This window comes from Cyprinus carpio, chromosome A17 (assembly GCF_018340385.1).
Source record: "Cyprinus carpio isolate SPL01 chromosome A17, ASM1834038v1, whole genome shotgun sequence".
Taxonomy (NCBI): Eukaryota; Metazoa; Chordata; class Actinopteri; order Cypriniformes; family Cyprinidae; genus Cyprinus; species Cyprinus carpio.
Genome location: NC_056588.1, coordinates 28,622,750 through 28,694,838, shown reverse-complemented (window position 1 = coordinate 28,694,838; position 72,089 = coordinate 28,622,750). Strand labels below are relative to the sequence as shown.

The window sequence follows — 72,089 nt, the reverse complement described above, 5'->3', positions numbered from 1 at the left end:
GTTGACAATAACGGATTAGTCCAATGGAAATTAACTCCTATGGGTTGAATAGGACTCATACAGCCACAAAAGAAAACCGAGTTTCAACTGTTGTGACATTTGTTGCTTTAAATACAAAGACTGTATCGCTGTGTGTCTGTCATTGATGACTTGACTTTACACATAGAAAACCTTTAGGTAATAGTAATAATCAAGACAAAAGAGCAAACCCTAAGAAATACATATGTTTTTTAAACCTGAAGCAAATTTTACATCTCATATTTTCACAAATTTACCGGGCTGCAGCAGAATCTGGACATATTTTTGATTGAGAGTAGATATTGTATATAAATTTATTTTTACTTCTTCAAAGCTTCATTCATTTGCAGATTCAAATGAATCCATAGAGAAACTTAAAAACTGTATTATCTTTCCTTTTTTTTTGCTATTTACACTGTTTGAAATGCCAACAGTGGTACATTAAAGTGTGATATATCAAAGTTCTTTTTCTAATAAGACAGTTTTGCATAATTATTGTTTTTCACATCAGTAGCTCTCTTATTTTATATTTCAAAATATTTTCATTTTTTTATTGGCTGCCAGCATCATAATTTTGGCTGGAAAGCTTTTGTTTTGAGTTAAGACATTCTCACAGTCACAGCAGCGGCATTACATTGAGACAACAATTGTCTGTTGAGTGTTTCTCAGGTTGGTGTCCAATCTCATGTTAGATCTCAGGAACAAACAGACAAAGCCTAGTATCACAGACTTCAGCCTTATGTGTAGTCTCAGCAAAAATGATGGCAAAAGGATTCAAAGTGTTGAATATTTTGGCTTCATTTTATCATGTTAATTTTTTATATAATAGTTTACAGAGACTCAGTTGGAAACATCTATTTATGAATGTAAAAAAAAAAAAAAACTCAAAACAAAACAGAAGAAAACTAAATACTTTATAAACAAGGGTTATTAAATGCCATTAACCAAATTTCACCTCTGAAAACACTAGCTTTGAATTTTTCACCATCCTAGCAGTTTCGTTTCATTCTGCAACTCCATCAACTGTTAAGGTGTGAGACAAATAACAATACCACCCTCTGGACTGTGATTTTTTGAAGACTGGAGGTGATATAATGAATCACTTCCCATTAGCGAGGTTTCACGCACGTCACAATTATTATAAAGACTCGATTTGATATCTATATGCTAATGTAGATTTAATGTATATATGCTAATAGCTGTGTGGTGGTTTACACAGCTTTCCATATTTCAGAGAGGATTTTGAAGAGTATGTCCAATTATAGATGCCAAATTTAGCTCTTGCCACATTAGGGGCAGTACACTTGATGCCTGGTGTTGGCTGACTGAGTGGGGCTACTGGAACCATGCCCTCTAGAGGCCAATTGCCACCTAATAATATCCCACTCTCATCAATGCTTGACCATGTACCCACACCTGTTTGTGTGAGTGAAATAAAAATATATAATATTTATTTCACTGATAATGGTCACAGAGACTCGTGAATATTTTATAGTGGCAAAAACTTTATCAGTCAGTATATCAAACCAGTTGGCATTCAAAAGTGAATTTAAAGAACTGTGACACAAGCTATTATGTGGCTGAATATAGAATCATCACACTTTTAGGGACACACAGTGCCAGTAGGAATAAATATATCCATGATTAAAGTGTTATGTGTGCTACTGATTTGTGAGCAATTAGTTCCAAAAATTCTCAATTCAAGCACCCTTTGCTACTTCTAGTTGTACTGAGTATATTGGAGCGTATTCTCTTCTCGACCATATTTATAATTCAAAAAACATGGTTGTTGGATGTAAGTTCCGTTGAACCACAAATAAAAACGGTTATGAATTGATGCCTATTACACTTTTTTTTTCACCACAAGCTGCCTCGTTACAGATTACAGAAGATAATGGGCAGCAGGACAGAGATGGGGAAGAACAAAACCGGGGTCTGCGTTAATTAACTGCGACTCCTTTGCGATTGCCAGTGCGAATTTGCCTTGTTTTATGAAGAGAGATCCTGTTTTTCTAATTCGTCCCCCTTTGTTTCTCAGACAGGGAACGGATCTGGCTCTTTGGGACATTAAATAGAGAGAGCTAATTTACAAGTGGAGGGGAGGGGCTCTTTCTCTGGTGCTCTGCTCACATAGCTTGGTTGGGCTCACTGGGCCCTTTTTGTGTGCTGCCCCTCACTGCATGTGTCCTCGCTCTCCTGGCTGGTCAGATTTTTTTTGTCCTCTGCTGGATAATCAGCTTGGAACGGTCGAGTCAGAATGTGGTGGGAACTGGGCCTGCTTGAGGCCTCCTCTCTGAAGGTGTTTGTTGTTAAATAGAACAATCGTCTGTCTCTTTAGAAAAGCCTGACAAAAGCAAATACTCCCTGCTGAAAATTTTCCTTAGCCTGTCACACAAAGGCTCAAGTTTGTTTAAGAAATTGCTGCTAAAGAAAGCGTCAACCCTTAAGGTAATTATTATGGAACCTGTGTCTTATAAAGGCTTAATTGATGTTAATGTTTGTCTAATTGGGGATTCAGGGAGAGCAAAGGACTAAAGGTCTTCATAGCACTTTCAGGCGAGCCTCTGAAAAGGGTTCCCTTCTGGTTTTCACATCTTCCCACAATGGCTGCCCGTCTTTCTCACATTACTGCCTGTTTTCAGCTCCTTCCAAGCATTCTGCAGCACTACTTGGAGCACAAAATAAGGGTGAAGAAGCCATTGTCTGGTGCAAGCACTTCTCAAAGAGTGTTCCTGACAGGGATTGTTAGAGGACTCATGTTGAAGACAAGAGGGAGTGAGGGTGAAAAAGCCACTGTCATGCACTCTTGTCATGTCTCCGGTGTGCAGCAATGGGCTCCTAATTGCTGCATCTGTTTTTTCATAGCGCCGATTCATTTAAACAAATACTTCAGTCAGCACCTCCTGTTCCTACACTGAGCCAGAGTTATCCATTGTGAGCGTCAATGCATTTGCATGTGTTTGTGTGTGCAATCGAGGGGAAGTATTTGTTTAAATAGTACATTTTCCTTGTACATCTTTTAATAGCAGACTCAGTGCTCGGGCTCCGGCGTGATCCCCTCGTTGACGCGAGCAAGACGCACGTTTCGCCGCCTCGGAGACGCCCCCCATTCGCGTCGCTTTATTTTTTCGCCACCAAACTCAATGGAAACAATGATGGTATATGGGCGAAAACAAACACGGTGTTTCCCTTCCCTTAACACTTAACTGATCAGTCTTTAAACCACACGCTCCGTTCGAAAACTCTTCAAATATTTTTCCTGGCTCTAATTGCTTAGGTCAGAAGTTAACAATCAATGCCATTGCCACACATACAAGTTAAAATAGGGGCAGCGGTGAATGGCAAACTGATTGTAGCGCTGTCAGCCTCCTGCATGGGCTCTTTCTGCAGATGGGGAGTGAGAGGGATGGAAGGGGAGGGAGCGGCAAAGGCACTTCATTTAACTTGCACCAGCCTGATTGGAGTGGAGAAGGCAATTCAAATCTTGAGTGTAGTTCCCACATGCAATGCCCTTTCCCCCAATCTCACCCCGTTTCCGCAGGCCTCCTGCCAGTCACAAAAGGCACACAAGGCAACCTTGGCAGATCTCTCGATGGTGCCCTCAATCTTCACACAATAGCGCAGTGAAAGACCTGGCCTCTGCGAGACCCCCAAGTACAGAGTCTATATGTAGTCAGCAAAATTAATGCCATGCTATAACGCAATACGCTAAATGGAGCTCCGAAAGTGAGTTTGAGAGGAGTGTGTTCTGAAAGATAAAGGTTGCTTATCTCAGCCATTCACATGGACATTTCTGCTGGCATGTCTAGACCTTATTTTATTTATTTGTTTTTGTAATAATTGGTGTTGTAGCTAGAAAAGATCACCAAAGAATTCTGAAAGTCACTCTATAGGATAACAAGACAAATCAAAGTTTTTGTATCACATTTTATTATTATTTGTGCATGTGGTCATTAAATACATTACTGCTGTCAAATCAACATTTAATCAATTAAAATCCAAATTGTTAATAAAACTAATTGTCACCATTAGAAATGTCATGTTGTCCAAGAAATAACCACTGTAGTTCATTGGGACAAATATCTGAAAACCATGTCAACATTCTTTTATAATTAGTCTTGATAATAGACTTTTCTTAATAATTAACTTGTCGCCAGTGCATCCTCAAAGTCATTCTAAACAAACAAGTCAAATCTGTTTCTTTTTATCACTCTTGATGACTATTCATGCATATGAACTCCTCAGTAGCCCATAAATACATTGCATGATGCTGTCAAATCGATACACAAATGAAATTAAGCAATTAAAATCTAGATTGTATAAAAAGCATGCCTCTATCAAAATGTCAAGCGATCTATGATTTAGCCTAACTCAATCACAATATTTTAGTTGGGACAATTATCTAAAAATCTTGTTGACGCCTCCACATTTATTTTTATAATTAATTCTTAAGGGTAAGAGTTTGTGGGCCAGGCACATTCTCTTAAGTCAAAATCTGTTTCCTTTTTTTTTTCTTTTTTTTTTTTTTGTTTTAACTCTTGATGACTATTTGTGAATGTGAACTCCTTCAGTTTTTCACAAGTGCATTGCCGCACTGCAGTGAAATGGGACACAAACAAAATCAAATCCAGATCATAAAAACATGTCTCTATCAAATGTTGTGCCTTCTGGGAGTAAGCTCAATCACTGTATTTTGTTGGGACAATTATCTGAAAAACTTTGTCGACAAAGTGTCGCAATTAACTCATCAAAGTACTTTCTGGGTGAATAATGACTACCAGGTTGCGACCCTCTGACCCCGATAGGATGACCTCTAGAGATCACTCGAGTCAGTTTCACAAAGGTTTGCTGCCACGCTACTCCCTAGCCCTGCCTGCTTTCAGAGCAGAAATTTGACTCCACAGCCATAATCACTTTAGTACTGTTTTTTTGCTCTTGGTAAGTGGACAAACTATTTGGATGTTCTTAAGGAAGCACAATAATTGAATATGTGGATTTGGTGGTAGCAGGTGTTTGGAATCTTGAGCTTGTCTTTACATAATGAAGCATTCTGTAAACAAAAGCAAGTTGTTATGGTTGCTTCGGCATGCTAGGGGATATACTCAAATGAAAAACAACTATTTTCTTGATAGCATACTGTAATCATGCTGTGTCCTCTACCACGCACTGTTGGCTGAAGTGGATTGTTATGCCTATTAATTCATTCTCCTCTCTCCGGTGGGAGAAAGAGCCCTCCCCTCCTCTAGTAAACTGCTATTATCCATTACATTACAACCTCTATAGTACAAATAATCGCCGCAGTTTGAAAGAGAGAAATAATTGTTGTTTATTTGCTTTGATATGACTGAAGTGTGGCTCACACATCTTAAATGGCCCGAACATGCCTGTGCTCGTTAAACCAGTGCTCGTTCATTTGTCTCACCAAAGGGGGACGGAGCCTTTGAAATCACCACCGCGAGCAGCTAAGCAACACCTTGATTGAGCACTGAACAAATAATGTACAAAACCACCAAGTTTTTGCCAAAACCTACCTACTGATTCTGGGCAAACTCGACCAACAATCACTTTAAATAAATCCAATCGTCCACTTTGGCATTTTTAACATGTGTGACAGATCCAAATTTTGAAAGAAATAACCTAACCCTGAGCAATTATCAGAACAAGGAGCTGCACAGCTCCAAGTTGCCAAGCTACCCTGTTTTAGTGTGTCCAAATGAACATGTGCAACACATATAGTACCATGTCGAGCCACAGGTAGGGACTATTTTTGCTTGAAATGCAGTAGGAAACGCTTATGTTTTGTCTCTTTAGATATGTGGGTTGTAGTAAAAATAAATAGACCCATTTAATATAGAAATAATTCAGAAGACACAAATCAGACTGAGCGTTGGCAGTTTTGACACGAGGAATCTGAACACACAACGTGTCTAAGTGCCTCAACTTGACTGTGTGAACGCATGCCTGAGCGATAATGTTGCAAATGAAGTTTGGTGAGTGAGATTAGAGGATTTATGAATAATATATAGACTGTACACGAAAATGAAGAGAGAACCAGTGCAGTAAAATGAAAGCACATTAACTGAAAAGCTAACATTTTGAAATTAAATCATTCTTCACATTTGTGGGAGTAAATATCTCTGACACTTAATCGCAGTAGAACAGTGTTTTGTTTATGTTCTTTAACTCGGTTCTTACGCTTTCACCTTTTGCTTTAGTGTGATGCTTGTTTGCTTGGGCTGCAAATATGTGGTTTTCCATCCTTGTAGTCATTCAATATCATCATCTTCTTTCCCACAATGACATGGAGCAGGGACCAAAGCCCCATGGGTCCAGATCCCCTGTTGCTCGTCTGCTTGTTTTGGGCGGGGCATCAATTTGTGGTCACCTTGCTCTTGTAACATTCTGTGACCTCGTGGTCCTGCACCTGTGGAGGAATCCCCTCTGTGAAGTAAGGGAAAACAGAACAAGAGTCCAGTTTAGAGGTCAGAGGGTCATGAAGATGGAAGTGTTTTTTTTCCAAAAACGGCAAGGCACTTATTCCCGCTCCTATGATTTGACGCCCATCCTGTCAGTCACATGGCATTACATATACTTGTTTTGCCCCAATCCATGTTTATCGCTGCCTAAGTGATGCCTTTTGAACAGCAGTAACTCTTGTCAGTCTGTACCTTGCGCCTCCCATAGCTCAATGTATGGACAAAAGTGTGCCTTCAGCAGTATGCTGAAACGTATGATCATCTTAATATTTATTATATTAATATTAGCATATTTTAACATATTTACAATGAGATTGGTAGCATGGAAGATAACAATGTAAGAAAGAATTTTATATTAGGCTTTACTCTATCCTGCCTAATAAGTAACCCAAACAATAAAGGTAAATATTTACGACATGGTAGTTAACCGTTCTCGATGAAAAAAAAAATCAATGTTTTATAGCTGCTCATTAACTAAACATCAAAAAGCTTTTTTTAAGAAGCGTGAAGTTCATGTAGATGTAAGCAGCTGGCCGCAAACACATCAACACAGTCCACTCTGCTGGCGGTCAGGATCCCCTGAGACCACTAGACCCGAGAGTGAGGGGGGGGGGGGGGTGTAACAGTAGCATGACTTCTTCATCATATGGCTTATTCATGGAAATTAATGGGATAAACAACTGTAGCCATGACTTCTGCAATCAATATGGCTTATTCCGATGGAAATAATGGGATAACAACATCTCATGAATACTCATAAGACACTTTTAATATATTTAAATATGTACCTGTATGTGGTTATAGCTTTTTAAGATTAAGCACTGATTTATAACACATGAACACATTGCATCCACTTTTACAATGAGATATTCTCATAGTTTTATAATTATTGGGTAATCTCATACTTGCAATTTTTCCTTATGCTACTGCTACTTTACTTAACGCGGTCAAAGAGATCACTTATTAGTAGTAGTAAGAATAATAGATATTTCTATTTTTTATATACAAATTCTCTTTCAACAGCCATAAGATCAGATATCAGATCAATAATGTGTAATAATGACCCACTTTCTTAGCACAAGTTTTATTGTAATATCATTTTGCATTATTTTGATGGTATCCTTTAGTACAGCTGTTAATAAGTAACGCTGGCAACTACATATCAACTAGCGGTTTCATTCGTAGTATTAGTAATTGGTCTGCTACTGTACATATATGCTAACACTTTATTTTGATGGTCCAACCAACAGATAACGGACTACAGAAGTTTCTTTGCAAGTACGTCAACTTTATTCTAAACCATAATAGATTCTTCTACCGTTCTTGAGCAGAATATACTCTAATGAGAGTTAGTTGGTCCATGGAGTTTCCAAAGTTGCTTATATCAATCTGATTCCGGGGACCATCAAAATAAAAGTCACCATATACACCATTGCATGCATTTTTTTTTCGTTGGCTGGTACTAAGCTCACATCATATCCTTCATTAACCTTAGCTTCACAGGAAACACCTCATTCTAACACTCACCAAGCTGTAGTAAGGATGTTTTGGCGATCTTAAATATACAATGTCAAGATATGAATACACGTCCATTATACTGTAAATGAAGTGATTTAAATGTGGTGTTCATTGTGTGTTATAAATAATCATACTCTTAAACTTATAAACACAAATAGTTACTAAGGATTATGATGTATTATAATTGTTGTTATGATTATCCATGAGTTGATATAACATATTATAAGGTTTTTTATAATGGCATTATGCAATTCATTATAATGTCTTTAAGAATACCCTTATGATGTATTATAAGACGGGCTTCATAGAAAGTGTTACCGAAAATAATATATACTGTATGCACACACAACAGTAACGAAGTTTTGGAAAAAGTATGATTTTATGTTAAAAATAATGCTCACCGAGGCTAGCATTTATTTGATCAAAAAATGGTAGTAGGACCGAGACTATTGGTCAATATTTAATCACATTTAAAATGTCTGTTTTATAACTGTATTTGTTTAAAAATGTGCTCAATTCGCTTTGTCATCAGAGGAATATTCAGTACAGCCATTACTCCAGTCCTTCAGTGTCACACGATCCTCCAGAAATTATGCTATAATGCGGAAATTGGTGCTCATTAAATATTTTTTTTTACTGTCAATGTAAAAAGAAATGATGCTTCATATCATTTTGTGTGTAACGCTGTGATACACGAACCATTCAAAAGTTTTTTTTGTTCCTTTTTAAAGCCTAATCATGTACTCTTGTAGTTTTAAATGTGTCTTTGTTTTTTTTTTTTTTTTTCCCCCAGACGCGACAATACAGTACGTGAGGAAGATCAATTGAAATTTATAAACTGCATTCAAGGGAGTGCTGGATTGGAATCAGTGAGGGCCTGGGAAAAGCAGCGTGCTCTCGTGTCTGGTGAAAAAGGTTGACAAAGTATGGGTGAGGCTTGCTGAAGTACAATTGAGTGGTGACCGATAGCAGTAAACTCAGCTTTTTGAAACAGAAAGACCATTGCTTAGTGTCAGCTGCAAAACCCATGCATTTACGCAGCTGGTATCGAGTTTTTCACCCGAACAATACCGTGTGGTTTGGAAACAAACATGACTCTCAAGCATCTCAAAATGCATCTCTGCTGAATCTGTGGAGAACACCGAATATAGAGCCCACAAGTACTGCTTTTTACAAATTACGGTTGAATTAATGTCAACTCCTTCAAATTTGTTTTTAGATTGTACATATCTTCTGTGTATGGGTGAATCTCAGATTGGTGTGATAACGGCACATCTGTATATTTTTTTTTGCCTTTATCCATAATTAATAAGATTGTGTATGTTCCAAATAAATAACGCTAAAAAGTAAAAGCATATCAAAAAAATAAAAAAGAAAAATAAAAAAGTCCTAAAAATAAAAAATAAAAAGCATCCCTTCTGTCATCTGCAATCTGATTTTCAGCAAAATTACCTTAGTGAACCATTTCCCAATTCTTTAAACAAAAAAATTTTTCGTTTCTGCTCCTAAATTACAGTGAGCCTAGTTTCAAAACTTTGCAACCACAAACTCTTTTGGAGCAATTAGGCACAAATTAAAAAGCAATATGTTTTCCTTTTTTGCAGGAAGAGGAAGCAGAGGTCTTTTATAAAAGACATCACAGACAGACAGACATCCTTGCCTTGGGAAACATCCTAGGGGGGAAAAAAAAACTAATTGGTATAGTGACGTTTAAAAAAAAAAAAACCCAAACTCAATCCCCACCATGGGTTAGAGTATCAGTTGCCCCGTGGTTTAAAACCCCAACTCTAACCAAAATCCGTATCTCGAAATTGGGTGAAATATAAATTCCCACGAGGGAATATGTGCAAGCGAGGCAAACACCACTTACCGCACCATTATTCCATGCTCTCCCATCAGCCCTCTGTGTTTCTGAGGGACGCAGGAAATCTGAGGGGCGGGGTTCTGCTGGTGGATTTTGGGATGGTGACACCTGCAGCGCCTCTTTGAAAAGGCATGCCTGTTTCTGTTCACCCTTGAGTCTCGTGGCTGTTGTTAATGGAGGTGGAGAAAGGCAACCAGGCCCCCTTACTGTGCAAGCAAGGAAAAACTCCTGGCCAAGCCAGGCCTCGTTGGCAGATTGGTAATGAGACGGCGGGCGGCTGATATGTGCGGGGTGAGGCTCAGCAAACAGCACAGTACCGGCCAGGCCTGGCGGGGATGGGTTGTCAGGTCATGAGAGTGACGAAACTCTTGAATGTGGCGGTGCTTCTAAACAGACCATCCGTCCGGATTACCTTTCTCCCTGTGTGCACAATGTGGACAAGGATTCCCCAGGTTAGGAACAACCCACCAGATTGGCCCAGCAAGCCCTATTGGGAGATGGGCCTTTCCCAGGGTACAAACACTGTGGGTGCACATTGCGTTAATATGAACCATAAAATACCTGTTTGTTCCAAAATGCAAGTTGCAGAAAGGTGTGGAAACAAACACAAAATAACGCAAAAGGCCACATTACTTGTCTGTTGAACAGTTAAAAGAGAGAAACATATGAAGAAACGAGATGTGCCACTTTGATTCTCCTCAGTGCCGATTATATTACTAATAAATACTAATATATTGATAAACACTTAGGGTGTCTGAGCACAGGCATGTGCAAAATTCAACCTACATTCATTTCACATTGCATCCATATGGATGCATCTATCTAATATATCGTTCCATCTATTGTTCTGCTTGTTTCTATCTACAATTTCTGTCTTTCATTCTGTCTGTCTGTAAGGCTTATAAACCTTAAATCTTCAAGGCTTTTAAACGTTTTTCTGGATGTGTCAAACCAACATTTAAAATTTATCTTTTGGGTTTTCTTGTTAAAAGTACAGTTACAGTCTCATTAATTATTTTAATTTATAGTTCATTTTACACGTCTTAATCCTTCCTTATACATTTAAATTGGAATTGGCAATTTTGCATCCTGTTGTTATGTACTATTTAAATTCAGGAATTACATTGAAATTTTTAATTTGAAAAATGGCACACAACCCTGGTGTGAACAGGAATGGTTTAAATTACTAATATAAGACCTAAAATGACACATATATGTTTAGTGGCAGGCTTTTTGGGGCTCCAGTTTATGTTTTTTCCACTGAAACTGAGTACTGTTAGGGACAATATTCATAGCTTACTGGAATTGCCAGCTGAGAAGGACGATTAAGATGGCACAACTACTGCTGTGCTTCAAGTGACTGCAGCATTATATTTTAGCTATTCCCCCCAGGACGGGTTTTAAATTTATAATGATCGTTTAAGAGAGGCGAGACTATAGAGGGGTTAACCTTGGGGGAAGCTTCCCGATTTTATTCTTATTTTATGTTTGGATTATGTTGCATTAAAAATCCCAACCATTCACAACAATAAAAGGAGTTTCATGACTACAGCGTCATGAAGGAATTATATATATATATATATATATATTATATATAATAGATATATATATAATATATTATATATATATATAGATATATATATTATATGATATATATATAGATCTTCTATATATAGATAGATAGATTTAGATAAGTATAGGTTGTCTGAACAGGATATAAGTGTTGGGTTTTTTGAAAAGAAATACATTGTGCCGTTTTCTGCAATTTTTTGAAAAGAAATACACTGCACCATTCTGCAAAAGGGCCCAGGGTGTTAATAGTGAGAGGAGCGGATGGGTTAACAGCAGATATTCACAGAGCATGAAAACAACTAAATAAATAGCATTTCTATGCATATAGCTCCAAAATTAAGTAAAAACCAAAAATTATCAAAAAATAAAAAAAAATAAAAAACTGAAATCAATTGCACCATTATATCGAAATTTTAATAATGTTGTAGATTAGCAATATCAAATAAAAATGAATTTCCAATCTCAAATTGAAGTGAATTGTTAACGTAGGGGCATTGTTAGCTTGTGGAGTGAGGAGTGTGAAAACAAATCCACTATATAAACTGTATTTTTAACTTGTTTGTAATCCCTAACCTTAAAGCAAACTAGCTAAGTCTAGTTAGCGTTTCTTTTTTGCTTGTTAGATGGCTAACATTTGTTGTTGATGGTTAAGTAGACATGCAGAAGAAGTAAACAAACGGGTTAGAACCAACCAATAATGGTAAACACCAAAACAAATTTAATCATGAATCAACCAAATGTGTATCAATGCTCAAATAATATCAATTCAGAGATAAGTAAAAAAAAAAAAAAAAATATTAAAAAGTAAAATAGCCTAAACATATTTCATCCTCCCATTTAGTCTTAATTATACTTCTGGACATGTTTATAGGAACACGCTACAGACATGTTCGAATTAAAGAGAAAAAAAAAAAAAAAAAAGTGGTTGACACAAGAATTTAAAAAAGTTAGTTGAGCCGCCATGCAGGCCCCAACCCCTCAGAAGCGACACACACACTGGCTTTGTAAGAGTGTAATCACTGGTCACTCTCTCTGAAGCACTTCATTGATGAGCTATGATTGTTCTGATTTTGGCTAAAAACCCCAACCCCAAGACCAAAGAAAGAGCCTATGTCCTACATAGTTTATTAAAGTCCTGAAATTTCATGCTGTTTTGTTCCTTTTGTGCTGTTTTAAAATTGAAGGAAAAGCAAATCTAAAGTTCTAACAGGGTTCACAAAGTAGAAATTGTCACAGATGTTTATTTAAAAAATATTTAAATTCTATTTTAGCGAAACGACTTGAATTCAACTTGATTTTTTTTTACAGAAATAGAAATTGATACTCTTGTGTTGATAAAAGTGAAAAGCAAAAACACATTCATAATGTTACAAAAGAATTTTCAGTTTCAAATAAATACTGTTTTTTTTTACTTTTCTATTCGTTCAAAGACTAACCTGAAAGTTTTACACAAAAACTATTAAGCCGCCACAGGCCTTCAATGTGGATTATAATAAGAAAATGTTTTATTAAGCACCAAATCAGCATATATAATGATTTCTGAAGGACTGCATGTGGACACTAAGGACTGTATGTAATTAGTCGTTGAACAGTGAGTGGTGTACTGTATCATGTCAACCTCACAGTTCTCGGGGGTCTCTGCAATAAAACTTACAAATACCTAGTGATTTTAAGCATAGAGTGTCTCAAGAATGTGCTTGTGAGGACATTTCAAGAAGATGAGGATCGGGGGTCACCAGATAGTGTTCTGACAGCTCTTGTCCTTGGGAACTTTTTGTAAACGCCACGAGGCCAACTGTAGGTTTTGTTTATACTTTATTCCATTGCAATTGTGTCTATTCAGGATTCCTTTAGCAGAGGTTAATACTGTTGGATCTCTGGTGTAAACAACACTGAGCAAGGCAACCTTAGCCACTGGTATATTTGTAAACAGGCAGTAAATGCATGACATGTCACATGTTGTTTGATGCCAGATATTATATGAATTGTCATATAGGATTTTCTTCAGGTTTAAGGGTGTTACAGACCCAGGTAAGGACATACTTGCAGCATACATAAGCATGTCATACAGTTACGTGTGTGTTCAAAGTCATGTACATATTCTTAGCAGTCATTCATGTCTCAAATTTAGATGTGCAGTGAGACAAGTATTTACTAACTAAAGAATCCTATTTACATACGCAGCTACTGCCACAGTCACTTCAGCCAGGGCGACAGCAAGGAACTTGTCAAAGCAGCAGTTTGAAAGGTGTTTTGGATATGCTGAAGTGAAGTACAGGTAAAATCCCCCCAGTCACTCCTGAGCAAACAGCAGCTATTTTTTTGAGCCATGTGATAGTGCTTAAAGCTGGAAACACAGTGGCCTCACTTCATGTGACTTTCTAATTAGAGTCTTTATGCTAAGACTCGATGCAGGAAAGCAAAGTATTTGTGACGTGTGGTGAAAATTTTTTTATTTATTTTTTTAATGTAACAGAAAGCAAAACTCTCTATTACTTAGATAGAATACTACACTAAGATAGATATATTTACAACTAAATACAGCAAAAAAAGAAAAACATTCTTTTACATAGCCAAGTCAGAAACATAAGTACATAGTACCGCAGTGATGTTGAATCAATAAATAAATTTGTATAATGTTCACTGAACTGTCAGAAAATGAACCAAAAACATAGAAAACCCATTTTAGGTGAGTCGGCGGGTTTGATCATTACTTTAGCTTGGACCATTAAAGGAATAGTTCACTCAAAGCCATCCAAGATGTAGATGATTTGAGTAATTGCATATGAACCGATTTGAAGAAATTTAGCATCACTTTCTCAACAATGTATCCTCTGCATGAACGGCTGCCTTCAGAGTCCAAACACTGCTGATAAAACCCCACAATAATCCAGAGGTAGTCCAACAACCTCGGCCCATCAATTCACATCTTGTGAAGTAAAATGCTGCATGTTTATGACGAACCAAATAAATCATTAAGTTATTTTTACACTTTAAGCCAATCACTTTGGGGACCAAAATACGAGACCATAATCATTCCTCCAGTGAAACGTCCATCCTTTGTTGCTCCTCTCATATCAAAATCCAATGACATATTTTGTTTTAGAACTATTTGGACTGTTTTTTCGCTTGTGAACTGCGCTTGATCTGTGAATATTTCTCTCCAGATTTAGGACAGGATACTTTTTTTCAGCCTGGAGAAAACAATATTATGGATATTAGAGGACTTGTATTTTATAAGCAATGGTAATGGTAAATTTCAAATTCAAAATAAATTTCAAATCTGTTCAATGAATAAACTAAGTCATCTTTTACATTAGATGGGCTGAGGGTGAATCATTTGCAGCAATGTTTATTTTGGGATGAAACTCTACTCCTTTAAAAAAAAAGCTCTTTACTGTTTGGTGACACTACCCTGCTGCACGCTGGTTAAAGAAGTTTGTTCCTGGTAGTAAGCTTGAAAAAACCATCAAAATTGAGTTAATTTTTGTACAGTCGCTACATTTAAACACATTCTCTGCCTGCTTATAGATAGAAAGATCAGAATTCCTAGGCTTACCATTATTTAAACTTTTACATTACAATGATTTATAGTTAAATCTATTTATTCTATATCAGTTGTATCCAATACCTGTACATTTAATGTGACAAGGAAAATGCAGTTGTCCCATTTAAACATGTGTAGAGCTGTATCTGCTGGGCCATGAAGTGCTCTATTCATTGTAGAATCAGAGTTCAGTTTGTCCCCACTAACCAAAGCATAGGCACCTTTCATCTTCAGCCCTTTACAGAGCTACTGAAGTGGAAGGTATAACTTTGCTCTCCCTCCTTTCTCTCCTCTCTCTCCTTTCTTGGCGAGTCACTTGGCCTCACACTGTGTGGCTTGTCCTTAAAGCCACAGAGAGGATAAAGTTAGTGAATGGATCACCAATGGATGACAGTGATGGTTTTTAGAGGAGCTCTGCACACATGGAGAAAACACCTGCACAACCCAAATGATTGTCTCATCAGCTGGAGGACTAGTTTGGAAAGACAATTAAAGTAAAGAATGTATAGGGCGCTGACAGCATGGTATTTTATAACCAAAAATAAATTTCTTCATTTCAATTAACCTTTGCTGTTGTTGCACGGCTCTGTATCTGTATGATGCTGACCTTTGGAAAATATCAAAACAAGACACTCATTCAGCATTACAGGGGTGGCTTTTGGGGGGGGGGAAAATCCTTAAAACACTTTTAAATACATAATAGACAATGCCATTTTCCCACTGAAATTGGTGGTGCGTTGGACCGTATAGATCTCCACCAGAAAAACGTTAGCATACTAAGAGGAGCAATGCAAAAAAAAAAAAAAAAATAAAAAAAAAAATCTCTAATTTCCTCACCTTATCAATATGACGGTGAACAATGATATCTCCCACCCCTGCATTTCCCCCCCCGGATTCGGCCAATTACTCTCTTCTTCTCGCAGGTGTATTGATAAAGGAAATCATCTTCTTTTTCGGAATTAAAATTCAGCATAAAACTGTTTACAAGAAGAACACAGCATATTGGCATATTGCAAAAATATCAAAAGCCAGAGAGAGGGAGCGTGAGGGAGAGAAAACAATCAACAGACTTCATTCCTTTCTTTTCCTATCAAATTTGAGCTATCCTTAGATCTCACTAATGGACAGTTATTGAATTTCTCGCACTACCATTGAAATGATGTTCATATCTGCAGAGAAAGAGAGGAAAAAGGTCCTCTCGCATTTTATCCCTTAGAACATTGGTTTATCGTAAGACCCCTTTATTAAGCTTAGACTCTAATTTTCTCCTTCACACTTAGGGGGGCTTTTATGATTATGGTTACCAAGGTGATGTAAGGCACAGCCACCAGCTAAACAAAGCCAGTGTCACTAGAGTGAATAACCAAGAGCAAGGTGAGCACCACCACGGGAAATTGCATGCCATTACTGTTAATATTTACTCATTAAAACAGCCAGTGGCTGGAGAGATGCTTGCACAATCACTAGGACCTAAGTTTTTCAAATCAACCACTGCACATACCCTTCATTATGACCTCCAAGTTCTTTGTCCTTTTGAGAAGATACGCTACATGAAACTGAGTACAGTCATGGTTGTTTGACGCAAAAATTAAAACAAGTCATTGTGTTGTATATATTTCTTAAAGTATTTGATAGCTGTTTACTGTTAAGATGCTGCCACAACATTCAGATTGATTGTTGTGAAAGGAATAAATAAAAAGAACTTTGTTTGTTTACAAGGACAGGAGGTTATGCAGAGAAAGCCTTTTATACAGAAAGCGTTTTTATATTTATAGTGTTTTCCTTTGTCAGGACTGTTTCTAGTATGAGAGCAATCGTCAAGCAAAGACGTTTGCTGGCTTTTAGATGTGGAAACACTTTAGTCATGGGGGTTCATTAGGATTAAAAACACACTGACCAATCACCGGAAAACTTAAAATGAAGAGGACATTTTCAGCCTAGAAAGAAAATTAATGTCTAATTTGGTCTGACGTAGTTGGATTGCTTGTCAGGTGCGTTATTTTAAACTGTGGACAGTGAATGACAAAACAATAGGGCACTAAGAGAAAATTGTACAGAGTGTGTTAGAAAGGATACGAAATAGTGCCTCCAAAAACCAACTCCTTTAGTGTGCGAATTATCAAATAGAGATTTTAGAACGTTAAGACCGTTGACAAAACCTGAAGCAGAACAAAGAGAAAAATAAAAAGACGAGCTGTCAGTCATTTCCAAAAAAAAAAACGGAAAGTGAAAAAAACTCCTGCACATATGCTTGAGCAAACATGTGAAATGCCAAATGGCACGACGTGTCACAATGATACTGTGCAACAAATATAATACGATTAATTCTTTCAAAAGAGGAGCATCTGTCACATCACGTTCTGAAAATTGTTCACTGATCGTAACCTGTCTGCTTTTATTTCAGATGCATAAAAAGATGAAAAGTTTCCTTGGTTTAGTTTGCTTTAATACACCCCATATTTACTCATTGGTGCCTTTTGTGTTTTTGTCAGTGTGTGCAAAATGGAGAACAAATTTTGGGTGTATGCTACCGGCACAATTACAATCATAGAGACTAGCAGTAGTTTGCCGGCTTTTCTGGAGGATGCTTTTAGTTCTCCTCTCCAAAAGTCTTTTTTATTATTATTAATGATTTCCTGTTTCTTTAGAGATCTTATGCCCTCTTGTTTTAATGTTGCAAAATTTAGTTTACAATGTTTAAAATGAAAATACCAACTGCTGATGTTATGAAGTATAATAATAAGTGTCAAAATACAAGTTTTAGCAATTCAATTTATTTTGGTGGGCGATGTGATTTATAAATAAGTAATAAAGCCCTAACACATTTCACTGCAACCTACATTAAATGTAAATAGCTTACAAAACTGAGCATATTTAGTGGCTTAGGCTTTTAACAGTTTCTAAATCAGATTTCTTCACGTACTTGTAATACGAATATTTTATCTTTAAATAGTTGGTGATAATAAACTGGTATCAATATCAGTCTTACATTTCTTGAACAGTTCAGCTCTATCATAAAGCAAGCATAATCCTTTTATATTGTACATTTGTTCTTTTAGAAATTGTAGTCCTTTGACATTTTTAAAACAATTATCTAGTTTATTGTTAAGAATTTTGCAGCGCTAAAAATACTCTCAAACCATGTAAAGATCAATTCTATTTTTTAAGTTGCCTGCATCTGAATCGGCCTTTCCACGTAGACAAAATTGTACCCCTATTAGTCCCCCCTCTGACTAAACCCCCACCTACCCTTCACTGTTGACATTCAAATGTAATTATTCTCTAAAAACTGAGCAATATTAATCTAAGCAGCCAGACTATTTAAAGTTTTAAGTTTGTAAATTAGCATTTACTCTCATTAGTTAAGTAGAACAAAAACTAGTCAAAAGCTATGTTAGGTTTTCTTAGTTTTTATTGTTCAGAATTGTGCAAAATAAAATGTGAAATTGCAGATACACAATTGCCAAATACGTGTTTAAAGATGATTGGTTATATTTTTAAGTCCCGGTGGCATCTTGAACTGCTGGTGCCGTACTTCTGCCTAACGTTTAAGACCTGACAACATTTGCATTAATAACTTGCGTTCAGCATAGTCTAATAAGCTTGTAAATAAGGAAAGGGGTCAGGTTGCAAAATGTTTAAGTAAAGGCAATGCATTTAAAGTTCTCTTTAAAGAGTGCTCAGCTGCAAGGATTGCACTTGTTAGGGTCGTTTAGAGTCAATGAACTATCTGGCTACACGTAAGAAAAAGACACATTGACAATTATGTTGTAAATCATCAGTGGATGACCCTACATTGGACACATAGGTGTCTACACACTGTGATATAACTTTCTAATCTGTTTGTTTGTTTAATGGCAAAATGTAAGCCTTGCTCGAGGTTTCGTTACAGTTAATTCTAACAGGAGATGAAGCACACTCATCTGGACACCACAGATATGTTAATGTTTGCTGTTAAGACGTCCAGCCTCGCCCCTGTTGAAGGCCACACTATCAAAATTGCCCTGCTGTGCAGAGGAAGGCCTTTAAATCTCCCACCACCACCCCGCCAAACCTGTAATCCCACTAATCCTCCACCACATAAAACTCCAGGAGAATCCCTGTGCATCCATTACTGGCCCAATCCCAGCAGAGCGTGCCCTATCCGGACAGCTTTCAAACTCTGTTAGTACAAAGATGTGGTCATGTGTTTTGGTCTTGATGGGGTTTTTTTCAGTGGGCGGAAGGTGGAACCGACCATCGCTCCACTTTGAGCCCATGGCGTCAAAAGGGTAATGTGCGGCGCCAGTGCCCAACTATTGAGATTCCCACCACAGGAGGGACTTTCGTCAGTGGTTCCAGGATTTGTGTCTCTTGTCAAACCAGAATAAACCGCATTTAGCAACACGTTGGGGTGATGGGAATTACAGGGCTATTTTTGTTCCCTTTGCTTCGCTTGAGAAAAACAGTTTACCAGGCCGGATGACCGATCGTGCAAAAATTTGGCATGAGCCCTCGTTATCCACACTGTTGCCCAAAAACAACCCTGAACGGATAAAATAAACATAAAACATAAGCAGGGTTTAAATTAACATCCTTGGCGATGTTTTCCAAGATTTTTGAGACACTGGTGCATCCAGACACTGATCGTTCAGTTTTGTAGGCACTGTAAATAGTAAAGGGTGATGAAATATCTGCCCCTTGACTCACCACCCTGAAAAACCCCACGTTCCCCCTTTCAGTGGACTCCCTGACATTTCTCTGGAACACCTGTAGTGCACTTGCGACAAGTGTTGCACTGTAATGAGACTTGTGTTGGATCCTAGCATGTGTGCAGGGCTGCAACTACAAAAGTAGGATGGAAAAAAGGTTATCAAAGTGAATTTAGGCTAGTCTAATTTGTCAGCCTGAACAACTTCCCCAATGGAGAAAATCCAGAACAGGAGGATATATTTTAAGTGAAAATGAAAGTTTTTGGTGTGTACACTGGTAAGTAATGTGGTTTCAACAAACAAGCCATGAGAGCTAGTTCCTCTGCAAGTTTTGTGAAAACAGAGGTAGGGTTTAGTCTTCACTTGCTTCTCAGGATCATCAGTATCACATCAGTTCACATATTGCTAAAGTTTGATAATTTGCACAGGAACAGTTTATAGCAACCATGGCCATATACTATAAAAAAAAAAAATCAACACACTTAATGTAGTTTTTTAAAAAACATAAGATTAATGCTACCATTACATTTGAAGTAAAATTAAAGTGGTGTCAAAATGGACAACCTGTAGTGTATTTTTGTGAACCACTGTGAATTTTAATTTCGTAATGAAGAAAATCAAGTTGAAACTTGAAAACATGACACATAAAAGGGAAACCTGAATGATGGGACAGTGACATTGATACACATACACACACACACACACACACACACAACAACACACACACACACACAAATGATATAAAAAAATTATACCATTTTGCATTATGCAAAAATTAATGAATGATTGATTACAGGTATAATTATTAATGTTGTTAATAAGTATAATAACATAATAATAATCATTATTATTATTTTATTGAAGCCTTTTGTTATTCTCTTTCTTTTTTTTAAATATTTGTTTACACATTTACAGATTAATATTTCCTGTTCTAAATATTTATCTTGTCAGTATTGATCTCTATCAATTTGTTGGCGCTACCCCTAGCGTTTTTTTTTTCTACCGAAACACTTGAACGACATTGTCCAGCAATGAGACAAAAAGCTGCATTTTAACCGTCTTGAACCCATTTTAACTGGTCATGTTTTTTCGTTTGTTTTGTTAAATAAATCTCGTTACATTATAAGAAACATATATTTTATTTTAAATATAGGAATAAAACCTAAAGAATATATAGTTACATAGCCTATTGATATAAGTATGGTGCATAGACCTTTTCATTATTCATAGCATGGATATTTTTATTCTTAGTTTTTTGGATTATGTAAATTGTATTTTGAGTATTTAAGTTAGCAAACGTTTTTATTTGAGTTTGCAAAGCTGTTTCTTCGATCCATTCACATAGTTCTTATTGTTTGATAATTATCAGGCCGGTAGTAAGCATGATTTTTTTCAAGCTGGCAGAATTTGATATCAACTTGAATATAAAAGCAAAACATATTTTTCCAACATGTTTTAATCTTTCTTTTAATTTCCTCCGTTGCAGGAGCAGATGATAACTGGGGGTTGATTGATGGAGCTGTCGCGCGCGTATAGCTCACAACTGCACGTGCACGTTTTGCAGACAGATACCCTGTCACGCGCAAAACAGTCTGACGGGGCTGTTTTCACAATATCAACATTTAAACCCTGAAGGATCGTTTAAGTCAGTCCAGTAACGAGGCACATGTCCTGATTCAAGGTGACAAGATATACAGGCATAAAACAACATCATAGATAACTAAAACATTGCTAGTTAAATAGCCTAAGTCGATTTCAAACAAAAAAGACGTATAAGTCTATTAAATAGTTTCACCAATAAATAATACAGAATGGCGGCTTTTTTATCTGTTTAACTTCAAAAACTATTGCTTTACAAATAGGGAGGGAAGCACATAACTGACCCCGTGAACTGAAAAGTAATTTATTCGTTTTTTTTTTAATTAATATTATTTTTTACTATTTTTATTTTTTTTTTGCACTTTTTTTTTTGCAAGCACCGTCCTGGTTCCTTTTGCTGCTCAACACAGAATCGGTAAATATTTGCGTGTTTTGTCCTGCCGAAGCCAAATAATTCAGAGTGCGAAAACGTATTATATTTGTTTTGCTTTTGGTGACATTGTCTGTGCCACGCAGCCAGGATGAAGAAAAAACGGACGTTACTACGGCACCAATCCTTTTCAGGATATATCTCTGACTCTCCTCTTTTTTTTTCTTTTTAAATATGGCAATTGGCAGAACATATGGTTACTTACACTGCCAACGCTTGCTGATTCTTCATTTGCATATCTAATTTTCTGAGTACACCATTACCTAGAAAACTGGTGCAAACTCCAGCAGATAGACTCACATGGGGGAGGAAGAAAAACGACACATGTGTCCATTGTTAATAAGAAATCTACCTAAGGCATAATTTAATACATGTAGGTCCTATACTTTTATATTACTTGATTATTGCGCCTTCTTGTAGAACGCAGTGAATATTACATCTTTTAACGCTGTTATAGTAATTTATTCTTATTGTTTTTTTTTTTTCTCTTGAGAATTTCAAGTAGGGCCGAATTATACACGTGATAACGTTCTTGACTCTTTTTATTCTCAAAAAGACAGTTAATTTTAAATCTCTTCCATTGTGTGTGACATACTTTTTCCTGAAACTTTGAAGCCTTAATAAAACTGTTCGTTTAATATAGTTTTATTTGAAATTATAACGAGAGCTCCTTTATTTTATTAGGCTATATTAAAAATTATTTTCTCCCTCATATGACAGGCGTAAACTGAACTGTTTGATCAGAATAATTTATAAAAAAATATAAAATACTTCAATTCTGTGAGGAAATCTCACCGGCATCATTCCCCTAAATCCTATTTTATTTTGCTACTGTAGGGTTTTATTTTTCAATGTTGTTGATATAATTTTTAGTAGCCTAGATTTTTTCTCTCAATATAGATTATTTTTTTTTTCTCACAACATTTTATTTAACTTCATGTTTGTAATCGAATTTCTTGTTTTTATTTGTTTAAAATAGATGTGAGTCATATAGGCCTACAGTTCATATTCCTTTTGGTCGTGTAACACCTGCACTATTGGCCTCATTCTCCATCTATTGTGGGAGGAGTTTGGATGAGAGAGAGAGAAAAAAACTGACTCTGAATCATGCGTAACTCGATAGACAGTCCATCTGTCAAGATTCTTCCCTTTCTTTCAGTCTGGAGCTCGTCTTCTCTTGGTCCAGGAATAGGCTGAGGGCGCTGTTTAAAATGATCTCATAAAGACCGAGCTGCTGTTTTTAGAATGGGTCATTTTTCTAATTAAAACAGGCAAAAGTTGGGACGAATGGAAGAACTGCGCATTTTTGCGTTTTCTTGACAAAAATACGTTTAGAAATGAGCTGGATAGCCTATGGTAGCCTATAAACCCAGGCTATAGATAGATGTGTAAAAAATAGAAATTAGAAAAAAATGTCTACACTGTTTAGTGACATTAGCCTAGGTTTACGATAAAACATATGTCCAGCAAAATAAGAAATGGGCCCATACGTAAGAAGTAAAAAACATCTTTAGAAATAGACAGTATTAAAAAAAAAAAATCAGAGTATACCAGTATAAACGTTTTGGCGCCATATTTAATTTTCGCGATTAGAAACCAGACAGTTTTGTTTCAACAAGGTTATAGCTATATTTTTTAAGGCCTTTGCTGTCAATTTTGAATAACAATAAATACAACCAGAATCTTGTGTCAAAAAAAACTCTGTAACGTTTTGTGGGAAATCATGGGCATTAAAATGCTAGCTTCCCCGAACAACAGTGTAATGTTTTTCGCCCCTTCCCCCAACGTCCTCGTTATCATCACGAAAAATTAATATGGCGTCTAACACAACCTAAACTCTTTTTTTAATTTCTTGAAAGGCTTGCTTAGAAGGCTGTTAACTATAAACTAACTTCCCATAACTAATACAAACATTTGTAAATTGGTCAAATGCATTACATTTACTTGATCTGTTTGTAATGAATATTGTTTTCGACTGTCTGCCCATCCTATTTCTTAAGCCGTCTGTGTGTAGTGTCCGCGCCGAACCTTTTCAGGGTTTAATGCTGCAATATGCAATACCAGCGCCATCTGTCGATCATGAACCACTCCTGCGGAGGGCAGACAGCAGATCACACCTTCTTGATTTGGCGAGAAGCAGCAGCGCAGCGTGCCAACAACACTAGACCACAGTATAATGATCTTTTTTTCAAGCACTATGGGCTTTAATCACTCCCTTTTGTGATCTTATCTTCGAGCTGCATTCTGTACTTGCACTCTCCGCCCATAATTATATATCTAAAGAAATATTTAGGTTAAATTTAATCAGCCATTTTGGGCCAGAATGGCGGATATCAGTGTTACCTTCTTACTTCACTTAAGGGAACACTGAAGAAAACAGCACTGAAAACTGTCATGACACATAATACTTTATGCGGACACAACCACTGCACTTATTATCCAACCTCCTCTGAAGACAGCCAAGAAAAAAAAATGTCTCCCAGTTCGACAGGCAGTGTTGCTTGTTAGTCTTGCACTTGCACAGAACACCTTAAAAAATAACCCCCCTGCAAAGAACCACAACACACAACACCCAACACACACACACACACACACACACACACATTCATAAGCACATAAATACAAAACCACAAAGCCTATAAATTGCCTCTCCCGCTATACATCTCTGTCTGTATCGGTTGATGCAACAAGTTACCACAAAATCTTGTGGTTCCTTTCTTAGCAAATAATTTGTTATAAAAGGCCGTTTTAAGTCATTTATAACACTTTTTTCTCATATATTATGACTTCTTGTGTGAGTTCTCATAACGACCACCGTACTGTTGATACAGTGTTTTCGACGGGTCCTGCGTTAATTGCAAAAATATACTGATACCTTACAGTTTATTCTCAGGTTTAAGCTCCAGTCCTTAGTTTTTTTTTTTTTTTTTATTTATATGTTTGTTATATCTGATTGTTTTTGTATGTAACGTCTACACTGTCTTTTGTGTCTTAGGCACTGTGTGGTATAGGTGCAATTTGTGCTTGGTTCTGTAGTGTGCTGTTCAATGGAATTGGTGCAGTAACTTTGTTGAGGAATGGTCAAGGCCTTTACAGGTGGCTAATAGTGTTGATTCGCTGTATACCGTTTGCTTGAGTTCCGTTGTTTGTGCCCTTAAAGGGGCAGGCAGCAATTACAGAACACTGACTCTGTCCCTCGCATGCCCCATCACAATTCGTCAGACTCCGCCTCTTCACAGGAACATCGGCATGATGGTTGATTGGGAGTGTGCTGGGGTACTGAGGCCATTTTGTCTGCAAAATGCTCCCAGCGCATATCATCGCGTTTCGTGGGTGATATATCGCTTCCTAGCATTTTGCACTCCGAGTCCGTAGGTCCATCCTCATCTGTGTCCTGTCAGGCAAAGATATACTTTTAGGGATCTACAATAGTTGAAAAAACAAATAACTGTGGCCTTGTCAGATAAATTGTTCACTTTCATCACTGTTTTTTTAACAACACAGAGTACTTAAAAAAAAAGTGCACTGTGGTTTTACTTGTCAAATGAAAGTTTTTACATTGAATTCACATTTAAAATCATGCTTTGTTAATAATCTGTTTCGTGCTTTGGCAGAAGTGAATTTGTTTTTATGTGTTTGACTAACATACTACAGCAAATGTGCACTTGGATTATCATTTTAACTGTAGTAGTGTTTATTTACTATTACATGTCTATTTAATATACGCAAATAGCAACTGGAAATTGTGTGGTTACAAATGATTTAAATTACCTGACATGGTCAAGTTTCAATAGAAATGAGCATTTTAGTATATTTATATTTACCATGAATGCTTGTCAGTACATTTGACGGTGTAAGCACAGTACACGATGCGATAGACTGGAAATTGGGATATCAAGATGTACTTCAGTCCTACTAAAGTGAAAGCAAAAAATCACTTCTAACATGCTAGCCAAATTGCATTTAATATCATTTTTGAACTATATTCATGCAATTATGTGTCCTGAAAACATTACATTCTGTTCCCCTGCTGTATGATATTTATTTTACTTGTTTAATTCTTACTTTCAAAGGGTTGGTTTAAAAATGCAAAAGCAGAGTAGAAATGGCAGAAACCAAATGTGACAAGCCAGGATGGCGGAAGCAATGATGTGACATTATGAAAACAATTACACAGAACTTATAAACAATCAAATATTTTTCTAATTATAAATAATGGCATATAAATCTTTAAACTTCTTTTGCAAGTTTCTTGACGGAATGTGTAAATATCTATCACATGCTCATTCTATGCATGGAATAAATTAAGTTTAAGATGACCTGTGCCCGAACATTGAACATTCCTTCTGCCCTGTTAAGAATGTTAATATGCTCTACCACAAGAAACATTGTGGGTAACTACGCCCATATTTCATTTGCCTAATGTGACTGTGGGGGAAACAAAGTTTTTGTGTGCATATCATAGCTTTTATTTTTTTTTTTTTTTACACAGCGTTGAAAGTCAGTATCTTCTAACCTGTAACCAGGGAGGGCTGAAGACCTTGCCCGCTGTCACCTTTTTCCTCATTTTGCCTTGCACGTTTATTATGAGTTCAATTGCTGTAACCAACCAAGCAGTTGTCAGTGGCCAGCTGGTGAAAACCTGAAGGAGTTTGTTGTCCAGCAGGAATATGAAGCAAAACCAACATCATGTTAACATTATTTCAAAGGTCCACAAATTTCAGAGACCTCAAAGTTTCTTAACCTTGAAGGCCTCCGCGCTTAATTTAAGGATCTTTTGTCATTATTCACATGAATGGGTCGGAACAAAATTTAGGCACAGCTCTCACCATCTCTTTCTTTTCCCCGTTCATCCTCTTTCACGTCTCCTCTCCTAACCTTCTCGCGCCCTCTCCCACATTTTCTACAATGTCGGTTCTCTACGTAGACTGCTGCTGCGCCCGGGGGATGGGGGGGGGGGTCATTTAATGTTTACTAAAACATTGGAGGTGGGGGGGGGGGGTGCGGCTAAAAAGAAAAATAATAATATAATACATAATTTAATTAATTTAGAAAAAATAATACATTTTTATATTTTTGAAAAAAATGTACATTTAATTATTGTTATATTTTGTTACAATTATTTTTAGTATTTATTATTATATTTATTAAAAATATTTTTACAGAGAAAATCCGCAAAAGTATAATTCTGTGTATTTTACCCATTACACATGCATTTAAATGCATTGCATAAAAAGTTTCATCTAACCTAATTTTTTTCTGAAATTTCTCCATAGTTTTGCCAATTTGGTGTATGATCAGACACTCTTTCTGATGCTCTTAACTATTTTCACTCACAGTGAAAAGGAACAAAGTCAATTAAAACAGTTTTAAAAATAAAGTAATTGTTAAAAACTAACCATACTGATACCGACCGACGAACCATAAAAATAAATAAATAAAACTCCATTTGAATAATTTGTTCAATTGGCCTGTTTTCTTAAGTAAGTAAAGTGTGGTCTTGGTTTCTCTGCTATTTTAAGAGGAGAAGGAGGCATTAGTGAAATAAACACACGGTCAAAGGTGATGGCCTCAAAATCTAGTTAAGTTATGAGATGAAGTCAATTCTATAATGCATATTTGGATATGACTTAAATGCCAAATATACCTATCCTAGACTAACCCGTTACTTTACATTAATCCTGAGCTACTTTCCTAGATCATTAACCATGAGCCAAAACAGAAAAGAGTTGGTGAGTTGAGATTCCTCTGTGATGTACAGTCACACAGGCAGCGATAATTAGTACAACTGAAGCTTCTAGGTAGAAACATCAGGCTGAAGTAAAAACTCAAAAATAGAGTTTAAACTAGTCACATAACTAGGTTGGGGGGGGGGATCCTCAGTAGCATGCTGGCTAGAAATTTCCCTTGTGCAATGAGATCATATTCATATATGTGCTAAATGGAAGTGAATTCATAAAAACTAATCTAATAAGATTATTTGCATACAGCTGGCAAAAAGCTCTGCTTAACAGTTGGGATTAACACACGTAATTGACTCTAAAAATTTGTTTCCATCTTAGATCGCTAATACAGCTTAGCTTCTGACTTGGTTTTTAAATATTTATCTCAGTATTTCTAAAACCTTTTCATCTATTTACTACTAATCTTATTTGTGGAGACCATGTTTTGTTCCTTAAGGGACAGTTTCGCCTAAAAAAAAAACAATTCATTCACCTCAGCAAAACATTCTTTCTTCTGTGGAACACAAGAGACAGTATTTTTTAAAATGTTTAACTGTTTTTGTCTACGGTATATAATTAAAGTCACGGGGGTCCAGAACAACATTGGACACTAATGACTTTCATTGTTTGGACAGAAAACACGAGATGCTTTTCAGAATAAATGTTTTCCACTGAAAAACAGAAACTTACAGGTTTGGAATGGCATGAGGGTGTTATTAAATGATGACAGTCCCTTTAAATACAACTTAATACACCTTCTTCATTCCACACATACTATCCGTCCTACCCAGAACTTACCCTCTGGGGTCACTGTTTTCCAGGGGTTTGGTGGGTACATGAAAGCAGCGTTCTGGATTTGGTCGTGAATGTCTTCATCTTCATTAAACGGGAAGGTTCCACTGAGACTGACATAGACGATGACACCCACGGACCACATGTCTAGCGAGCGGTTGTAGCCCTTGCTCCGAAGCACTTCCGGGGCGAGGTATGCCGGGGTGCCTACCACTGAACGCCTAAAAGACTTCTCACCAATAATACGTGCAAAACGAAATCACACAGCTTCACCTACAAGACAAACCAAAGAATAATGAGCTTTACAATAAGCAGACACTGGAAGGAATTGGCTATTTTACTCGACTAGGACTGAGATGCACAAAAGACCACAAAAAAAAACATCTTTTGTTATAGCGTAGATTTTCAACCACCACGAACGCCGTAAGATCAGTGGTCACAAGGTCTGAACGAAAGTCAAGTGAAATTATCACCCAGTTGCATGTGGTTACAATGTATCTCCTGCTGATCTAACACTTTCCACCTTTAAAACATTTTGTGCAACAAGAACAAGCTCACCTGAGGACACGAGAACCAAGCTCAGATGTTGACCAGCTTTAGTTCTGCTTCCAATTTTGCAAAAATATTGGTAAATGAAACACAGTGATTTGTTTAGTATTTCTTCCAAAATGTTTGCCGCGCTCAAACAGTGTGAGTCAGTCTTTCTGCTTGAGAGCCTCCAGAAGAGACAAGCTCGTGACAGTAGACAAGAGAGAACAATGGGAGGATAATTTAGAAATATTTCAATTAGAATGGAGAGAACACACACAAACCCGTGTGCCGTCGAACCACACAATCGATGAACGCTATAATTACCATCTGTTGATTTCTTTGCCCATTTACAAAAATCAGATACATTTATGTTTAATGTCGGTGTTGGCCTCGCTTTCATTCAATATTTCCTTTTGTTTTGTTGTCGTTCTGTTTCTGTTCGGAATATTACTCACTTGTGGAAAGAGAGTCAGCGGACGCGTAACCCAAAACATTCTCGGGTTTGAGGGTCACAGTGAACAAGGTTTTTTTGAAGTCGAAGGTGGCGGTAGAGCGACGCGAATCTCGATAAAAGGATAGTGGAACAGACGTATATTATTATAATGCCGGTATAAAAAATATTAAAATCATTGTAAATAAAATGCAAAAAGCAAAGGTCCAAGCGTTACCATTTGTTTGCTGTTTTAAACTATTTATTTTTTGTATTTTGGGATTGTATGTGTAATGATTCTGCACTAGAGTTCCAGAGTGTGCGAAAAACGCGGCTTGTGCGACGAAACTGCGGTAACGAGAACAAGTCGGCTGCATGCGTGTCTGTGGCAGCCTCCCCTTCGCACTTGACAGTATTCATCTCCAACATGTCGCCAATGGAGCCTTTTCACATGACAACACAAAGACACGCATATGGTGTCCTCAAAAATGAACTCAAGGTTGGACACGGCCGGGAATGTGGAGGTTCTACATAAGACAGATAGAAATGTTATAATTTATTATCTTAAAATTTCTATAAGGTCATAGTTGTACTACTTGCTGTTTAATTTAAATCATTTTTATAGGACAAACATGGATTGCATATGTATGTAGGTAAGAATTCATTAATCCATAATGTCATATATATATGTGGTGTGTGTGTGTGTGTGTTGTGTATTGCTTATCTATAGTTGTCCGTTACATTAGCAGTTTTTTCTAATGTGTGTGTGTGTGATTTGTGTGTATTTACCTGAGGGAATGGCCAACTTCATTACGCAGTTGACTTTCATGTTTGGTGGGAAAAAACGCAGTTATCTATGATCTTGATGGCAAAAACTCTGCTGCCGTTTCCTGTGTTTTCCTGTGTTATATCAGAAAAAGGATGAATCTTATATTGTGGTGTTTGTATCTTTTTAATCCATTTATTGGATGTGAAAGTATGGTATATGTAAATGTCTATTTACTGTAAATATTTTAGAAAAAAACAGTTTACACCCTATTCTGCATTCATTTTTACCACATAAAAATGCTCTGTGCTTATTAAAATTTAAACAATACCGTGTAGTAAAACTATGCATAAGTAAGTAAATAACGTAATAATACAGAGATTGCTTCCACAAACACTTTCGGCCTAACCAAGACGTGCTCCTGGTCAGGAAGAAAACTCAACCTTATGATAAGAAGTCGGTAACAATTACCTCCAATAGAACACACAATGCCAAATTGCCCAGAGCCAAGTACTTCATCAGGGAACAATCTGAGGAGGCACTGGTGCTAAGTAATCGCTGTAAGAAAAACAGAAACAGAGAATATAAGTGGTGAGGGGTGTGCCAAATGGGCTGGTCGCCAAATACACTGAACGAATTAGACTTGATACACCTCAGAAGTCTGTTGGATTACTAGTCTTTTCTGCTATTTGGCAATGTAAACATGAATTGGCTGAAGTGGCGGGGGGGACAGTGGCCTTACGAGACTATTTTCCACATCTCACACTAGGGACTGGTGTCAGGAAGAGTGCGTCGGGAGTTAAGCCATGGGAAACCCAGGGGAAAACTGGAAAAAAACCGAGAGCAAGGTGATACCAAAATAATCTTCCAATAAGAGGCATTGTGTGTTTTATATGCACACGGTGGGTGGAACTACAAAAGGTGCAGAGGTATAGAGCAAGCCGACAGGGAGGAGACAATTGAGCTTCATTACACGGGGGTGAAAACCAAAGCATGATGCAGTGAACGACTATGAGGGAAATACATGTTGTCATCAACTAATAAAGAGAAAAGACTACCCAGCCGGCTCACTGAATCTGAGCAGTGGATTACAGAGATGCTACAATGAGCAAACCTTTTCAGATTGGTATAAAAACAAAACAAGGCCAAAGTACAAACGGATTATGTATCTCTTGTATTGAATACTCATATCCTCAGATTTACACCTTTACTAATTTAATCTACCCGAAAACAAAAAAAAAAAAAAATGCATGACAATACATATCACATTACAAGAGTTTCTCAAAATCATCTGAAAGAAAATTCAGAAGCAAATTAAAGGTTTAACCTGCACAATACTGCTGAAAAATGAAATGTAAGCATTAGATGAAAAACTTGCATGAAAATTAGAAATGCTGCCTTTGCGGATAACTGAAATAAAATAAGTTTAAGTTGAAGAGCTAAATTGACTATAACTAAAATAATAAAACTGACAAAAGGTATCCAATAACCAATTAATACACTTAATATATAAAACTGAAAATATTAAATAAAATCTAATTTTAAAATAATGATTAAATGCCCTATAATAGTATATAATATACTACTACAATAACATCTGGGGGGTGTCAAGTAGTACACATTTTTATTGTTAAAATACTATATATATCATGCAAGTACCTATAAATAATTTTATTTTTGTCCAAGTTGATCATCATAAACACATTCAAGGTGCTCATTTTTCTTACTGATTATTAATAAATTGCCATATATATGTATTCTCCAAAAAGTGTTTGGATGTGATTTTAATAGTTATCATTTATTACAAAAGCCTGTGTCCAGATCTTCCCTACTACAATATGCCAAAAGCACAAGTACATGAAAAAAATAGATCTCAGTATGCAAACCATGACACAGTAGGTGTAAAATGGACATTTTTCTATATTGCATTGTTGTGATATTGCATGTCTCATGGCCAATGCCAGCATGCTGGACGTTAATTGCATTCATGCTACACACCTGCATATGTTTAGAATGTACTTAAATGAGTGATCAAAAAGGTACTTATCCAAATGCAGTGCATATTTGCACACAACGTAATATTAAAACTGCGCTGCATGTCTGTATTTGTTGTGTTTTCCCTCCCTAGGAAACATTCTAAGGGTCTTTCTCATGAGCCCCTAAAGTTTTCACCATGAAGTGCATACTGTGGTGGCTGTGATGGCCGCCGTGAGATATGCCCTTGGCGATGAAAGGCATAAGTGAATGCTGGATGGCCTCTCCCTCCATGCGGGCCACCGTCCTTTCCCACGCCACTAATAAGCACACTTGCTTCCTAGCCCGGTGTTCCCCTGTCGGCTCGAGTCAAGTTTTCTCCCACATAGTTACACCAGAGATGCTGTGGCAATCTCAAAGCAATGTGGGGGTTGGCACCCTCAGGCAGAAGGTTTTGAATGTTTTCGCTGGTTCCAGAGACAGTACCTGCAAGATAGAGGAATTTTCCTGTTGGAGAAGGTTAAGAGGTCTTATCTGAAAGCTGAAACCTGAAATGATATTGCAGAGACATGCATGTGGATCTGATGTGGGATGCAGTGATGCATAAAAAAACTGTCAAGACAAACTATCGACATTATCAAAGAAAATGCTGAAAAGCCCTTAGATACTTCCTAGATTTCATTTGTTTAGTGTGCGTTTCAAGTGTCATACTTTATATTTTTGGCTTGAAGTTACCTATAGTCGAGTATTTGCTCCAAGCGTCAGATCTGGAACAGGGTAATACACTTGCTGTCAAGAGTCGCCAGTAATGTCTCTTACGCTAGTGTGGGAGAAAAAAAAAATGGTTAAAAGAAATGATCATGTACAGTATGAAAAGTTCACTTGGTAATTCACCTATTAATTCATAAGGTTTATAATGGAAAACCAGAGCACTTACCAATGTGTCTTTGCTGGTGAAATGCACAAGCCAGCCTTCTTTCATAACACTGCTGCTTTTCCTCTTGGTGTGTCTGATAGACTGAACCACCCTCATAAGTGGGAGTTGTTGCTGGTGCAGAGGGGCTTACAAACAGGGTGACATGTCAACACCTTCTAGAAGAAACATGTCAATAGCAGGTCAAAACTATTTCATAGCATTAGAATACTCATACTGTTTTAGTTCTTTTTTTACTTTGTACTTGACCTCAAAACGACAAACATCAACAACATGTTTTAACTAAAAATGTTACATAGAACACTGCAATAAATTCAGTTAATTGTTATTTTTTTTTTCCTGTTTGAGAATGTATTTTATTTATTTGTCCTTTATATTAAGTATTTTTATTTGATATAATGTCTGTTATGCTGTAATAGTTACACTACCATTCAAAAGAAAATGTTTTTATTTAAGAAATTAACACTTTTATTAAGCAAGGAAGCATTCAATTGATCAAAAGTGACAGTAAAGACATTTAGAATAGAAATGGTGTTTTATCATAAATTTCTATTCATCAAAGAATTCTGGGTAGAAAAAAATAGGTTTCCATAGAAATATTAACCAGCATATCTGTTTTCATAAATTTTTAATATTTTACAACATTACAGTTTTCACTGTATTTTGATCAAATAAAAACAGACTTGGTGAGCATAAGAGACTTCTTTTAAAATAATTTTAAAATCTCACTGATCCCAAACTTTTAAACAGAAGTAGTAGAACAGTAGTATTTGCAGTCATTTATTTCTTTATTTTGCATTCAATAGTTTTTCTATGCAATCACTGACTGTCACTTAGACAAATGGGTGATAATGTATTTCTGGGCAAACGTCAACTATTTGTGATGTTTGTTTTGTTTATAATGCATCTAGAAGTGACGAGGAGCTACCTGATGATTCTGTTGGATTCATCTGGGTCTTGGTCTTGGAAATCTCCAAGCTCACCATGCCCAGCTTCCAAAAGAGCAGCAGAGTCTACAACCAGAGACTCTTCCCATGTCATCGATAAGTGGAGGACTATGTCTGTCCCCGTCATGGTCATCACAACCCTCTTCCATGACCACATCTGATTCAGCACCAGGACTCAACAGATCTATGAGCCATGATAAGAGAAGAATTGGAACGAACAGGAAAGCAAACCAAGACAAAGACAAAGTAAGTCACGTGATGCATAATGTGTTTTAAAAAAGCTGTCAGTTTAACACCACCGACCATAGAAAGCAGACATTGAAAATGAGCCATTTCAAATTTCCATTCAGAAAAGTACTGTTAATAATATATCATATAAATAGGGAACATTATAATAGGGTCCCCATTGCAGGTATATCATTATGCTCTTTAGCTTTTGGATCAGATTTTATGCTTACTGTTAATGTACAGAAAGAAATTTAATTTTTATTGCTCTGGTATTATAACAAATAATATAAATTATTGAGAATATAAATTTTTGCTTAGCTATTATAAGTGATATAAACAAACAGATTTAGTCGTACACCATTACCCCAATTTTGTCATCTGAGCACATTATGCTATGAATGAAGTATGATGTTCACAAGGCGTTTAAGGTTCAGTTGGATAAATATTGTTGTTTCTGTCATCAGATTGCAGTGTTGATCATTGAATCGCATGGAGATGCTAAAGTTAGACTTGCCTCCGTTTCTTGACACCTCTCCGAGGCAGTTGTTTGGCAACTTGGAGTGCACATCGTTTATGGGCAGTTGAATTTGCAATCTGAGACAGTGTGAGGGAAAAAAAAAGAGAGTATATAAGAATGGACAGAGAGACCGAGGAGGGGAGAATGAGTTAAAGGGGGGGAGTGAGGAAGACAGTTTACTACCAATCTGGCACATAAACATATGAGTTCCTGTTGTGCTGGTGGCTGACAGGTTTAGACCTCGCACATTGAACACATGAACATTAAACCTGTTTGTAACAGCCCAGCCAACTGCACTCTTTACTGCTTGGCACATGGCATATATTCCTCTTACACAAAACACATTGTATATAAAAAGCACAAGCTGTTGTGTCACTTTATATTTGTGCTCTGTTCTACGTATTCTATTTTTTACAGCATATACTGTACTATGTACTGCTGTTCAGTAGATTTAATGTATGCATGAAATACTACATCTCAGATACTACCAGCCAGTACACAACCATAATGCAAAGCATTTAACTATTCATTAAACTAGCACCGTTTTCAAATTTCCAGGGTTTTCAGAAGCAGAAAATAGTCATAGTTTTTTAAACTTCTATAGAGATGAACTGAAACTGCAACAAATATACTGTAATTTTTGCTTAACCAGTTGCTCCAATAGCAATAACTTTTTATAACCTTACAAAAAAGGGAAAAAAAATTTCAGGAGAGAGAAAGATGTTCAGTCTGACATCACTCTCACAGCCGTTGTATTAGAAACACTCATTCTGCAGCGTTAACTAATTTTCTGTAATTTAATATAACACAAATTATAGTGGCTTTATAAATGTACAATATTATATTTTAAAAATATTTTGCTGATTTATGATGTTAAATAAACAATGTGGAAATGCGTTCATTACAGATATATCAAAATCCAAGATTTTTATTACAATCTCCACTTGCAGCTGATTTTTTTAACTAACTGAACAATTGCCAAAGATTTTTTTTTTTTAATATATACAAAGTTGAAATAAAAAAAATAATTTAAAGTGGAAAGAAAAATGACTATGTATTCCACAAGAATGCATTAAAACATCGAACTAAACCCAAACTACACAAAAACTACCAAACCCAAAAACAAAAACAGCATCATATCTGCTGGAGAAATTTACCTCAAACAACACAGTGAATATTATATTAAAAAAACACATTTGTTGGTACTTATCATAATTTGTGTAATTACATCACAATGAAGGGGAAATTTAATGGATTATTGTGAATAAAACTGCAATGGTTTCTGGACAAAATTAAAGATTCAACGGCAATTACAGTAGTAATCATTTTCCATTGGCGGTACTCAGATGAGTTAAAAACAAAGGTTATTACAGAGAATCAGAATTACACAGAAACACTTTAGAATCAGAGGAGATTTAAGACCCAGGAACATTATTATACGAAGCAACAAGATACTAAAACCAATTACTGTATGAAGCAATAAAGAGTAGACATAAAGATTATATTTCAAGAGGATCATTCTACAACCGTAGCTTGAAATATTGTGGGATAAGCTCGTACCTTTGCACTGTAGTCCCTGACGGAACAGACCCTTGAGGAGCTTTTTGCAACAGTGCTGGCAAACGGTGGGGCGCGTGTAGGAATGAATGACAAATGTGTGTGGCACCTTCACTTTAGACAGCAGGCCAGGATCTTGTCTAACTCGATTGGCCGACCTATTAGGACTGAGAGTTGGAGCGGCCCTCTTCCAGGAAAAATGTCTGATGGAGTTTTTTGCTGTGAACAAATAATGTAGTGTATCGTGATGCATAGGACATCCACACAACACAAGGGCTATGTCACAGGTTTAACAGAGTTCTCAGTACATTGGTATTTTTAATAAATGTCAGGTCAGGGTAAACTGTTGAATTATATTGGGGCAAGTTGTCACACTGTGTTAATTACAGTGTTGTTTGTGAAACCAATTCTATATTTTTGTGCACTTCCTTTTACATACTTGTTGTTTCAATAATTATTATAGATTTCATAATTGTTTTACTGTGTGTATATTTGCTAAAGAGCTTAATATATAACATGTTGTTTTGATGGCAGGCTCCAGTGTGACAAAATGCCCCAGTTATCACACTAAATAATTTCACAAAAACAACTATATATTTTTTCCTTTGCAATATAAGTTTTATTGTTCAATAGATTTTAGCCAAGACTTTAAGGTATGTATTTACACAGAAATTATCTTCCAAAAATAACCCACCCTGAGAAAACTATAGACGGAGTAAAGTGTGCACAAACTAGGCTGGTCAAAATTTTATTTAATTAGCTATAATATCATTTTTGGATGGAAACCTGTGACTGTGCTTTTTTCTGGCAGTCATTAAATTTTGCAAATGTTTAATAACTATTATCAAAAGCAAAGCAAAAGTATTCATTTGTCACATGAATAGGGCAGCTGTGGCCTAATGGTTAGAGAATTGGACTTGTAACCAGAAGGTCGCAGGTTCAAGTCTTGGAGCTGGCAGGAGTTGTAGGTGGGTGGGGAGCGAATGAACAGCGCTCTCTTCCACCCTTAATACCCATGGCTGAAGTGCCCTTGAGCAAGGCACTGAACCCCCATTTGCTTCCCGGGCACTGGATATAGCTGCCCACTGCTCCGGGTGTGTGTTCACGGTGTGTTCACTTCTCACTGCTGTGTGTGTGCTTTTGGATGGGTTAAATGCAGAGCACCAATTCTGAGTATGGGTTACCATACTTGGCAAATGTCACGACTTTCACTTTTTTTTTTACTTTCAAATGAGCTCACAGGTACTAACCCAAGCCATGTCAGCTCCACACCGCTCTCGATTAGGTGAACAAAAAACACAAGGGCTCTACGAGGTTCATGCTGAGGGAGATTGTTGTATATGCTGAGCTTTGATGAATTCGCATCAACTCAGAACAACAACTCTCTCATCAAGCTGATCTTTAATGTGCTGCTGATGTGGCAAAGATGCAGATGTCTTACCACCTGTAGTGAATAGATCTGACATCACGCAGGTGTGCATAATCAACTATTCAATGTGCTCTAAAGAAAGACAATGATCAATAGCTTCCTGTTGCCATGTTGTAGACTTCACCAAAGGACTTAAGTAGATTCACATGGAAAGTAAGGCATTGTACAGCTAAAGTACAGATGCAGTTCATTTGCTGTAACCTGTCTAGGTGTAGGGAACAGATTAGAGAACAGTTAACAGATGTTTGATTCTGCCATCAACAGCCGATTAACAGTTTGCTTAAACTCTACATGTGCATCACAACATTTCTAGTGTCAGGTTCAAACTGAAGAAAAGAACTTAATATCTGACTTTATGAAATTAAGCTTCAAAACAAAAGCTCAAACAGATTTCATTTTTCATTTTCTCTTATCGCATACAACAGGGGGTGTATGACAGACAAAATATCACAAGGTGGTTAGTTAAAGCTAAATTAGTTTGTGCCTACCTCCATGCTAGGACTGACAGGAGACTGGGCAGGAATGAAAGGATGTGTGGGGAGAGGCAGAGAGAGACAGACAGAGAATGAGTAGTGTTAATAAACAGGACAAGCATGCAGCACTAGCATAGGGTGAACAAATAGGGGCCAAATCTATGATCGGAGATTATTATTAGCGCAATGTAACTGTTGTATTTGTAAGATTCATATGATTTGTATTTTATATTTGAGTATTCTATGTTGTAACTGAGGAAGAAGGGAGCATTTGATGCAGTATGGCTTTACTCACCAGTAAAGCTTCATCAGGGGTGCTGGGAGACGGTTCAGCAGACACAGAGCGAGTGTTGGTCAGGCCGGTGAGGGACACGTTAGATAGTCGTCGCTTACGGATGCCGCTGCAGTTGTTTGGGATTTTAAAGGCACACCGTTTGTGGTAGTTCAGCCCGCAGCCTAGCACAAAGATAGTGACAAAAGGCCATCACATGGTGGTCTGTTTCTACCGCTAATGTAAAGCTGACAAAAAGTGGAATGTTGAGACATTTACCTTCACACTTAAGCCCCTGCCTCACTAAACCCCACAGCATCTCTCCACAGTGATCGCAGAACGCTGGAGCTCGATATGAAAAGAGTGAACGAACAGGGAGTGAGGTCTGATTTGAAAATCCTCTACAGTAGCTGAAGCTGAAAGTTTAGTATTGAACAAGATACACAAAAGCAAAATGTACATTTCTCATATATTTCGATCCAAAGTAACTTACAGTAGACCAAATACAGTGTCTTTCTCCTGAGATCAACACTATGTTATGTGCATCAGTCTGAGATCAAGCACATTTCCATGTAATATGTTGTAGTTCACAATTTGGTTGAGAGAAAGCTTGTTTTCATTTGTCATTTTTTTCTTTTACTTTGTCTTTGTCTGCTTTCATTTACTTTTTTGTGGATGAGTGGATGTTGTCATTTTTCAAATTTCAACACGAAAGCTGTGATTTGTTTAGAGATATTCCTGTCCCTGATCAAAATGATTATAACTAATGATGATTTATGGGAATGTTGTTTCAATTGGCAGACATGTTTTCCTGTGTCCCCATACCTTAAAAGCCAATTCCTTAATGACATCCAGGGAAGTGAAATCGGCACTTTAGCACATTATACTTTCAGAACTAAAGTAGAAAAAGTTGTAACTAGGGCAGTATCCTAAGGTACAAAAGCTAAAAAGTACATTTTTGTATCTTATTTACCCTTAAATATCAATTCTAATGTTAGCTCTTTATTTCCACCCTGTAAAGCACCCAGCTAATAAGCAAATAGTCAAGCTATAATTAATAAAGTACCTAAGCTTTACCACAGCATAATTCTGTGCTGTACACTTTCATAGAAATATGTCCTTAAATTATAACACTAGCATTATAATTTTTTACTGAATAACAGGAATGGCCTGTGTCTTGCTATAGAGCACAATAATAGTAGAGTAAATGTTATTTTAAAAAATGTATTAAAATTATTTATGGGGAGAAACATCATTTGTACAAAAAGAATTGCTGAAAGAAGCTTGAAAGAGAGGTTTGAGACACATAAGTAACATATTATTCAAAATACCCATGTCCACTTTACCCCCAACCGCATGTGTGCTTTTACTCCAAACACTATCCTTTAACTTGAAAATCGTGAGTCTTTTGTCTCTTAATGTCAATTAGCTGCGTGAATCTGCAACATTTGATGATCCATGACTCACTTTAACAACCACAATTACAACATTCAAATTGATCAAATGACCTCAGATTTGATCTTTTTTCATTATTCTCAGCTAAAACTGTCCTGATACTTTGCAATTAAATGATTTGTGCATTTTATTTGAAGTTGCTTTGGTAAAACTGAATCTGCTAAAAACCATCAATGTAAATCCTTGGTAATTCATTAAAGGAAATTCAATACCTGGTGAGAGACGTCAAGTTTTGACAACCTTAAACACTGAAGCATCTGTTATTTGTGTGTAATTGTGGTTGTTCAAGTGAAGTGAGTCATAGATCATCCCACGTACTTAATTTCCAATCTACAACTTAAAATCATAATTAGTTGTTTTCCCATAACCAACTCACATAAAATAACCACATTTTTTTGTTTGCATTATTTGGACTTTCGACTTCATGAGGGAATTTGCTTCGCTCCTAATCCCAGCAGCACTGAGTAAACATGTCATGATTAAAAAGGCAAACAAATGTTGCAGAGGGAGTTATATCTTTATTTTACCGAACCGTCCTCTTTCCAAGCTCCCACAAGGCATGTGTATCTTTCGGGTACAGATGGATGAGAGGGTGGGCCAAAATCCAATCTTCAATGGCCAGTCTGGCACGCTTTTCCCGTCTCCACAGAACTGCCACAAGGCCTGGGCCGCAGGCTCTCTGGCCTTGCCTAATTCTAATCAGATGGGCAGACCGTGTGTCTGTCAGGGTTAATGGGCTAGAGATGGTGGTCCCTTTAGAAGGGACTGTGGTCAAGCACTAATTAATTAAGGACTCATTTTGAGTGTCTGAGAGCTTTAAAATACAAAAAGAGAAGAAAGATTAAGAGCTGTACCATTTATTTCACTGTAAAGTGTGACCTCTAAAAATAATACTCTGTGCCTGCACAGCATAATCTTATAGAACAGAATGAAATCCAGAGATATGATGATTTTTAATTGCCATCCAAACTCTTCCAAACAAACCCAGCTTTATTTATATTTGCAAATTGTACTATGAAAGGGGAAGCTTTTGGGGTAGTTGGAGTGTTTGATTGGCTCTTGTTGGCTGCATGTTGACAGGACCAATAGCGGCTGAGTGGCGAGCGCAAGCGGGAGAACTGTCTGCCCTCGACTCACGCATGTTGCTCCTCCTCTCCAACATGGCTTCCCCTAGTACGCTCACGTAGAATACATTCTGATTAGCCATTCTGCAGCTAAATTACCTCAATTCATTCAAATTATTGTTTTGCCTTTTGTTTAAAGGCCAAGATATGTTTGCAAGTTGAACTACCTGTAAACTGTCATAAATGCTTCAGGGAAATGAGTATGATACTGAAAAGGCATCCTGAGTTGACTTAATGCAAATACTTGTTTCTCTCCTGTAATTTTTTTTATTGCTGCGGGTGGAAATTGGAAGTTTTCTGGCACAACACACTCAGGCCTGCGATTTCTCTCCGAGAGAGTAAAGGCAAGAAAGAAAGGGAATCATTGTTAAAGTTTATGCATACGTCTTTATCAATATTCGGATACAGTTTTGTATAGCGCTTGCATCGTCATGCACTTTCTCAGTTGCAATTATGTTGATCTAGGCACAGCCAAACATCCTGTCAGCGCGCTTCACTGAAGCCAACCCGTGGTTACTCTAAATTTATCCAGCAGAAAATAGACTTCAAGCAGACTTTAAAGACTGGAACAGACTGGGTAGAGATCCAGCAGAGAAACTGTAGTTCTTATTTTCATGAAATGCTGCTCTTTTTAATTACTGCAGGAGATACTGTCAGAGTGATAATCCGAGAGATCAGCATTTATTAGCTCGCTCGTTGCACCTTTTTTCACATTCAGGCCAATTACAAAGAATACAACTCATGCTTTGAAAACCATATGGTGAACAAAATCAGATTTTCTTCTAATGCTATTGAAGAATTAATTTAGCTTTAAAAGTGCTGTAAAATACTAAGGTTACTTAATTAGTAAAGGAAAACTATGAGCTGGACCATTGATTTACTTTTGCGTCAAATTATACCCTTCGAGAAAAGTGACAAGACACTGGGTCCTTAAGGGGGTGTCATAATTAATAACCATTGACCTTACTTTTGTGACAGTTGTAAAACTCTTCTGTGTTACTTACAGTGAAAGCAGCTGTCAAGTGTGTCATAGAGAAGTGTTACTCTGGGCTCCCAAAGGCTCGTCTATGAGAATGTGTGCATCTGGGTGTGTTAATCACCTGATTCATCTTGTCACAGGCATGCACATGTTACAGAGAAGCACACCAGATTTGGTAGAGAGGCTGGGGGGTAGAGGAGGTGTCAGTCCCTCCTTTATCTCGTCAGAATAGTCTTTACTCAATTACCTGACATAGCAAGGGAGGAGAGGGGGAGGAAGGAGGGGAAGGCCTGCCAAGTGTTTGTAGAAACACTTTAGCAGTGTCAAATGCGATACCTCCATAGCTTCCTCAGCAAAGCAACTCCGGTTTTCACACCGGGTGCGGCATCAAAACTTGGATGCACATCAACTTTTCCAGAGTGGGAAATGGAGGGACTAAGAGACAAATAACAGTCAGAAATGGCACAGAAATCGCACGCTGGTGTGTGGCAGACTGCAGAAACTTTGGCGGGTATTGCAACAAAGTCACAGTGTCTTGTCTAACCGATCTATAAAACAAGGTGTTATGCCTCAAATGAGAAGACGATGAATGTACATCTGCGCCTAGGGGCATGACTACATGCTGAGCAAGAAATATTGAACATGCCACTTACCTGACAGGACAACTTCCACCAGGTCCCCTTCCATAATTTCAGCCGCGCACCTCACCAACTGCAGAATGTTGTCCGAGTTTGGATCATGACGGAAAAGAAGAATCTTGTCATACATCCCATAGAAGCCACATTCTGGGAACTGTGACAGAAGAAAAATGATGTCTGTCAGGTATTTTTACAAAGTAAAGGCTATACTGAGTGGGTGGTGTGTAGTTTATGATGGTTAGCTTACATAAATTGCTTGTCTACTGATGCCAGACGTATAATGCGTCTAAAAGCCCTGCCCACATTTTCAAATTACAGACAACATTTCTCATACCTGAAGCTTTTCATTCAGCTATTAAAAAGTACTCAGAAACCACATTATGATGCTCATGGGACAAACTTGACTGACAAAAACAGATTTACAGCATTAAATGCTTTTCATTTTTTCTCTCTCTCTCTCTTTTTGACTGCTCCTAAACAGTTTTACAAACAGCAGCCTCACAATCAATTCAATGTCAAAAGAAGAGAGCAACATATTGACTGACCCATGTAGACCGCTGGGGAAATGGCTCACTAGCCTCATTCCCTATTGATCCCTGCTGGGTTGAGTTGCAGCAACACTGCAGAGAAGGCCTGCATGTAATGGCAATTCAACCTCTTCTAAGCTACATCTAAGCTATTTGGCTTTTATTACACCACAAACAAAAAGATCACAAATAAAAACTATTCTGGCTGTCACAATCAACTTGTATTTAGACTTTGCTATTGCATTGACATTTCTCTTAAAGTTCACACATGCACAATATGCTGGTAGAAAACTGTGTTGAGTATAAGCTTTTGAAATAGCACACATAAAGGCAACTGGTTATGTTAAGCTGTGATTGGTTCATGCGATAAATCCCGCCTCTTGTGTTCATGCATGTTCGCGAATCAGTCTGAATGAACAATATGGCATTAATGGGAAGACTGATTTAAAAAAGTAAATAAACGACTTGCACACTTAAATATATAATCACTTTGTAACATCAAAATAAGACTTAAAATGGTCTGAAAACATGATCAGTGGGAGTTTTCTAGTGAGTAATCAGCTTGGTCAAATTTTAAGTAAATCTCTGTGTGTGTGACCAATATTTACCAAGCTTTGATGACTGATGAACCATATAATTCAAAAATAGTTCAAATTTAACTATTAAAAAGAATAGCTGAACATAAGTTCACAAATAAAATATATTGTTTAAATTGTTACTGCCTTGAGTTAATATTTTGAAATAAATGTAAAATGCTTAAAAACACTAACTTAATGAGATTCATACTTGGCTTTAATAAACAGAATATTGATTACATTGTTAATGTAAAAATATAAAATAGAATTGTTTTTTGTTGTTGTTATTTTCTGGTAGTGTAATGTTTATTTTACCAAGAACATTTGACTGGGACAGGAATTTACATTTTATTTATTTATTTATTTTTTTAAAAAGGGACTTTGCCTCCTCATTTCAGAACACTACCGCAGACCACTGCATTATACATAATATAAATATCATCTTTTATATCACCTATCTTCCTTTTATTATATATTTTATTATATATTATATATTTTCAAGTCCTGAATTTAAAGTCAGCCAGCTCCCAAATACTAGTACATTATGTTCAACCCTTTTCCTGATTTAATAATCGCTTTTCTGGTCTTGCAACCATGCAGCTGAGAGCATGTATGTGCCTGATATTCCTGCATGCATTTAAATGTACAAAGATTCAGGAAGCTGCTTCGAATGAGATTTCTGAAGAGGCATCTACAGAGAGCAAAGTATGGCACGGCACTGAATAGGAAGTGAACGAATGTGGAGAAAATCCAATTTCTAAATAGAGACACTGAACAGCAGTGACTAACATTGAGAAAGAAACTGCGGGATTACAAAACGGCTCCATCCAAGATATCTGGATGCTAACAGACCGTGAAAGCATATGATGATTATCAGACTACAGGTTAACAGATTGGACACTAATCATTCGCCTTGTTCCCAATCCAGTCGAATAGTGCTGTCACATTTATTCACAATTCCAAATGTACCATTTTACAGTCAGAGTCTCTAAAGAGCATCTGATTGCCGCTAATGTTTCAAGCTTGCTTCTAACCAGCGCACTGGTTTGGAGAAAATAGCGATGACTCTATCATTGTTTAGCAACCAGGCAGAGAAGCTCACCTCCGAACGCCCACACAAGATGTACACTGCACCAAAATGTGCTGTAAGCGTATCATTTACTAAGGCAGTAGCACGCATTCCAAACCAATGCATGGAAATTAGATTCAAGCCCCACACATAAACTATCCTCCAGTATTCTCACGACATTATGGCATTTATTAGATTCAATTTGACACCACTTGTGGGACGGAGTATCTGTTTTCACATTTTCTTTATGCGGTTTAATTGTGCAGATTCTTTCCCCTCTTGTCTAGCTCTAATGAGTGCTACACAATGAAGATACACAGAGGCAAGTGTGCTTTTGAGGTCACCATGACAGCAGCCTCACTGTAACAGTGTGGGTTGTCATGGCAGCGGACACCCAAGGCTCTTTCCTGATTGAGCACTATTCATTTGTTTGGCACAAATGGATGCACATATATCTGCTGCATGTCTGAGCCAATCAAAGCCGAAGACACACCGATCCTTGTCATTAACCCCTTGGGAGATGTCTGGCTCGAATCGGTGGAATCCTCTGACAATAACTCTATGTTATTGCCTCTTAGAGAGCTGCCCAGACCCCCTTGCTTGATGGTCTTTCATGACTGTCATTTTCTGCCATCTCTCTGTATGTGTTTTATAGATGACAGGCTAGCACGGTGAGAAGAACATCAATTTGGATGTTGTCTTCCCTTTAAACAACTGGTTGCTGAAGCTGGTTGTCAGGGTGGAGCGAGCACTTGTGTGTGTCGAATAAGGCAGGTATTTTGGGAAAAAAAGGGAAGGAGAAAGATGGACGGGCAGAGAGAAAGATCGAGCCAGCGAGCGCTGTGAAAGCTCGTAAGGAGTGAATCATCTGTTCTAACTGTCAACCCCCTCTCGCCTACGCCATACCAGGCTCAATGCCCTGCTCTTAACATTAAACCGTTGTTCCTTCCTCCCAGCACTGCTTTGGCATCCTAAAGAACCTTAGCCCTTTAATTACTCAAACTAATGATATCAACCTGTTGTCATATTGGGAGACATGCATTATATTACATTTAAAGTACATATTGGATTACTGCTATTACAATTAAGCTTTAGGATGTATAAATACATTTTCACATATCGGTGGATGTGCACATGTTAATGATCAGTTAACCTTTGCATTGATATTAACCTACTTTTAGCCTAGCATGCAGGCAAAAACACATTATAGCTACTTTTGAAATTATATAGGTACAATATTTAAATAAGCACTTTTCGCGACCTCTAAAAATATGTTTTATTACATATGAATATGTGTAGTATGATTGAAATCTGGACATACTACATCCGCCATGTTGTCAGTGTCATGTAAAGACAGTAAAGTGTCCATCAGATGCACACTTCGGAATCTCAACAGAGGTAGTAGGTAATTTGGTTACTTTTGCATGCTGCACACTTTTGCCAGGACATGTCCTGGCTGGGATTTCAGAATTGCCTAAAATGTCTAGGTTTTGGCTGTGTTTTCATATTTACTGAAGATAATGATTAAAAAGTAGTTTGACCAATATTGTGTAGGCATTGTATGAGTGACCACCTGGTGACAATGCAGGGCATTTACTACTACTGGGTAAAATTTGATTTACATGAGTTGGAAAACCTATTTGCCATTACGATGGATGATAACATGTTTTAAATTGCCAATAATCTTTGTTAATTTTGAATGGCTCGGTGACTGGCACTCAGTTTGCCCAGGTTTGAATGATACAATGTAATTTACTCTACAGGGCCTGTTAAGTCTTCTCAATATAATGAACTGTACAACACACTAGTAGATAAAAATCACATTTTATACTTAAAATAAATTTCCTTAAGTAGCGACTAGTTTATTTTCCTTTATTAGACCATGCAAACATTAAATGCAGTTTTACTGAATTTAGTGCGACTTGAATTTTGAACTTTTTTGTTGGATCTGGTTTGATCAGGATGTTCTTTTCCAGTGCATGTCTAGAAGATGCTCTGGTTGGTGTAACTGTAATTAAAAACTTTTGAGGAGGTCCACACAGATTCCTTCAGTTTCGTCAGTGGAAAATCCCTCTATTGCATTAGTTAGTTATTTTCCTCGCTTTAGCTAGAACATGATGGCTTTGCATATGGATTTTTAAATGCGAGTTGCATTTTATATACCGTATTTAATATTGTGGCATTGTAGTTTCAGGAAAAAAACATGCATAATTGAAATGTGGGACACTGCTTACGTCTTGGATGCAGGACGAAGCTCCCATTTTCAGGACTGTCCCACATTGTACCAATTTGCGAAAAGGTGGGATCTACAGTTAACTATCAAAGCAATGCAAATACATGTACAGATAATCTATCAATCAAATTATAAAAAACAGAAACGTAGTGTGGCCATGAGTGGACGTATGGTCATCCTGGTTTTATGCATACTATGAATTCGGACATACTGCCCTGTTTTTTGACATACTATCCATCTGATTTTACAAAACAGAAGTGGGCTAGTATTTTCTATGAATGTGTGAAACTCCCATTTCATTAACCATTATATAATAAATAACTGGAAGGATAAAAATGCACTAAACAGTAAAACTATTTCAACTACAGTGTTTAAGTATTACAAGCTACTTTGTAGAGCTAAAAATAATTGGAAGTGAAAGACACTTGAAGCCTCACACATTCATGTTACAAATGGCTGCACCTGTTCTTACGTTAAAAATAAGGTGGATATAGTAGAGAAGTAGGCATATTTAGACGCAGCGTATATGTAAGGCTAAACCAAATACTGTCATGTATAAGAGCGGCCCTGTGACGTGTGTCATGCATGTTCCGTTATGGCAGATGTAAAGGAAGTGAAGGGAAAACAACATAAAATATCAACTTGATATAAAATCAGGGCGGTTTATGTGACACTTCACTTCAAAACAAGCACAAATCGCAGTGAGGACTGCAGACTAAAGATGTGGGTTATCAGCAACAAAGATGACAACGACAACAGCAGCAGCACATATGCGGTGATGTCTAACTATATTAGGCTATGAAATCCATGCCAGTAGAAGAACAGACACCAGTGACGCACAGACTGTTGTCTTGTAATCAGTTTTGAGAATGATAAATAAGCAAGAGGCTATGAGCGGAAGAGAAATAGCTGTTCACGCTGTTCCAAAGTCAGTAGAGCAGTGTGGTTTGTTTCCTTGTAGTATTATGAGCCATTGTGTGCAAAAGCATGGCTGAGTCAAATGTTGCACCTCAAGGAAAAAGGATTCAGCACTTTGTTTTGGCTCATATTCTCTCAGTATTTGGCATAAATATATACATGCTAAGCAGATGCAATACTATGAAACATTTTCTTATTCACTGTAAAAATGATTTAATCATTATTTTCCATTTGACTCGTCACAGTAATTTCTGGCACTTCCAGAGGAGTTCTCAGAGTTTCAACTTGATTTATTTCATTAGTTTCACCATAAGTAAATTCAGAGTGGTTGGGTGAAGTGTAATGAACTTAACACCGTTGTAACTTTGGCAGTGCAGTTTGCTGTGAGAAACTGTATGAACGTGCCAGAAGGGAGAACACTTTGTACTGAGAAATATAATTTGCAATATTATGCTTTCCAAAACATGTTTTAAAAATGTGGCTGGCGACTTGTATTTAATATTTAAGAATGCTGTATCTGAAGCACCAATAGAGGACAGTGCAAACATTTGTGCTGTTTAAGGAATGCCTGCGTTCTCTTAAAATAATTATATGTTGACGCAGGTAGCTCTTATAGTTACTGTCATACTTTCTTACATCATCCATGCTAACTTTAAAATGAAATTATTTACTCAACCTCATGTCATTCCTCTATATGACTTTATTTGTTCTGTGCAACACAAAAGAAGATATTTTGAAGAATGCTTTATCACTCACTTCCACTGTATGGACAGAAAAACACTGAGACATTTTTTTTAAATGTAGGCCTACTTGTTTTTGTTCAAAAGAAGAAAGTCAGTCAGTCATTTCGGAACAACATGAAGTTGAGTAAATATTGACAGAATTTTCATTTTTAGGTGAACTATCCCTTTAAGGTGGCATGCATGTTGTGTGGTGATGACAGCAACTATAAAACCTGACATAACATAAAGCATCTGTAGAAAAGCACTAAAAACTGTTTAAATGTTTTAGTGCAACACATTCAATTTAAAATATGTAATATACAGTATATATATATATATATATATATATATATATATATATATATATATATATATATATATATATATATAATATATATATATAAAGGTAAAGTTTATTAAAAAATATTTAATGCAAAACAAACAAAAGTGTACATTTATTTAAATCATGCATACCAGTAATATGAAAATGAATACTTAAATTGATCAACATACAAAAATATTAAGCCGCACAACTGTTTTCAACATTTACAATAAAAAAGAAATGTTTCTTGAGCACCAGATAGTGGATAAATAATGGCTTTGTTTCCCATTGACTCATGGAAAAATAAGCATTTAAAAGAGGGTTTACACAAACGGAATCAATCCAATAATCCATGTACTCATCATAAGAGCAGTTCCTGTATAAAACATTTCACAGTTCAAAACACCTGAGAGTGGAAAAGTATCATATTAGAGAGCTGTAAAGTATGTGGCTTTGTTCATCTACCAGAAAACCAAACACACTAGATTTCAGAGGGAACCAGTCAATGGGCCCATAGACAGCATGAACCATAACCACCATCAGTCAATCAGTCTGTCCGAACCATGTGTAGTCTGCAGGTTATAGCTGCTGGCTGTGCTGTAACAACCACTGATCAATACTATTGGAGCACTGCTCCTCTATTTATGCACCCTACACACACACACAAGGAAACAACCTTCTGCCAAAGACAAGATGTTATAGACAAGGTTCATGTCATATCAAATCATATTAATACAGTATCTATAAAAGCAAGTTTGAGGTAGTTCATTTGTCCAAACAATAAAAGTTAAAATTTTAGTTTGGGAGCATAGTGACTTCACTGTATTGACAAAAACGTCCTTCAAAATATCTTATGTTCCGCATAAGGAAGAAAGTAGGTTTGGAACAACATGAGGGTGAGTAAATTATGTCAGAATGTCTTTTTTTTTTTTTTTTTTTTGGTGAGTTATCCCTTTAATCAATCTGTACTGATGATTTCTAATGACTAATTTTACTATAATTGCTTGAGATGGGCCAAAAAGGAGAAGAGCACCAATTTAAAAAAATCAAGCCGTAATAACTGAGATGGTAAAGAACTTTATGTCTCAATTCAAAGCTCAAAATTAAGTTCTCACTCACATACTGTACATTTACATGTGCTTAATCCTGTGGAGAATCATCTGGATGAGCGACACTATAAGATGAGACTGCACACTGTATCTAATTACAGCTCTCTTTTAGGACTGCTAAGATTCTCATTGTCACCTTAATAGCTGTATGTTCACACTTTATTAGTGAGTATTTTACAGCTCTCTTCCTCAGTGCCGACATGCCCACTAACTAACCCTTGGCAAAGTGCACTCGGCTGGAGACAGCGAAGTTCTGTTGGGCTTTAAGGTGCTACAGCAGATCATTAAAATAACATGACAGGCTTAGCAGGTGGTGCCCCTCTAAATTGACTTCATAATTTTGATATTTTGCCTATGATAGGGTGAACTGGACTACCTCACACAGCATGAAACAATATGTAAGCCAAGCATTTGTGTGTTTCTCCATTCACTGTACTGCTTTCAGTTGTTTCATAAGAAATTAAGAACATTTAAAGTCTTAACCAGTTTAAGAGAGACTTTTTTATTAAAGGTGGAATTCACTTCCATTGGTTTAAATATATGGAAAGTAATAAATATGTATAAATAAGTAAAAAATATGTTTTATCTAAAGGGTCAATAAGAAAGTCCACGATAAAGAAAATGTGGTGTAACCATCAATTAAAAGTAAAAACATATTTACACCGATTGAGTGTACAGGTAAATAAAGGTAAAACTATTGTATGTATTTATGTGATCAAAGTATGCATTTATGTGAGCAGTAATGTTGTGAAACATAATTACAATTTAAAATTACAGTTTCAATTTTAATATAATTTAAAATGTAATATATTCCGGTGGTGGATGAAAGCTGAATTAGCATAATCATTTTAATACACTGAAATGAAATGTTAATTATTTTTTGTTTGTTTTTTTGTCGAAATTCTAATATATGTTTTCCAGGATTCAACAATGAATAGAAAGTAAAAAAATAAATAAATAAATCAGCTTTTATTTGACATAGAATTTTGTAACATTCTAAATGTCTTTACTGCCTTTTTTTTTCACATCACTGACCCAAAAAATGTCAAAGGATATTTCACTCCTCATATACATATAAGTAAAACAAACAAAAAGTGCTAAATGCTTAAATGAATCAGACACTTGATCTGTAAAGCTCATGGTGATGCTTTAAAGTGGAAATAAAACAGGCAGTCAAGTTTACAGTATTTAATAAAGTGATTTCCACTTTAATTAAAAAAATATATAACAAAAACGATTAATGTAACCATTTTAAAGGAAAAGGGGGGTTGGGGTGGTTTGCTCATTGGCCAGTAAAGTAATGTATAAGCATTTCTTTACTTTCTGAACACATGCTTGTTTAAATGGAGGAAGACGAACTTGAAAAGACTGAGAACAATATATATGTAAACTAAAACATTTGTTTGTTAAAATAACATTTGTGTTTAAAAAAAAAAATCAGACATGCGGTGGTACTGCAAGATGGCGGCGCTCTTGCTCCAAAAGCTATAACAAAACATCCTTATTTTCTTTAAAACAGTTACATTGATCGTGTCTGTTATATATTTTTTAATTAAAGTGGAAATCAGTTTACTAGATAATGTAAACTTGACTGACTGCTTCACTTCCACTTTAAAGGTGCTGTATGTAGGATTGACATTGAGGTAATGCAGTCCAAATTCAAAATATTGGAGAGGTTTTTTTCACCCGGCTCCCTTGACGCACACGCAGGTTGCCAGAATGACGAACGAGTGCACTTGACGATGGATGAAATGAAATATGCTGTGTTTTCCGCCAACTGGCAACCAGGGTTGCCGAAATACAATTGGGTAAACTGGGTTTCACAAACCAAGACAAACACAGACATTCCGGTCCGGAACGCACATTTTTTAAAGGAGAATAACTGACTGTAGCATTGTTTTTCAGATAAACAAGTATGTTAACGCCACATGTTTCTTAAATATCTGCAAACATACCAAAACATTATAATACAATAGCAAAGTCAAAATATCAACTACAAAACCATCAATGTTCAACTCGAAGTGGCTCAATTATACCTTGTTATAGGGCTTTTTTCAGTAACTGGATGTAAAAAAAAAACACTACAAGACTGTTTGTGCTTGGTTTTCCTGAAGAGATAATTGTTTTCCAAACTCTGCTTGAACACCCATGAAAATGATGTAAATTCCCAGTAAACTGCATTGACACTGAGACAAACAGTACATATTTTTAGTCATTTCAATTACTGAAATATGCAGTGTTTACTTCATTATGGAAAGCAATTAACAAGCTTATTTGTTAACTTTCCATCGTATTTCCATGTTGGAGCACATGTGAGTCTATATCTGAATAATGCTATTAAATAAAAGAGCAAAGCTGAAGCCCTGAGCTCCATGGGTGCACCCTACCCAAGAAACACATGTCAAGACTATTTTGCCAGAGCCACAGTATTATATACAACAACAAGAATCCATTCAGCCACCTAATTGGCTGAAAGACCAAAGGGTGCTTTGCGGCCCTGCTATACACTGTAGAAAAATCAAGATGAATGGGATGATATGAAGCCACGGTTCTCAAAAACAGACATGCATGCACGTGTACACACATGCAAGCCGTCATGTATCTCATGGTAATGAAAGCTTTTTGAATACTCTCCAGAACAGCTGCTTAACAATGGGCAGCTCTCATCTCTCATCCCAGTGTAGGAGTGTGTGTGTGTGTGTGTGTGTGTGTGTGTGTGTGTGTGTGTGTGTGTGTGTGTGTGTGTGTGTGTGAGTGCGTGACCCACATGGCTCTTGTCACCATAATAGCACTCAGATAACTACTTCACAGACAATCATAATCAGTTGCCAAGCAACTAGAAAGACCAGTGCTGGGAAGATGACCATATAAGCTAATATCGATAATTCAAATATAATGTCTTAGGCAATGTAAATGTATAATTGCGTTAAATTCTACAGTGTTAGAAGCCCATTTCATCGTAACAATATGAATAGCAAAATACACTGTTTTTTAATGCCCATCTTTAAAGAGACTCCATTTGCATCAATAAACCTAGCTCTACGACAACAAGGATATTTTTTACTTGTTTTAGACCCATGATGGATGCATTAGGCTGACATGAAATCACTTGTCAAACACAAGTAGCTGTTCCACACAGCCCTCATCAGCTATGCTCATCTGCCAGCCGCGTCTATGCAATGGACTGAGCAATGGATCGATTAGCGCTTAGCATGAAGAGTGCGGTAGCCCTGCTGATTAATAAGAACACTTTGAGGAGTGGTAATGCAAAAAGGTGCAAACTTCAAACAAAGGCGCTATCACTTTAATTAAGCCTGATAATCCAGAGCACTAATGGATTCACAGTCTATTAGGCAGCCCCTTGATAGCACTAAGGACTTTTGTCAATGTGAGAAAGAAGAGGAGATGGTAAAGAGAGTTTTCATTTCTTTCACTGCAGGTCATTATGCTGCCCTTTTTTGCTAGTTTTGTTATGTGCTTCTAATTGGAAATGTACAGAGTGATTCTGTTAAAATATATTTTTAAAACTATATTTTATATAAAGTTTCTTTTTCAAAATCGCTTTTAGAAATATCATGTGTTTGTCTTCCAAGTTGGAATCACTTGGTCATTTCATCAAAGACTAAGACTTGTAATCACAGAAAGTCTCCCAGAATGTGATTCTGAATCAGTCGAATCATTGAGTAAAGGCCATTAACACCAAGTTTGATAACTATAACAATAACAATGAAGATACAGTGACTAGAAGAATAGTGTCCACAACTGTAACGATAACAGCACAGAGCAACAATATTGTTGGAATCATTTTCAAACTATTTTTTTTTCCAGTTGATGAATGATAAAAACATTGACAGCCAATCAGAATCCATTATGCTTTCAAGAGCATTAGCATTTAAAGCGGCAGACAACAAAACTGCAGTTTGTGCTTAATAAACAGAACATGATTGTGCTTTGGTGTGGACACTAATAAAGTTATCATTATATCTTTACAGTTAACATTCTTGGTTTCAACATGCCTTATTATAATAAAATCTGACACACATTTTCACTCTGTCCTTTTAAAATGTTTCCCTCAATCTGACCTTTATAATCTTGCAGTTGCTGTGAATAATTTTTCATTGCAGCAAACATCCTCATGTTCTGTTCTTAAAAGGACAATATAAACATGTCTTGAGCTATAAATCTATTGGTTTTTATATAAATCTCTGCACTGACTAATTTATAATTAAATTAGCTTGTTGGAAAGCTTTGCGCACTGTATTATGACAGAAATTCTGTTACACTTTATAGGTTGGTTCATAGTCAAGCAGTCTTGCTCCACCTTTCATGACTTTCATGAGATTTGACTGAGGGTAGTCCTTGATCCTTACAGCTCAAGAGATATTTGTTATCCTCTGCTTTACTTAAACCGCCCTCTGGCTCAGACCTTAACTTGTATCATAACAAAGCAGCAAAGCAAAGAGGCCAAATGAAGCTGTAACTAGCCGAAGTTGATTGCCAAGACCAGCTTATGTGTAGAACATCTTGTTCTTAAAAGGACTGTTCACCTAAATGAAACTTCTGTTATTTTTACTCTCCCTCATGTTGATGTCATATGAATAATTTAGCATGAGAAACCTTGACATTCATCTGAATTTTTAAAAACCAACCAATGATGCCAATAAAGTATCTTTAAAAGTGTAGCTTTCTTTGCTGCATAACTGCATAACACAAACAGAGAACCAGTGAGGTCCAATTTGTGAATGAATCGTTATTTTGAGCCAGTTCTTTTTAATGAATCATTTGATCTGGTTCATAAAACCAGTCTGACCCATTTGTTTATCAATTTCTCATCGACTCAGTGACTCTCACTCTCATCTATAGTCTTCTGAAGCTATAGAATATAGCATGAAAGTTGCAAGGACTACACTTTTAAACATTTTATAGTGATTTGCATCTTTTTTGAAGCTTGAAAACTGTATACGACAGGGAAATAAACATATGAAGAAACTGAACAGTACTATTGTTAGGATTACATTCATCTGTTGTCACACATATGTTGTCACACATCAGACCTACCTTATATTTATCAAAAAAAGAGAAGAGAGGAAATGAAGTGTGACGCAAAGTGACAGCTATGGGTTGTCTGATTACATTTATGTCTGAGCTACATGTTCTTTTCCATATGAACACCGGTATAACAGCACAGAACTGCAGATAGACATACGAAAGTAAACTCACTCCCTCCATCCTGCGAACACATTCCAACACATATAGTACAACTAAACAATATAAGCACAGAATTGTTTGAGACTGTCTGCACAACAATGTCACCTTCACCTCATACACACTTATTCAACATCTCACATCTAACTATTTAAAGTGTTAAATACTCTGAGTGCTTATGCTCATGAGAGCCTCCCCATCTGAGAACGTGTATACAAGGCGTTGAAGGAGCTCAGGTTGCAGTTTTGTTGTTCTCATTCGCATTTTTTTTCTTCTAAATACATTTAAACAAGTACTTCTGTTTTCCAAAACACATACTGACAATGTCAGGCCTTAAAAAAAAGGTGTTTCTTGTTAAGCGTCACAAGATGCTTGTTGTTGTTATGCTTATCAAAATACTGCTCTGTATTTTAACACCTGTATGTCTTAAAACACTACAGACTGCAACCTCCGCACTTTGTGTTGCAGAATAAACTAGGAAGCCTCAAGGGAGGGAAAGAGATTTTGGGAAGAAAACAAAGTTTGATAATGGTGGGAAATTATGCTGTTGTCAACACCTCGGGTCTCGTCAAACTTTGTAAGACGCGCACAATGAGTAATATTTATGGAGCTAGTATCATTCTGGTGACGTGTCACAGCACAGGTGCTTACGAAACAAAAAACACATTTTGCCGAAAGATATTAATAACTGTGCAGATGTCATCGTATGCGGTGACAGTCTGACTGCTGTGTTATCACTGTGTTATGCGATTTCTGAGAATATGAATATACACACTAATGAATTAGTACAAGTACTTGTGAGTTCACATGTCATCAGATGTGGCTTTCACTTTCATGTCGTTCCAAACACAAAAAAAGTTACACCAAAAAAAAGTTAAAATCAAATCCATTAACCATATTTATCAAAATGAAACACATTACAGTTATTTATCAGAATGTTCATTTCCATACAAGAGTAGAGAGGTGCCAGCGACTTTTAAGCTTCAAAAAGGACAAAAGGTCCATATGATTTGTTTGTTGTATCACAAAGCTTCTAAACCGGCACAGTAGTTTTATGCGAGGAAAAGCAGAAATATTTAATTTTATTCACTGAAAACCTTTGTTCCAACTCAATACCTTTTATGATACACATGAGAACTTCTTTGTGACAGCTTGAAGCGAAACAAACTTGACAGCATAAATTCATCATGTTTGAACAATATTTTAGAACTATAAGAGAGAAGAGAAGTATGGGAAAAAAGCAAAGACTTAAAAGAGTGTTGCTAAAGAACCATTTTCATCTTGACTTAGAGAAATATGAGGGCAGGGCTACATTCTTTCTTCATTTACTCAAAGAGCTCCAATTCAGTTTGCTTCAGTAGATCACAAGATTCTGCCAAAATAATAGAAAATTATATATGTATATAAAAAAATTAAGAACACGCAAAATGTTAACAAATATTAAGAACATGCATTAATAAATATTTAATTTTTGATTTCTAAGGATATGTTCTAAAATCTCTAAATGTTTTAATCTGCTTCTTAATTTAATGCCATTGTCACTTCTTATAGTTTCATTTTGCCAAAGCAGTATTAGTCATGGGAAGAAGAAGACAAAAAAAAAAAAAAAAAAAACACCCATAGCAACAATGCAGGTGTTATGTTTTTGTTTAGTACTTTCTATCCATTTAATCTGGTTATTTAACAGTTCTCACTTTGTTCTTGAAAATGCAGTTTAAATATGAAGTTCAAGGCCACATTATACAACTGTTTTTCAGGTGAGCCAAAATAATTCTTGCCTTGATGTTCACTCAGTGCAACATAAACTTGTTCAGTAGGATATCCCAAACAAAGCATAAAACCTCTGGACATAATCCACTGAACAGTTCAGAAAGAATGCAATTCAGTAGGAGAGACAGGCCTGCAGTACTCTGATGCTGTGTGTTAGTACAAGCCCTTCACTGGTTCAATAAGTGCCCAACGTCACCATGTCGTCATTGCTGTCAATGGAAAATACAATGCAGAACACTTAATGATGCTTCACATCCAGTGTGTTCCTGTTGCTTCAGTTCATGGAGTAACCTCACAGTTATGACAAGAATTCACTTTAACCGCTATTTTCTATCAATTTCTTTATCTTTTGAAAGTTTAAAGCTCATTTGTAAGCCTGTGTGTTCTGCTTAACAGACTCCTAAATAAAATTAATTCATGGACAAAATCCATTAGGCAGATATTTGAACAGGCTATCATAAACAGATGCTGCCTTAAAACACAGAGCCAATATAAATATAGCTTTCAAGTTCGTGGTAAAGAAAATAAGCACTAAATGTCTAAGCAGTCTAAGAAGTTAAAAGTTATTTCCAAACTCCGGACGGTTCACTTCTTTCATTATTTAGGATGATTACGTCTATGGTAATTTAACGTGAACAGCAATGAATGAAACATGAAGAATATGGAAAGTGATACCTTCTGGTCCACGATGGAGCATGCCATCTCTCGGACCTGCGCCAGGCTGAACTCGCCGGAGTCCAGCAGGACGGGTTCCCGGCTCAACCCGATCTGGATTTGGAAGGAAATGCCTTGCGACCCCGGGAGGGGGCTCGGCGGTCGGATCACCGGAGGCACGCTCATATGAATCCCCTGGTGTCAACACACAATCACGTCTAGACAGCGATCAGATCGGGCTGTTTGATCGAGTTCACACACCGGTTGCGCAAACTGAGGCAAACTTCAGATCCCTAAAGACGTTCGGAGGTAGGCTAAACAGAAGAAAAACGCGAATTTCAAGCAAAAAAACGCTAGTACGGAAATGCAAAGAGTTATTTGGACATTGAGAGACGATAATGATGATGATGATGATGGAGATACAGACGTCAGATATGTTTAATGTTGGGCTCTGATCAGACACCGCCTCCTGGCTGCTCCTTCATCACGGAGGCTCACGTGCTGCTGCAATGGCGAACGGGGACGTGGATGTTAAAGTTTCTGTGCTATGGATTCTTGACACTCTAAAACATAGATGAAATGATTTTTCGTTTACAGGTCATATGGAATAGAGTCGGTACCCTGACAAACAATTGCCATGGTAACCATAGTTTCCGCCAAAACCCATATGGGGCATCCTTCAAACAGTGTAAGAAGCTTTCAGAATATTTCGTTTCTGTTTTACGTAATAGTTGTGGTTAATGCCACATTATTACCAAGTGAGAGCAAAATATAAAACACTGGTAGCGTGGTTTTTTTCATTATGCAAAACAACCAGCTAAAACCATCCTAAACTGCTCAGAACGCCATAGCAACCACGAATAGAAGTATATATACATGTACAGCACTTGTCAAAAGTTTGGAAACATTTTGAAATACAGTAAAAACAGTAATATTGTGAAGTGTATTGTAATATCAATATATTTTATAATTTATATGAAATATACAAAACTATATGCAAAACTGAATTTCAGCATCATTACTTCAGTCTTCAGTATCACTCTAATATGCTGGTTTGCTGCTCAGTTATTATTGGCTCTCAGTTATTGATCATTGTTCTTATTGTCAATGTTTAAAACAGTTTTTGTGGGGCATTTATTTAAAATAAAAATTTTTGTAACATTATAAATGTTTTTACTGTCACTTTCGACCAATTTAATGCATGTTACTGAATAAAAGCATTAGTTTCTGTTAAAACACACACAAACGTGCCCCAAACATTTGAATGGTCGTTTCTGCATAGCTATTAAATAGCACAACTATTTTCATAGTTGATGGCAATGAGAAATGTATCTTGAGCACCAAATCAGCATATTAGAATTAATTCTGAAGGATCATGTGACACAGAAGACTGGAGTAATGGCTGCTAAAAAATTCAGCTTTGCCATCACAGGAATAAATTACATTTTGAAATATATTACAGTAGAAAACAGTTATTTTAAATTGTACAATATTATTGTTTCTATGTGTTTTTGAGCACATAAATGCAGCCAATGTGAGCATAAGTGACTTAATTAAAAACATAAAAATGATATTGTCCTATCAGGAGACAGTGCAGAGCATGTAAAATTTGCTAAACTGATTAGAGCGGAGTTAGTGTTTTCCCAGTGCAACCCAGTGTTCACATTGACAAGGGCACACCAGTTATAGCTTTTTCCCAAACAGAGTTGAGTGGCTCATTAAATGCCTTTTATTTAGATTGAAACTTGCACATTAGGATACAAATAATTCTGACCAGGCTTGAGTGAGCCAACTGTGTTCACGCACCTACGTGTGTGCCGGCATTTTGTAAACAGAAGGGCTCAAGGACTTGTAGTTGCTAGGAGAGAGGCCAGCTGATGCTCGCCTCCCACGCATAGAGCAACTGTGTGTTCATCACTGCTGTAGTACCATACAGAAGGCCACCAATATCACTCGATTCAATTAGAGAGATCACTAATAGGACTGCTTGTTTTAGGTCAAATTAGACCCACACAGGCTTGCCGCTTTGTCAGAGAGCAACAAATTTCCCCAAACAAATGATGTGTTGATTGTGGCAACATTGGTTACAGTTAGTTTTTTGTTTTTTTCACAACAGGAAGTGTTATTGTTGGCTGGCTGTCAAAAGTAGTTTTTTTTTTTTTTTTTGAAAATGAATGACTACCAATTTTTTTTTTTTTCTTAAAGGGATACTCCATCCCAAAATGAAAATTTTGTCAATCACTTACCCCCATGTCATTCCAAACCCGTAAAAGCTCTGTTCGTCTTCGGAACACAATTTAAGATATTTTGGATGAAAACGGGAGGACTGTGACTGTCCCATAGACTGCCAAGTAAATAACAGTGTCAAGGTCCATAAAAGGTATGAAAGAAGTCATCAGAATACTCCATCTGCCATCAGACGTGCAATCTGGGTTATATGAAGCGACGGGAACACTTTTTGTAAAGACAGTATGTTGCGTATGCTCTTCTGTATCTTCCACGCCACAAGGATGCTTTGATTTGAAAGAAAACAGCGCATCCTTGTGGCGCGGATGACACAGAAGAGCATACACAGCATACGGTGATATGGAGAGACACAGAGGAGGCTGTTAACAAAGGAATTGTTGAATAAAGTCGTTATTTCTTTTCTATTCTCTTACAAAAAGTGTTCCTGTCACTTAATATAACCCAGATTGCACGTCTGATGGCAGATGGAGTATTCTTACGCAGACAAACATACCTTTTACGGACCTTGAAACTGTTATTTACTTGGTAGTCTATGGGACATTCACAGGCCTCCCGGTTTTCATCCAAAATATCTTAAATTGTGTTCTGTAGACAAACGGAGCTTTTACGGGTTTTGAACGACATGGGGGTAAGTGATTAATGACCAAATTTTCATTTTGGGGTGGAGTATCCCTTTAAGATATAATGATTTGAATAGGTAATACAGTACACTGTGAACATATTTCTCAAGTAAACTCACAGGCTGACGGATTTATCATGATCCAGTTATGATAATTAATAATTCATGTCCTTTTTTAAATAACCAGCTGCCTGAACACTAACCTTTAAAGGTAGTTTATTATATGTAGTTAAAGGGATAGTTGAACCAAAACAGAAAATGCTGTCATCATTTACTCACCCTCATGTCATTCCAAACATATAAGACTTTGTTTTGTCCATATAGTGAAAGTCAGTCAGGTCCAAAACAACACTGAACCCCATTAACTTTCATTATATGGATAAAAACACAGAGACATTTTCAAATGATCTCCTTTTGTGTTCCAGAGAACAAAAGAAAGTCATAAAGGTTTGGAATGACATGAGGGTAAATGATGACAGAATTTATATTTTTTTTTTAGTGTAAATCAGTATGCAGTAAGTAATTACTGAATGTTTTCTCTCAATTTGCACGTTTCTTTGCAAATTTTTGGTTGATTCCGTGAAATGGGAGGATTGACCACAGCAAAGCATTTTGTTAAGGTGATGCAAACATCTCGCATGCTGCTTCTGTTCCAGGTGGCTAACCTTTCCATGCGCATCGATTCTTGTTTGATTCGGTAAACTCTTCATGACACGCAATTTCTCATTTGACAAAAGGAACTAAAATTATTCCACTCATAAGCCTGTAAAATAATCTTCCTTAAATAAGTCTAAATTACAGAAGACAGGAAGTCAAAAGATTATCAGAGCATGTCACACAGAAAGAGCGAGAAAACGCTGGCATATGCCAAAGCACCCCTTGACAGATAATAAGGTTTCTCTGTGTTAGGAGCCATTACAGGTCAGGACCCCCAGCAGCATGTCATGATGACTTCTAATTGCAATTTATGTAATAAGTGGGAAAGAGTTCTACTAACATGGTCGAAAATGGAGAATAAATGATTAGGGGCTTGGCAGAAATGACAGTTTTCAGTTTAGTACACCGCTCACTCTCTCTCTTTCTCTTGCTGTGGCTCACTCAGCAATTAACTCAACGCCCATTACATCCTCAATGCTGATCTGACTGACAGGGAAAATGTCTATATTTATAATTATGGAGAGTGGAGTGACTGCTCCATCAAGCCTTTTTGTGGCATGGAGGTTTTGATTGATACGGTTGGAGTCAGGTGTGGCATCTTGGACCAGAAGATGCAATCATCTATTAACGTTAAATATCAACCTCAATCAACCCAATCCTAAATAAGAGTTAATTTCAAGTGATTTTTTTTTTCTTTATAGAAAGAAATAAGATATTATCAGTTAGTGGTAAAGAGGAAGCTCTACAGTATTTTGATATCAATATTTGTAGTTATTTTACATGAATATTGGAGAAAAGGAAATTTACCGGTATTCAGAGCAGTTTGTGTGAATGTGATATAAACTTTACAGTATTAATATATGAAAAGCTAGAATAAAAATAAATAGTGCTTTTCACAATACATAGTCTCAAACCAACTATACAGAAAATGCCTGTTTCTACAATAAAATCAGAAGAAAGCTTATACATAAAAAAATTTAACTAATAAAAAGGATAAAAGCACATAACAAAACATTTATAGTATAGAAATAATTCTAAAATATGATGTAACATAACTGTGTGTTAACACACTCAGTTACTTCTATTAAACCAAAATCCGACAAGCCAAGAATATAATTGTGCAACACACCAAAGTTCAAGGACCAAGTGAGAAAAAGATCCTAATATATTCTGAATAATTATACACTTAATGTAGAACCATATTCATAGAAGCTCCAAAGAATTGCAGATATCAAGAATCATTTGATCAGAATCAAATGTTTATCTCCTCAACATACAATGTAAAATCACCACTCTTCAAATACAGGGTGCACACAGATCTGAAATAAACTTGTTATGGCACTCAAAGGGTTAAAGTAGTGGATGCATCAAAGGAAAACGAGCATGTCTAATGTGAAACCATTGTTTGAGAAGAGCCACTCATCAATCTTTTGCAGGCCTCTTCAGCCACTGTGCCCTCTCTGCATGCTCAATCTCATTCAGTCCTTCATTCACTGATCTTTTGTTACCATTCATTATCTTTTCTGCAGACATCTTCAAAGCTAACAAAACTTACAATTCAAATGATTTGCAATCGGGTGCCTGCTTTCCCATAATGCTCAGGTTCATGATGCAGTGGGTAATGCAAAAGGTTCATTTTATATGATAAGCTATTGAGTTTTTTATTTATTTATTTATATTGTGAGTGAGATTGACAATGACAGCTCGTCGTTCCAACACAATCTTTGTTGTGCAGATCTTGTTTATTTAGTATGTGGTCAGCAGGGATGCATAGTAAATATCTGGAGAGACCACTTGAGCAAAAAGTCTTCATTTCATTGGCTGATTCTGTTTGTTTTATATTCATTGTGATTGTGACTTTGGCAGCAATTTAAATCCCCACAGCGAAGACGCCTTTTCTGTAATGACACTTCTGAGGACTCTGCAAAAAGGTCCTGTTTAGAATGTTGTAGTTTTGCTGGGTGAAATTCAAATAACAATAGGAAGCATATATAACAGGGTATGTAAATGCCAATACCCCGATAGATGTGTGAAGTAAAGTGTTTTGGGTTGGGCCTGCGCTCTATTGTGTTTGTGCAGCATTCAACTGCATCCTATTGATTGGTGGAAAGGATTTTGAGGGTGAAAGAAAATTTGGGGCCTTAAATGCTGTTGTTTTCTATTTGATTATCCAATATGCATTGTTACAAGCACCTATTATGTTAGTTAAATAACTGTTAAAGAGATAGTTCACCCAAAGATTAATCTATTTATAAAAAATATTTTAAAATCTTAATAAATTATTAATTTTATATAAATTTTATTTTAAAAGGTGATTGACTCACCCTTATGTAATTCTGAACTTGAATGACTTTCTTTCTTCTGTAGAACACAAACATTAGGAATAATGTATATAAACATTTTTCACACAAAAAAAACACAACCAAATCACATTTATGGTCACTAAAAATAGTAAAACATGAAGGTGAGTAAATAATGACAGAATATTCATTTTTGGATGATCTATCCCTTTAAAAGCTTTTAAAGGTGCTCGTGGTGACAGATGCGTAACTTTAATTAGCTATACAGTTGATTCGTGATTGCATCGTATTTGTTTTAGGGTGTAGATGAAATGATGTGGCAAGTTGTTTGTGATTTACGCATGTTTGTTTGCAGGTGTGTGCATATAATGTATATCTTTTAATATTTAATATGAGGCCTTGAGAATCCTTTAGTGAAAATGTGTTCACAAACAAGTTTACTTTGAAAAACATACACAGAGTCACAGAGCCCTCTGCAGAGCATTTATACGAATTATAATGATCTACACTAATTATAATACGTGCGCAATGGAACCCAAGTGGTGTGCTGAAGAAATCTGTACCTTTGGTCATAAAAATAAAATAAAAACACTTGTTTATGTATTGCTAGAATGGTACATATGCTAACTAAAGATTAAAATATATTTTCATTTGTTTAAATATAAAGAGCAATATATATATATATATATACAAGAAATCCGCTAATATATTATTTTACATCAAGCAAATATTAAATATTTAAATTAAATTGTTGTTGTTGTTTTTGCAAAGAAACTTTTTAGTACTTCTATTTCCTTTCTATTTTTCCCTTTCCTTTCCTTTTGAAATATAGACCAAAAAATTCAATGTTCTGTTTTTCATGAATGCAACAAAAATAACTACCTATATACAGTATATACAAAACATGTGTGTAGATAATAAGATATCTATCTATCTATCTATCTATCTATCTATCTATCTATCTAGTAATAGATAGATGTAATAGAACTATTAAAGCTTGTATAGTTGTGTAGTTGTGTAATACAGCTATTACAGCTGGCTATTTATCAACAATTGGCATGCTTAGTCTTCATGATATCATGAAGAAACACGTGTAGCCAGCAGCCATATCACCCTGTAGCCCAAGACTGGTTGCCAACTGAAGCTAAGCAGGGCTGAGCCTGGTCAGTACCTGGATGGGAGACCTCCTGAGAAAACTAGGTTGCTGCTGGAAAAGGTGTTACTGATGCCAGCAGGAGGTGCTCTTCCTGTGGTCTGTGTGGGTCCTAACACCCCAGTATAATCACAGGGACACTATACTTTAAAAAGCACTTTCCTTCGGATGAAACGTTAAACTGAGGTCCTGACTCTCTGTGGTCATTAAAAATCCCAGGAAAGAGTAGGGGTATAACCCCGGCATCCTGGCCAAATTTGCCCACTGGCTTCTGACTATCATGGCCTCCTAACCATCCCCATACACTGATTGGCTTCATCACTCTGTCTCCTCTCCTGCAATAAGCTGGTGTGTGGTGGGCATTCTGGCACAATATGGCTGCCGTCGCATCATCCAGGTGGATGCTGCACACTGGTGGTGGTTGAGGAGATCCCCTACTTTCATGTAAAGTGCTTTGAGTACCCAGAAAAGCGCTATATAAATGTAACTAATTATTAGTATTATTATGTAAATACATGTCAGATTTTACACTCTCGCATGAGAAATTGCTTCTTCGTTATGCCGGCCAGGGCTTATTTTTGATACTTAACTGGGAAATTGAAAAGCAAACATCAGAAAACATATTGCAACACAGCCAGGGGCGGTCCCTCAGCACACCAAATAAAAAACAACAAAGTGCACCTTTAATTATTTTGTGTCTCCCAATAACAACTTTAATTGGCTTGCGGAGGCAGGCAGGGACTGTGGAAGCATAGCTTGCATTCAGTTGGGACTTGAAGAGGATGTATGCTGTCCCCTAATGGCTCACATCACTAGATCTACAGTCACAGGCCGCTAATGACTCGCTTGTCACCAGTCTCGTTAGCACGGGGCAGACCTCCGCAGGCCCTCCCCTTGCCCAGTCACCAGGGACAGGCCTAATTGGGTACACTACAGGGTGTGGCTGGATTTAGGGCGGATGGTGGTCAATGTTGCATGTATGAGTACACTTGATAATAGATTCCCAGGAGGATGCATTAATCTACAGTTTCAAACCTGTAAATTGAACACCAGTACTCTGGCCTGTCTCTCGCCACCCACTAACAAATTGTATTCTTAGTTCAAATGTATGAAGTTGTTTATTTAAGATGCAAGTTGGTTATTCTGTGAATTGGCATCACACATCATCTCTGTCGACTATACATTTAGGCTGTAGGGTTTATAATTATACAGTGGTTTGCAAAAGTCTTCAGACCTCTACCTAATACCTTGCAGGCGCCCCTCATAAAAATGCATGAATATGAATTAAGCATATTTTAATGTTTCATTTGTACCAGCTCTACAGAGGACTTTCCGTCACAATATTATGTCAAGGAATGTCTATAGGCTGAAAAAGTATGCTAAGTACAATTTTCTCATTTTAGCCGATTCATATTCTAGAATTTTCTGAACCCTGAAATTTTTCTTTCAAATAGCACAATTAATAAGTCAGTTATTTTAATGTCACATTGTTTATGTCAGAGAACATTCTTGACAAAAAGAGAATGTAAATATGCTATGGGAACAAATGACCTCATTTGTCACCGAAAGGGAGGGATTTTTTTCTAACGCATTCAGCCATAGCTGTCATTCTGCTAGACTGTTTTTTCTGCGTCTGGAAATACAGTCCAATCAGCATCAATTCACATTCTGTGGAGTACCGCCACTTTTAGGGTGATTTCTCTCTGACCGAGAATTGCCCCAAGTGTTCTCATAGACTTCCATTCAGAGATACTGCAGGCACTGCAATGCCAATGAGTTCTGGGAGGGCTAGCACTAACATGCTTCTGTCATCATACATAACCTTAACCCATGCAGCGATTACTTGGGAACAAACATACCTTTGTAAATAATACATATGAAGTCAGGACTAGTCTGTATGGGGTGAATAAAGCAAACTAGTGAAGTTTTGATGGATGACGATTGTAATAGAGGTAAAAACGATTACAGTGACATACAGGAGTCATACATTATTAGACACGAACTAGTCCGTTATTATTAAAGTGCAAATATCATACCATCATAGCTCTGCAGTACACATCTTGCAGTGTCATATTTGATGGTCTAATTAATCTCCACAAGGGAGAAATTTGCCAAAGAGTCTGTCACCCGGTGGCCATTTTGACAGGTCCTGTCAGGGAGCTATGAAACCTTTTCACAACCCATGCATTTCAGTTTCTGCTCTCCTCTGCCCCAGCAGGCAAATAAACAGCGACATGTTTTCTGTCAGAAACCAGACTAAAACCTGAAGCTCAGCCTTTAAAGCAACACAGTATTTATGAAAATATTTTTCACTTTATAAACACAGGTATCCTAGTGCAGGAAATAGATTTCTGACCTTAATATTATATGCTTTTCAATGTCTCTGTTTGCTCCTGCAGCAATATATAAGACACTATGAAATAAGTAAGAAAAGAAATGCACAGTATTCAGAAAAGATGATGTTCCAGCTTATAAATAATGAAACTTCATGAGGTCAGATCACAGCAGAATGTGGTATAAACATGGCAACGACAATCCACTCCTCCATGCCTCACTGATAGCAACACTGAAAATATATGTTACACACTTGTAGCAATTCCCATCCGGATGACCAAACCGGCTTCAGAGAAAGTTCGCCGGTAGATAAATGCAAATGATTTTCTGTTGCTGTATTTTTCCTAATGCATTCACGTTTTAAGGTTTGAACTTAAGCAGCTAAAAGGTGTCAACGTTGCTGCTATCCTGGAGTGTAACAACAATGAAATTACCCGCACACACATACACACTCACACACACACACACACACACACACACACACACACACAGAGCCATCTGGCATGTCTGTCAGAGGACCTGACAGTCATACCAGATATCACAGAGGGTGCTGTATGATGTCACGCAAGAAACAGCACCAAAGTGATTTCCCGCCCCCTCCTATGCATGGCACTATTATAAACCGTGAACACACTGGCTCTTTTGACATATACGCTCCTTCTATAAGAGCCAGAATACATCTCCATGTTTTATCACTGAACTAATTGCCTCGAATACACTTATACTATAGCATTATAGATACAGTAAGTATTATTTTGCACCTTTAAAGGCATTTTTCTTTATACCGAATGATTGCGATTATAACGGAAAACTATAAAAACGTCATTATAGCATATATGCGATGCTATTATATCTTCCCTCGCTTCATAGGCCTCACATTGCAGCACAACTATGGATCATTTTTGTCTCAGAAACAGACCATTAAGCCAATTATCATAATGTAAAGTGGAATAAAGGAGGAGGGGCCTAATCCTCTCAAGCACAGGTCTCCCATGAGGAATAGGTGTGAATATTCGCTAGCATCCCGTGTCCCCTTCATCCCTGCGTACAGCTTTCTACCCTGCCAATCGACCCCCCTCCCCCCACCCCACCTTCCACCAAACACACACCATTGCGCCTATCGCACTCCTGGCATAGTGTATATAATATGTAGCTAGCTAATTGCAAATCATCTGTGATGTACACGACTGCTTCACTAATTGCCGCTGGAAGCTGTGCTCATTAACTGTTCTCATCTGGCTCGGTACACAAGCTAAACAACCTGCAAACGATCCAGCAATTACTGTTATTTTACATCGACGACGCCAGGCGTGCATGAAAATAACTGCTGTAAATAACAAAAGACATTTGGCTGCAAATTTCTGAAAATGCGTCACCGCCCAAAAAAAGCTCATTAAAGAGTAGTTATTTATTGAAGAATTTTTGAACAAAAGACGCAAAAGCAGCAGGGCGCTCCTGATGGACTCACCGAAGGTTTTCCTGAGTTCGATGGCATGCCCACAGATAGTTTATTGACCAAACTGAGTTTTGTTGTTTACCAATAAAATGGTGGTACGCCGACAATGTTTGTGTAACATATGCCTCACACATACTGTATATCACCAGAAAGCAGCCTTAGTGTTTGTGTGTGTGTGTGTGATGGAACAAGAGGGCTAAAGAGAGGGAGAGAGAGTGTTTTTCAGTCGCACTGACTGTCTGTTTTCTCTCTTGATCTCACAGACACTTATATTCACAAATACTGTATATTCTCAGCTCTTCCAGATGTCTTTACATATATTAATGTATACAAATGCACAGGCACTGTTTAAGGGAAAAGCAGTGCTGTCCTGGTGGCCATAATGAGTGTTCATTATTGGGGCACTCCCACAGATTCTTTGCTAGAAATGCAAATTTGTTCATTAGGTTGTCCCAGGCTTCAATCTACAACTGTCTTCTGTTTTTCTTTGTAAAAATGCTACAGTAAAAAGCTGTTAACTGATAACTGTAAGTCACTTTACCATTACAGGGATATATATATATATATATATAAATATATATATATATATATATATATATATATATGTATATATATATATATGGTCTAACATTATATTATGTCATTTTACTGTAAAATTGCCAGCAAACAAAATATGAATTACCATATGATTTATAGTGAAAACAGTAAAAGGACATTTCCAGAAGTTACTGCTTGACACATCACTAGTGATTTTTTTTTTATAATAATAATTATATAACATATCATTTATCAGCAATGTATGTTTTGTGTTACTTTTTTTGTTATTTAGTTCATACTTATTGCATTATTTTAGGGTCATGTGTGTTACCCTGAGGGTGTTGCCTTTGCATGTATGACCCTGAGCAATGTCTATATACAAGTATTGGCCATGTTTTATAGACAAGCCTCTAACAGTGAACTATAATTCATCTTGTGCCTTTTTCATTGGTACCACTTATATTATTATGGTGGTTATCAGTACATTTTTAGGTAAAAAGCAGATTTTTATAGTTAAAGCAGTTTGGTATAATAACAACTTCAGTATATCACTTGAAATATATGGTTCTAAAATATTAGTTAGTTACCAGTAATATACAGGCACCATCCAAACACTGTCACAATACTTTTTACAGTGAATTTCTGGAAACCACAGCCAGTTTGTTTTTTTTTTTTTTTTATCAGATATTTATCAGGGTATTTTCTGATGTAGGTTTTAGCATAATATCTACTTTTTAAAAAAGCATTTAGAATAACAAGACAGCCTCCAAACTTAAAGAAAAGCAGATATTTCATTATATTGTGGGCTAAGAAGAATCACATTGGCTAAATGTTGGAAGTGTCTGAGATTTGCTTTGGAAAACACAAAGCTTAATAACACACTCAGACACAAAGTAGTTCTTCTCTCTTTCCTTCCCTCTTACCCTCTCTATTTTCTGTTTCACATACCCTTTTCGTCACATTTCCCCATACAGACGCACACACACAAAGAGAACTCATTTTAATGTGTTTATGGAATGTAAAGCCAGTCATTTTCGAAATCCTGTCTCTTAACCATTATCTCTCATTGGGTGGAGACAGGAGATTTTGTGTGTGGGTGTACAACAGGCTTCTCTGCACAATCCTCGAAAACGAGAAAGAATGGCGAGCTGAAATTAATCCAAAAAAGGTAAAGACTCCAGAGGAAGGAAAGAGAGGCCATTAATGCAGACATTGCCGGTAGACAGAAGGACACTCGCTACCACAGATCGGGATAATTATTCTAGGTGTGCGTGTGTGGCGAGAGAGAGAGAAAGAGAGAGGGAGTGGAGGAGGGATGATGAAATTGCTTGATTAAGAAAGAGAGTGAGAAAAAGAGAGGGAAAAGAAAGGGGGATGGGTAAATATTTAACAATCTGTTTCATTTTCCTCCGTTGAAAATCGAAGAGTATTTGTGCAGATGTGCTCAGATGCATGACATCCTGTGAAAACAAGAGGACAAATATATCAATTTCTTTGTTCATCTCTGTCTACCACTTATAGTCTTTAGGTTTGATACTCCAAGAATAAATCTGATGATATTTTTTGCCCACCTGCTGACAGCAATCTCCAAAGGGAAGCACATTATTACATTATATTCAGTTATTAATTTTAGCATGGATTGTGGCTTTTACTGCAAGGGAAAAAAATTAATTTGCTTCCATAAGGCCTGACTTAATACACCACTCTGCATGAAATTCATTATAGAATCTCACTGGATGGACACATATTGAAAAGACACATTATATCATTAACATAAACCTCTTAGGTTACACTTTATGTGTATATCTTTGTCCTGGAAAGCAAAAGTAAAAGACCCTAATCCAAATCACTTGGCATCTCTTTTACCAGGACATTAGCTCTGCCACTTAATCTGGTTGGGAAAGCGCAGCTTGCTCTATACTATCCAGCTCAAACATATATGTAAGCCACAGAGCTCAATGAAAGCAGTGGCAGGCCGAGTGGGTTGTGAGCTGAACTAATGAAGCTTAGGTTGGAGCCTCTTCATTCTGTGCTTTCCCACCTTTCACAGACGCTACCAGGGGAATCAATTTGAACAAATACAGAACATATTGTGGCTGGGTTCATTGCAGCGTTAATTAATGTAGCAGACGCTAAAGAAACTCTGAGTACAGCAAGTCCCAATTATCCAGGGAACAGCCAGGAGCTGATTTGCCATTTGTTATATTAAGTATTTAGAATTAGTGGAGTCCAGGTATAATTAAAAATTGTGCCACTTTCACCTGCAACATGTGGAAACTTGTTAATTCCCAACTTTTCCCCCTTTCCCCCATGATTTAACAGATGGTGAGAGAGGGAAAAAGAGAACTGAATGAAAAAAAAATAAAAAAAACATGTTGCTGTTTAATGTAGAAGTGGTGTGAAGCTTAATAAAGCACAATTTGGCAACACTATTCAGTTTTGATGTGAATGAAGATTTTTCTGATGTTGTGCATTTATCCAGGTTTATTTTGTCAGTGAGAATTAACCAGTCACATGTCTTGTTTCTGCCACGATAACTCGGATAACCCCCCACCCCCCACTTTGTTTGTTTGGCTGTTTGTTTGTTTGGAGTCCGCCCTCACTTTCTGTACCAATAAAACAAAACACTGGAGGTGAAACACACAATAGTAATTATTATGATCAACACGTTGCAGGATTTTTTCCTCAAACGTCTAGGACGGAAACCAAATTGTATGCATTGAGGAAAATGCCCGTGCGCTACATCATCGAATCACAATATTTCTGATGTGTGCTCAGTTTGTGCGTGTGCGTAGGTGGTGTGTGCACGCGCTTTCATAGGCACGGGTATGGCGTCGGTAGGAAGCCGACTTCATTTGAGCTTGTGTGTGCACAGTGACGTGGGGCCTCAGTGTGAATCATAGGGTTGACATGGAAGACTTCAGTCACAGGTCATTTAGCACAGTGGGATTCTGTTCCAGCACAGCACACACGCGCAGATACACAATCATACACACACACAAATGCTGCTGTAAATAGGCAGTGCCTCGGAAAAAATTTTCCTCTACATTTTAAAGCATCTTTACCAGAAGTTGAGTCTTAGTCTTGGATAAACTACATACAGGCAGCCATTCAGAAAATGATGTGGGAGATAATGGAAAACAAGCAGTGTTGTTTTCTAATGTGGACAAACAAGTGTCCATCAAATCGCACTTAGTTT

The 72,089-nt window shown here is 36.9% G+C and overlaps 1 pseudogene; it reads right to left on the bottom strand.

The window, feature by feature from the left end:
- Positions 1 to 24,923: 24,923 nt before the first annotated feature.
- LOC122148256 lies at positions 24,924 to 58,015 on the bottom strand (annotated as a pseudogene).
- Between the last annotated feature and the right edge of the window lie 14,074 nt (positions 58,016 to 72,089).